This window comes from Ischnura elegans, chromosome 10 (assembly GCF_921293095.1).
Source record: "Ischnura elegans chromosome 10, ioIscEleg1.1, whole genome shotgun sequence".
NCBI classification, from domain to species: domain Eukaryota; kingdom Metazoa; phylum Arthropoda; class Insecta; order Odonata; family Coenagrionidae; genus Ischnura; species Ischnura elegans.
The window spans coordinates 94,396,315-94,468,403 of NC_060255.1; the positions used below are offsets into that span (position 1 = coordinate 94,396,315).

At 40.6% G+C, this 72,089-nt stretch overlaps 1 protein-coding gene across 3 annotated transcripts; it reads left to right on the plus strand.

Annotated features, from left to right (window-relative positions):
- The first annotated feature begins 11,124 nt into the window (after window positions 1-11,124).
- Window positions 11,125-48,384, plus strand: LOC124167340 (hippocampus abundant transcript 1 protein). 3 transcript variants are annotated; one of them, XM_046545335.1, is made up of 12 exons: window positions 11,125-11,428; window positions 12,972-13,067; window positions 22,721-22,783; window positions 25,335-25,462; window positions 25,594-25,708; window positions 27,927-28,145; window positions 30,109-30,222; window positions 34,887-35,068; window positions 40,334-40,431; window positions 42,393-42,688; window positions 44,497-44,632; window positions 46,288-48,384. In XM_046545335.1, the coding sequence occupies exons 1-12, from the start codon at window positions 11,348-11,350 to the stop codon at window positions 46,377-46,379; spliced, it is 1,620 nt and encodes a 539-aa protein (XP_046401291.1). In that variant the 5' UTR covers window positions 11,125-11,347; the 3' UTR covers window positions 46,380-48,384. The 3 variants fall into 3 exon arrangements, with proteins under 3 accessions (XP_046401291.1, XP_046401293.1, XP_046401292.1); XM_046545337.1 differs by having other exon boundaries at window positions 42,393-42,676; XM_046545336.1 differs by lacking the exon at window positions 11,125-11,428 and adding an exon at window positions 12,205-12,856.
- Window positions 48,385-72,089: the final 23,705 nt, after the last annotated feature.

The following is a 72,089-nucleotide window of genomic DNA, read 5'->3' on the forward strand; positions in this document are numbered from 1 at the left end:
TTGAAATATAGACTAAACCTTTTAGATAAATTCAAGAGCAGTGTCTTTTCTGACGAAGTTAACCATATCTTACGGACGCCAACATACTACGGAAGATCAGATCATATAAATAAAATAAGAGAGATAGATTGTAGAACAGACAGATTCTGAATGTCATTTTTTCCACGATCAATAAGAGATTATAACGGCAGCAATAGGACTCGTAAGTAGATTGCATGACTTGTAGCGTAGCCTACTAACATATGTAAAAATTAATGCATGTTTCTTAATTCAATTATTATTTCTAACATCATATAGTAGTATAGTTTTTTAGTATACGGGACTTTTTTAGACGGTGTGGTGTGAATGTGGGAGTCCAAATGCATGCTGCATGCTGGTGATTGATCACCCCCTGCCAAACACCCTAGAGGTGGCTCGCAGGGTATTATGTAGATGTAGATGTAGATATGTGTTTGGTCCGCCTCATTAGTCCTAAGCGTCCTAAGCGGAAGGGCCATGTGCTTTGCTCTTCCTTTATTTTTTCTTCTCTTTTTGGCAGTAATCAACGAAGATAAGATTCCTTCTAAACATGCAGCGTATGCCAGGACCCCTTCGAGATATTTGTTATAATAAAATATATTGTTGAGGTTGATCTCAAGGACGTGTAGTTGCATTTGTACCTAATGGAAAGAAAACGCTATAACAAGTGGTGCATGGAGTTATTTTTGAGAATATTGAATGTTGCAGTCCTAAATCCATATGTTCTTCACAGGGAAAACTCGTATAAAAAATTGACCCTCTTATCAATTCGCGTGCAGCTGGTCCAGGGAATATTTTTGAAATGTGCAACACCTTACGGACAATTTGGACATAGCCGTCAATCCTTAGATAATTTAGTACCATGACTCACAGAAAGAAATTTCCTAAGGAGAGTTCCTGCAGATGGGAAGAAATCAAAGCCCCAAAGAAGGTTTGCATTTTGTGCCAAGCATGGGAAATGAAGAGGCAGCGTGTACTGGAGTGAGCAATGTGCAGTGGGCTTGTGCTCAGATTGCTTCAAATCATGTCACACAAAGCAGAATTACTAAGGTAAAGCCATTTTAATATTTACATATTGACGTTATAAATGACGGAACCTGAGTACCTATATGAAATGATTAGGTAATAATAGAACAAACTCAAATAAATGGGTGAAGTGATGAATTTTCAAGTAGGCGAAACGGATAATCCTATCGAAAATATCCAATCGGTTATGAAATTTTCAAACCCGAATCCCTAAAATACATCATGTAATTACATAAAAAAATGCATGGAGTGTTAGAGATCCCGCATCTTAATCGAAACGAAACTTAAATATTTGAAAACTGAAAATTTATTCGTTAGTTTAGAGATCGAGATGCATAAAACAATAAATATTTATTCCAATTTCTTGATTGAAGCTTTCGCGGCTCATGATGATTAAAAATAACTCACATTCGGGTGTATGCCGCGTGTCGTAATGGAGATAGACCCGACGTTTCGCGACCGACTGCTGGTCACTTTTTCAAGGGAATAGTGTTACAATAGGATTGGGTTTTTGCTGCCTTTTTATATTTCAGGTGGGAGGGGTGGGCGGAGGGTGTGGGGAGTTAGGACTGGAGTGTGAGTGTGTGGAGTGTGGGGAGTTGGCCCGGATAGGAGGGAGATAGGTGTTCGGAAGAGAATGGGTGAAATTGGAATAAAAGTAATTGTTGATTGCAAAAGGCCTATACCATTTTTCCGAACTGATGGCGGCTGGGTGGAAAATAGAAACTAGCCAATGAGAAGCGCTGCCCCTTCTACCTCTCCGTTCCCCTCCATCCCCTTCCCTTTTCCAGTCCACTCCCCTCCATCCGGCCGACCGGCGTTGCCAGCCTTGGGAATAACGGTACTTTCGGGGGGCGGCAGAGCGAGCGCTGTGCGATCTCCAAAGATTCGGCTTGGCAACACTGCTAGCTGGAGAGCGATGTGCACTGCACGGAGGTCGGAGAGAGACTGCGGGCTCTTCCACACTTTCTCCTGTCGCTCTTCTGTGATTGGTTAGAAGAGTCGGTGGGTTTCGAGCACGCTCAAAGTCAGCCGCCATCAGTTCAGAAAAATGGTATAGTGCCCCCTGTATACGATGCACCACCAGCAGATAGTGTGTTAGGTATGCGAGCTGTTCTTCTTGTCGCGTTAACGAGGGACCAAAACCTTTTAGAATTGACATTAATATCGTCCAAAATCCCTTTCACATAGTTCGCGTAGTCACGGCGAAGAAGATAGCGGGTGTGGCGACGGAGGTTTGCAGAAGACTCACGGGTCTAGGGACTGGGGTGACGCTTACATAGTTTCCAAGCGGCTCGTTTATTTTTTAGCGCTAAAGAGATTTCTTGGGTTAACCAGATGGGCCGCTTCTTCGACACTCGTCGCAAGGGGACGAAATCCGCGATAACGGCATGAAGAAGGTCGTAAAAGAGTTGAAGGGCATCGTCAAGGGGCCCGCACTCCAGGAGGTCCCAAGGAAGAAGAGAGAGTACGCGGTTAATGGCAGGCCAGTCCCAAGGTGCGTCCCAAAGTGCGCCTATTATACGCACCTTGGGCCAGTCCGCTTTGTTCCAACGCCTGAAAACCCTGGCAGGAGTTGTGGCCGAGGAATCTCGGCGGCTGGGGGGTAGTGGAAGGGCCACGAATATTACAATAGTCACACAGTAATGGAGTCCCCTTGGGGAGGGCCAAGGAGCACTCGAGGGATTCATGTTCTGTGGTGAAAATATTTCTCCCAAGAGCAACGGAGTTCACTTTTTTGGAGGAAAGAATATAATCCAGCGTTGCCGAATTTCTTGTCGGGAAAGGATTACACTGAATGAGTCCATTCACGAAATGTTCGAGGAAAAAAAAGTTAGCGATTCCTATAGCAAATACATGCAAGTTTATAACAATGGAAAAGTAAAAACACGTAATGAGTCGTCTTAGCGAGTGACGACGTTAATTTCATTAATCGAAACACCGTTTTACCCTTCGATAGTAATAGGAGAGAATTACATTTTAAATATCTCTGTTTTGCAGTCTATTTCCTCTGAATATACTTAATAAATTTTTGTTACACTTTTAAATTATTACATTCCCGTATAGATTCCCTTTCTAACTCGCATAACATATTGGAAACGCTGCACTTTTTATCTTATAACTCGTCTCGAATATGGCCGCCCTGCGCTGTCCTCTATCGATTTCAGATATGAGTCTTACTTCATAAGGGTCCCACACGCTAGGATCATACTCCATACTCTTGGATAGCTTTACTATTTCACTTTTATAAGGTATTTACATAGAATTATTTTTTTTAATCCCTGTTTTTTGTTTTCTCTCCTGCATACTTCGCAGATGATTTTATCTCACGATAGATATCGAGGATTGGCCACCCCACAGTAATTTACGAATTCGATATTATATTGTCGAATCCCGTTAGCGGTGTAATTTCATGAAGAGAGGAAGAGTTCTCGGGTTTTCAGCCGGGTCCAAGGGATATTCACCCTGAAGACGATGGCAGACTTCGCCCTCGAAACGTCAGTGCTGAAAAACCCTTGAACCCGGCTGGAAACCCGAGAACTCTTCCTTTAGTCTATTCGCCGGGAAAACCTTAGATCCTTCATTCTTCATGATGAGATATCCTTTTCCCGAAAATTCGTCAACATCTAAAATCAAATTCTTTCTCTATGAATATTAATTGCAGTAGTACAAGTAAAATGTCAAATATATGATGCTGATTATGTGTCACTCCTGAAGTGTCAAATGTAAAGCGATGACGCACCGAAATGTAATTCTGAAAATGTGGTACTTATTCTGTAAAATTTAAACGTGGGACCTAAGGCCAAGATAGGTTTGTTTATTTCCTTCATATTAGTTCGAAACGAAACGTGGAATTGATCGACGTAGCGGTAACAGACGATACAAACAATGATTTGATGAAGACTGACAAATATGGGAAGGACAATGGCCATATACGGCCTCGGTGGCGGCTGGGAAAAGACCTTGCCAGCCAAACAAGAGATCGCGGGTTCGAACCCCGCCTGGTTAGGTTTCCCCAATCCAGGGCATGATTGCTCGTGTACGTTCAATGTTAAATTTGTTGAATACCCCGATATATAAGAGCCAATATGAGCTGTATTTGGTGGTCTGGAAATAAAAAAAATAAAATCATATATCAGCCAATAATTAATCAAGAAAGAGATGATTAAGATATTAGTATATACGAAAAGAGAGGTTTGTAGAGAGATTAAATCAGGAAATCATATGTCAGCCAATAATTAATCAAGAAAGAGATGATTAAGATATTAGTATATACGAAAAGAGAGGTTTGTAGAGAGATTAAATCAGGAAATCAAAAGCTAGAAGAGGTTAAAGACTTTTGATACCTTGGCAGGCGAATTACCAGCGACGGATGAAGCAAGAAAGAAATAGCCACGGTAGAATAGCACACGCGAGGAGGGCTTTCCAGAAAAAAAGAATATACTTCGAGCTTATAATGGAAGCACAGAAGTGAGGAAACAATTCATCAGATCATGGGCGTATCCAGTGGGGGGGGGGGGGGAATCAGGGGCTACCCCCCCCCCCACGGAAAGAAAAGTAAATTTAGTACGAAACGAAACTTTTGAACATATTGTCTTGAAATCCAAGAAAAGTGATATTTATTTAAAACATGTAATTAAAATGATAAAATATTTTTTCCGAGCAAATAGCATTATAAACCAATAAAGCGCTGTTTTAATCTTCTTGGAAACAAAAGTAAATTTATTACGAAACGAAAGTTTTGAACAAATGTCTTGAAATCCAAGAAAAGTGATACTTATGTAAAGCATGTAAGTTCAACAGATTCAGGCTTCAATTGGTGGAAGTTAGACATATTTAAGTAAATGAGAGATCGTAGCACTTTTCCACAAGAATTTTTAATAAAAATAAAACTATTTTTTCCAGGCAAATAGTATTATAAACTCATAAAGCGTTGTTATAATATTCTTGAATTTCTGGTTTCCTTAACTTTTTCCGTGTTACAACTTGAACGACCATGGCTTGCCCCCCTCTAGTTTTCATCCTGGCTACGCCTTTGCATCAGATGTTACATATCGATGGCTAAGTTCTAACAACACGTATCTCAAAAATAGCAACTTTTCAGGAGAGCTAAAATACGATTAATTTCTTCTGCTTGTACACTGAAATTAAAAACCAAAAGTTCATAAAACTGAAAAAGAAGCATTCGTTCGCAAACAAAAGAGTTGGTTTTTGCTTGTAATTTATTTTTTAATGTTACTACACTTTGTTTAAGATATCTGTCTCAAACCGGCCGAATTTAAGATACGTGTTGTTAGAACTTAGCCATCGATATGGAGTATGCCTCTCTATATGCAGTGAGGCTTGGACGGTGACAGATGACAATCAGTCAAAAGTGAAAGCATTCGAAATGAGGTGTAACCGAAGAAAGATGGAGATCATGATTGATGATGAACGGATCGACCAAGTTAACGGTGAGAGAGTGTTAAGAGTGTTGGGAGAAAAGAGAACTCTTCTAAAAATGTTAAGGATAAGGCAGGCCAACTTAGTTGGCCACATCATGAAGCAATATGACCCATTGGCGTAACTAGGAAGAAGCTTTTTGGGGGAGGGGATGAGATGGCTTGAGGTGGCGACCCCTCCCCCCCAGGCAACGGTTCGGGAAATTTAAAAAAATGACATGCCTGGAAGTATTTTTTACATCATTTTGGCACTAAAAGTTTAACTTTAAGCGGATGCAGTTGTTTTATGTCCAAACTGTTAAAAATAATTTTTCATTTCTCTGAGGCTTTGGGGGGGGGGGTTCGATCCCCTCATACCCCCCATAGTTACGCCACTGATATGACCTGACGAAAACTATCGCAGATGGATAGGTGGAAGGAAGAAGGGCAACGGACGTCTCACAATGGACGGGTGATATAGTGTGGTGATCGGAAGATACTCTGCGTGGCGGGAAAGGAGGCGGGACGCTACTTTTCCCGCCCTAGGGTGCGTGGGTCCAAGTAGCATTTCCGAGAATTCGGACCACGCTCGAGGGTACTCTACCCTTTCCCGCTGCGACCCCTTTCCCCCCACCCGCACCCCCAGAAAATAGCTATACAGGGCAGAAATTGTGGCCCGCGGTGGACAGTTTTTCTTGGCAGTACAGCAAGTGCGGAGTGCTTGGGCAGAGCGAGTTCGTCGTTCGGGGACTGCTGCGACTCTCCTCCGGGGACTCTTCGGGACCTTGACGCGGGAGCTGCGGTAGATCTCGAACGACGGCTCGTGTGGGAATCGAACCGGGAACAACCAGGTCCACGTCCATCGGCACCGCCTCTCCCTACTCGCCGCTACGTAAGTTCTCTGGCCAAGCATTCCACCTACGTGCGCGCCAGCTTCAAATCCCACTCCCCCTCCCCCCCCCCCGTGCAAGTGCATGAACTGAATAAGAACGAACAATAAAAGCTGTGTTAGTTACTTCCAATGAGCATTTGATTCGCTCCCCCTTCGGGACCTTATCCAGGCAGAAGACCTACCAGTAGGTAGCAGTGTCGTCCCGTCGCGACAACAGGATGTTAAAGGGAAGAAATTCGTAAATATGATACGGATAGCGTATTGGAGAGAGGAATGGAGAGCTGCGTCAGAGCAATCTTTAGGATTGTTGACTTATGATGATGATGAATATTTGAAAGTTGTTAATACGTCACTATGAAAAGGCTAGCGGATAGGAGCAGTGGCGCAGCGAAGGGGGGTTTTGGGGGACAAAACCCCCCCAGAGCTCAGAGAAATTTTTAAGTTTAATCCATTTTACTTAATTAGATTGATATTACTAATACAATAGTGCAAGAATCAATAAAATATCCCTCAGAAAGCCGTAAAACTCACCGCTTTGAACCATTTTTCTTTAAAATTCCGCAATTTATTAATCTCGCACCTACCGCTTATCCTGGTGGGTATTCGATACCCCCACACACCCCGGTGTTAGTTGCTCATATACCCCCCCCCCAGCCTTAATTGCTAGCGGCGCTCCTGGATAGGAGAGATGAAAGGAGAGTTGCGTCAAAAAGATTGTTGATGGATGATGATGATTTAATAAAAGAATGATTGCAATATTTTCTTTTTCATGGAGAAATTCATCATTGATTTGTGTCTACAACCGTGTGCGTGACTTCGTTCAAAGTTACAGTGTTTTTGAAAGAGACTTAAGACGTTGGACAACGTTTTTTCTTGCCTCCTCGGTCATACCAACTTCGGAGATTCCGCCAGCACGTGGTGAGAATTTCAAATGGACCACGCCTTGTTTGTGGTTGGCTGAATACTAAATGCCCTTGAGAGGCTAGAGCGTCCCCGAATTCTTCGCAACGCAGAAGAAGCTGCCCTCGTGTTGCCGAACTCCACGGAGTGTGGGCGCGAAACGCGGAAGTGGCGATTCTTCGACGGAGCAAAGCTGTACCATTGTGTCCTTCTTTTTATCATGGAGCAAAGCTCTCATCAGAATGGTTGCAGCCGCGCCCTTCTTCACGAGGGACATCCGCAAAGACCTGCGCATCACCTGACATAGGCATACCCAGCGAGGGGTAGGAGGGGCCAGCTGCCCCCCCCCCTATAAGCAAAATTCGCAAATGTCTGGATAATAATATTTTTTCAAGCGAATAATTTTGAAAACTAATAAAAAGCTGTCACAGTTTCCTTAAAATGTTGATTTAGTTCACCTTTTCCATGCTTACATATTACCTACAACTTGAACAACCAGGACTTGCCCCCCTAGTTTTGATCCTGGGTACGCCCTTGTCCACGTAGGGGCTCAACACACAAATTTGGAGGAAATGATTGCAGTTTAACGTCAGACTGCAGATTGCGAATATGCTGGGCTGCTAAGGCGTTGTTGAAACAAATGAAGGGAATTGCTTGGGGAAATTAGGAAAGTAATTTATATGAAAATAATTTGATTACATTGACGCACACATATAAATTGGTGTCAAATGAGGATTCTTGTGATCTACTTTATTCACTCATACCATTTGTTGAATGCAATAATACTTGCAATATTTTGTTGAATGAATAAACTAATAAAGTGCTGTTACAGTTTCCTTAAAATACTGATTTCATTCACCTTTTCCATGCTAAAATCTTACCTACAACTTGAACAACCATGGCTTGACCCTCCTAAAGTTTTAATTCTGGGTACGCCCTTACACCTCGATTCTACAGGAACTAAAAGCAAACACCAACATCATTAGAAAATCACTCCCTGCATACGACAACTTCTGTGGACTTCGAGACGTCAACACCTAGTTCGGTAAACCCAGTCTACAGTTCACAGGGCTTTCAGAAAACGAAGTGTGGAACGATCAATCTTTTGGTCCTTTCGATAGAGCTATCACTCTGAGGGCCGGAAATAATGATCGCGTGATTCAGTGGTGAAATAATCTCGGGTTTTCCACCGGGTGAGATGATTGTTGGCTGACGATTCCATGGCTACCTCTGGCAGGGGCGCAGCTAGGAATTAAGGCTAGGGGGGATTTCAGGCGCACTAATAGTAGGAGGGCTGGGGGTATGGCATACCTGCCAGTGTAAGCAGGAGGTGCGAGGGCCATCCACCAGAAAAAAAAAGATATATGGTTAAAAATAGTGAGTTTTACGGTCTTCTGAGGGATATTTTATTAAGCCTTACACTATTCTATAAGTAATATTAATCCAAATAAATAAAATAGATTAAACTTAAAAAATTGTCTGAGCTCTGGGGGGGATTTATCCCACAAAATCCCCCCTCGCTGCGCCACGGACCTCTGCCATTGTCCTTAGGACAAGGAAGATGGCAGAGGTACTTATCAAAACGTCGGCCAACAAACAACTCACCACATGGGCGTACCCAGCTGGGGGCAGGAGGGGGCAGCTGCCCCATCAGAAGTAAAAATCGTAGAAGTCTTTAAGGAAAATCAGGACTGGATTGATACGAAAATTTTCAACATTTTTTTTAAAACCCACGAAAAATGATACTAGTATTAAACATGTAACTAAAATAATTTAAAAAAATGATAAAGCGCTGTTATAGTTTTCTTAAAATTTGGGTTTCATTCACCTTTTACATGCTAAAATGTCACAACTTAAACCCCCCTCCCCAACCTCCTCTCACCCCTATTTCGGATATTGGGTTCGCCCTTGACTCACCCGTTGGAAAACCCGAGAAAATTTCACCAGTATTATACGCCGGGAAAGAACAAAATCATATTGTGTGATTCAGGCCTACGTTCCATCCGACGGACTGAGAGTTGTTCTTGAAGTGCCTTAAAACAAGCGACTCATGCGTGAATCGAACGACCGGGAAAATCTTCCCGGTATTTGATTCCGGTCCTTTTGGTTACCGCGAAGTCACATTAGGCGATCTGTTTAAGGCCCCTTGTTCCCACGAGTTATTTACCGAAAGAAGGAAAAAAATTGGACATGGTATAAAGACATGTTACATAATCTAACATTTGTTTTCGATTTTAAGCTAAAATGGCATTATTTCGGAGAAAAGCATATCATTAACGAAAATTGAACGAATGAAGAAAGTGTTTATCTTTATGTTTCCAGCACAAAATTTAAAAGGGGTACTTCTTGTGGGAACGTAGCTAAGTCAAACTAATAAAGATAAAAATAATGGAGAAAGGCAAGCTTTTCTTATTAATAAAAGTTGACATTAATTGGGAAAGAAAAAAAGCCCAAGTTGGTCGCTGTAAAACATATTTATTGCATGTATCGTAGGCGAATGTACTCCAACTTCACAGTGCGAATTATAGGCTACAGCGTTCAGTGGCGGATGCATGTGGGGGGCGCAGGGGGCGCGCGCCCTCCCCGTGCAGGGCTGCCCGCATTGCCGAACATTGCAGAACCACAATTGTAACTTTGTTAAGTCATAAGATAGCATTGTCTTATATATGCGTATAATCAGTTTAAATAGAACTATATTAAACTTTGCATGTAACTTGATTATTTTTTATTACGATTAAGGTATAGATAGCTCAAAATACCTTTTGCACCTTTGCCCTTTGAGTTTTTTTCTGAATCCGTTACTGATAGCGTTACGGTTAATCTCTTGCAAGTACGTTTTATGTACTTGAAGGACGTATTGTTTGTTCGTTTTCATAGATGTCTCGGGCGTCTTATAGCTGTGAAACGGCAGAATTCGTGATAAATAATGAATGAAAGCCTGCCAAAGCTTGCCAGTGGGTTTAAAGTAGGTCATATTATCTACCTGTATGGCACCATCATGGAAAGAATTCAATTTTTGTGGCTCTTAGTCAGTGGGATTTTTATTGTAATTCCTTTGAATGGACTTAATTTTCATATGCAGGTTATATGGACGAACTTTTTACGGCCTAGATAATTTTTCCCCATCCTATGATTGTTTTCCTATAATTAGCAATTTAATATGAGAAATTTTTGATTTTTTTATAGGCTAATCTTCAAAACCTGAAATGTATCCTCAAATACCTTTGCTCACGCGGGTGTTTTTTTCGCACGAACAATGTCGGTTGCTCAACGTCTCATCACGAATTATGTCTGTAAAAAATCTCGATCCAAGCCTGATGCGCTTAAGAAAAAAGATTTAACTTTCAGATAACTATCCGTTTAAATTTCAGGCTTCACCATTACAAACATTTTTGTTTGAAACGGTGAAGCCCGCGCTGTTAAACGATTTCTTCCCCAATCGAAGCTATCAATGTCGATATTATAGTGATTTTGGGCGTGTAAAAATGGGGAATGCTTACAGTTCAAAATGGCTAAGCTATATGGTCAAAAAACCTACCTCTTAATCAAAAAGCCTATATTCTTGGAAAATATAAATTATCTTGAATATAAATTATTAATTGATATTATCTTGAATGTCGATGGGTATAAATAACATATGCTTTTGTGATGTTTCTGTTGTAAATATGATTTTATAGTTTATGCCATTGTATCATAACTTTTGTGAGGAAATAACAATGCGAATGAAAAGTTATGGGAAGTTAATATGGGTATGTTTAAAGTATAACATACAGGATAAATCGTCTCGGACTATATTCAAAAGACCGCAATGAGTCACGTGGTTTAGTGGTTTACTTAAAAAACCGTTGGAGGCGCTGCTCGCACTGATTGTGGCAGCAAATGTTTCTGCATTAGTGTATTCACGATACCCACTTTCCGTGTTGTGTGATTCCTTTCAGAAGCATTGTGAAGTCTGTGGTCATGTGAATAATGTTTGTGCTGTTTGGTGTTGAACTATTTTGTGCCCATCATGGCGGTGGAAGTGAGAGTGTTGTGTATTCCCAGTTGAAATAGTAATTGTGTTTTGACGGTCTTCCTATGAGTGGTGAATATGCCAACTAAAGTGTCTAAAAAAGTCGTGGGTATGATTATTCGGAGCCGAAAGACCATCATGAAGGATGGGGTGGTTACGGTAAGTGAGAAGTATTTCTTTATCGTTTACCAATTATGTTGTATTCAAGGCCAGTGTGGAACCATTTTGACAAAAAACTCTACTGCTACGCTTGATGTGGAACTCCCTCATGATGACTCACTGAATAGCCTATGAGTCTCTGTTTTTTCGAAATCTTCCCAATATTTGGATTCTATCAGTTGTACCTGTGAAAATGCTCATGCGCTTCAGATCGCTGCGTTGGACGTATTTGCATTTTCTCCAATTAGTAACTTAGGAATTCTTAAGAGGTACGATTAGCGGTATTGGTAAATTCACCAAAATTGATTGCATTTTCCTGTATGCATTTTAGTACTTAGCCTACCTCTCTTTCCTTATTTGAGCAGTTATTATATCTTGTGAGCCCATCTTCAATTTTCCTTTTGCTGGACCTTATCACTAGATTAACATGTACTGGATGAAAAGTGACCCTTCTTCAAGTAATTTTTGCGATAAATTTTATTCATAATATTTATATCAATACCCTATGTTACTATTATCTTTCCATTGAACGCAACGTGAGCGAAGTAGTTATACTATTGCGGTACGGTGTAGCATTATATATATGTAGGAACGTGAATGTATTAAATTGATTCGATGAAATCATTTAATTTAATTATTACTGTGGATAAAAGAGATATTTTATATTCGCGAATTTTTCCCCTATGAAATTTCCTTATTTGGACTGTATTTTAGTCATTCATATAGGTGATTTTTAGAAAAACAGAATTACGCCATTGCGGAAATTGATATAGGCCGGAAGTGACGTTCGTGCGAATGGCTGAAGTCTCCGTCCTAGTGCAGTCCAAAACATCTGTCGTTAAAACTTGTGTTTCTCGGCATTGAGCTTATTAATGTTTACTGTTTAGGATTAAGGCAACTAATTAATTTTTGCTGCGAAGTAATTTCACCTGTTTCTTCGTCTCCAATTGCCTGTTAAGTGAACCTTGACCTACTAAGTGCGAAGATGAAGGTCACAGTTGGGAAGGGATGCGTTTGCAGATGTCAGATGCTTCAGATCCAGTCGTTATTTTCGGGGACTTTATCACAATGTTTGGTTATAAACATTTAAGTTCATGTCATCTTTGGGAGTGGAAAGTCAGTGATTTCACCGTCGGCAATGGGTCAAAGTGTTACGTGCCTTCAAACGGATTTGTTGCTGATAAGGGATGCCAAGATCATGTGTTTCGTATTTCTTCAATTTCTGGCGATTGATAGCATGGTTGGCGTGTCACAAAATGTTGACGGAAATGGATTAATATCGTTCACATGCTCTCGTTCAGCATCCAAAGCTTCGTTATTTTAAGTTTTCCTATTTTGGCACCATCTTAAATCCGTATGCCCGACGAGGAAGTGGCTGCCGAGCCGTCGGTTGCTCGGGTGAATTTTTGGAATTGTTTGAAATTCAAGGTTTGTTTTCAAAATTTATCGTTTGAAAATGTAATGGTGTGTCATTATTTCTTCCTTTGAGTGGATATCAACTGTGTTATTATTTGAATTAAAAATTTCCTGTTTTCGTTTGCAGTCGTCAGGAATTGGGGAGCCGAGTGTCTATCATGCATTGGTGGTTATATTCCTGGAATTTTTCGCCTGGGGTCTTCTCACCATGCCAGTTATTGCTGTAAGTTATGATAAATTAATATTTTGTTTGTCAACCACTATGATTTGCTTGAGATGTACGCGAGTGGAATGCCTTGCGGAGCATGCGATATTTTGCATCCTCAAGAATCACTGCATGTGCTGCACAATATTTTGGTAGAGTGACTTTAAGATGCGTCTTTCCGGTGATATTAATACAGTTCAACTATTTACGAACTTATTTTATCGATCTTGACATCATTATGTTTTTTCCGTGAAATTTATCAAATCCTTTTTATGTAAAATTATTGTTTTAACCAAATTTTTGCAATAATTATTAAATGTAACCTTCAATAAGTGCATTTCTCACAGTTGCAAATGTTAATTTTTGCTATCGGTCTTTAGAATATGGCCCTTACAAGCCTCATAATTTCTATTACAATCCCTATAAGTTCGTTGTTCCTCATTTTGCGTTACAGCCAATGATAGCAATTGATGATTTGGGAGATATTTCGTGCTCTTGAGCTCTATCGAGTTTTACATAGTTATATCAAATTTGTCCACCATACTCATGATTGTTAGCAATTTATGCATGCTTGGAAGTATGTCGACTCCAAAGTCTTGGTTGCACTGAGCTTTCATGAGTGATATGCATATTTATGGTTTATTCTGAGTTGGAATTAGTCCTGTGTGTATGTTTGTAATGGACAGTTAAGATACCATCAAGTGTCACCATCTTTCAGAATTCCTGCGTGAGCTGTAGGTTTAGGGCTCTTGCATGGACGACGTTAACTAGTGCATGTGAAGTGGATATCAGGAACGATTATCAAAATTGAGGAGTGACTGGGTATAAAACTAGACGTGATAGCAGTGAAATGATTGTGTTTAGTAATGAGTCCATTGAGACTTCATGGATGAAAGTCTTTGATTGGAAATGGTTTACGTGACAGTTTGTCTTGGGCATGTAAGGCTGGTATATATTTTCAAATTTAGGCTCCTTACACACATAGGGTTGCATTTGGCCCAGTAAGTATGCGATTCAGTGGCTGTTTTGGCCTTTCACATGATAACGGTGAATATCAGGTTTTTATTGGCCATGATCTGGTTCATGACTTATTTTAAAATTCTATTTGCGTGCTTATTATTATTTTCCAGTTAGAAGGCAACAATATACTAGTAATTAATTGTAATCCTGGACACTATTTTTTGCGTACCAGTGTTTTTGGAGATGTTAACCTGTGGTGTGCATCTGGTTCCACGTAAATGTGTTAATTACTCTTCTCGTGTTCATTTAGATATTTATAAACCCTTGTATTGAATCCTGAGACTCCAGGTCGTGCCCCCATAACACAATGTCCTGGCTATGCCCCTGGCCATAGACATGAATTCGTGCTTAAACAAAACATCTTAAAGCTGATTCATGTTGGGTGTTCGGTGGTATGCAGTGTACATCTGGTACCCAATGTATGCCGCCCTGTACAATGAATGCTTGAATCTTTCTCCTGCAATACATCTTAGTGCTAGCATAGGTCTGTTGAGATCAAATTACTCATTTGCTCATTGCTTCTTCAATGTTTAGCTCATCATGAATTCTAGCTCTGCATACATATTTCTGCTAGCACTAGATAACTATTACCATGTTAGCACAGATTAGAAAGTGATTAGAGGCTTCTGCTTTGTGGATTGTAATCAGTGTGGCAGTTTTACTTCTGTCTGTTCAGACAGAATAAGACAATGTGTCTAATGTTACAAATAGACAAGTGCTTTGTACTGCTGGAGCACCACTGGTGCATGTTGTTAACATCTGAATCAATTCTGATTTACTGGGCTAATGGACAGTACATCTATGTTATACCAATTTACAGTGGAACCGTGCTTTACCGGAACTAATCACAATGCTAAGGAGGATTATTTAGTGATTGCTGCCATTCCTCTTAATATGTTTCATCTTTTTGCAATGATTGATTCTTGATATTCATGTCACACTGGCATTTTCGTGTGGCATTCCTTCAAAGAAAATTAACCCCTTGATGGGATTGCAGCATCTTGAATTCAGATGCAGTGAATGAGCTCATACTTTGCGAATGTGAATGGTGAAAGAGGAAGTGAAGGTTAAGGAAGACAGGAACAAAGAGATAGATGACAGTAATACTTAATCCAGTGACAAAGAAACATTTTAGGTAGTTGAAGGTTTGTCACATCAAGGCAAAAGTTGAATCTAGAGGCCTGTTTACACGATACATTAACACGTACGAGTGACTGTCTGTTTGCGTGAATGATTTTTGTGGACTGGAACGGGACATGTACGAATGCATGAACCAAATTAGAACAGGTTCTATTTTCGGTGCATGCATTCGCTCAAGTTTGGTGGTTGCACGGTGCATTTTGGCGTTCATACATTAAGACATAAACCCGTACATGTTAATGCACCATGTAGACAGGCCTTAAGTCCTTTTTGTATTTTCTATCCATCAATCTTAATCTTTTAATTTTCTGCAGTTGGAAACAAAAATAAGCTCCATATTTTTATTTATATCCATAACCTAATAACTGTGCAATGAACTCTTTTAGATTATGGATTTTCACCAAATGACAATGGACATTTGCTAAATACCTATACCCTGGATGCAAACGCATGCTTCTGAGGAAATGAGGAACATGCATGAATGTTGTTTATAATACTGCTAAGTCTTATTGAGTAGTTAATTTTCTCGTGAATCAAAACATTTAAGCGAAAAACTCTCAGTATGCCACAAACGTCATTAAATGCTTATTAAATGTTCTTGAATATCACTTGATGTCTCATGACGCGAAACACCTTCTGACGTCATCGCATGGCACACCATTCACTACATACGAGCGTGCTACGCCCACTCCCTTCGGGCTTCCCCCGCTCTTTTCAATGCAGGTCCACAGAGGAATAGGGGCGTTTCTAATTTTAAAGTGTAGAAAAAAAGGCAGGGTCTTATGTACAAATTTAATTGGAATGTTCATGTACAAATTGAAGTCAGAGGACCTCTTTAAACACAACATTGGAAGTAATTACACTATCCTCTGTTAAACGCACATGATGACTCATACTTACGTATCAACAGGAGACTTGAATGTGGAATCAGCCGCATTTTGATAAAAGTTATTTAAAGAATGCGATATATTGTTGCAAATGAACAAATTTATCAGTTTGTGCACCGTTAACGTCAGGAATATTTACCGGTTTTTGTTTTTTGTTTTTTTTTTATTATTTAAAAACCTATTTAAGGAAACAATAGCAATAAATAGGAAGTAAGACATAGTGTCGCATGTTCTCTGATAAATTCTGTGCATTTTGGTACCTCATTTGTAGAGTTTGGTTGCATATATGTTGAGAAAAAGGTATCTATACAGTAGAAATAATATAGAAGATAGACTTAACCCTTTCAAGAAGGTGGAGTTCTCGCCTTAGTATGACTGCTGGACAGGGCATTTATGCAGGATATTCGTTTGGAAGAGTCTTGCCCTCTCAGCACCAACGTTTTTCGACCCTTCCTAGCGGGGGCTCTGCATTATCTCGGATTCCGAGGGTAGTTGGGCTCCCTCCTTTCGGGGTTTATAACCCTACCAGCGGCATTGGTTCATGGTCAGTCTTGCTTTGTTTATTTGAATTAGACGTATGGATTATTTTTGCTGCGCATAAATTGCAGACTTTGAATCGAATTCCTCGGTTTTTTCTGATAATTTTCAAATTTTGAACATACGCTTTGGCATCAATATTAACGCATTTAATGCAGCAACAATTTATATGTTGATGCTTATACTGAAATTAAGATTTATTTTAGACTTTCGTTTAAAAATTATAAATGATGCTCAAAAGACCAAGAATTCTTAGTTTCTATTTTTTTAAAAAGGGACAAATATTTATTTTGGAAACTGGCTGAATGAACAATTGATTGATCGCTGTCCCTCACCACAAATAGGAGTAATATTAGACAAGAGGTCCGGATACCTGCTCCTGGATTTCGAGGTATGGCCTAAATCCTGCTTTGATTGGTCCTGAAACTAAGTCTTCGCGAACCCGCGACCATCTTAAAATGACAAGAGCAAGGAAACATACATTTTTGATATTTGTTCGCCTGTGTAGGCAAATATCGAGTTTACCTTGCCTCACATTTCTTGTATGACCAAATTTCTTTGTATTGAAAATGCACAATGTGTAGATGAGTACATTTCAAAGGTTGTTTAGAAAGTAAAATAAGGGATACATCCTAAACTTGGTGGCCATCCGAGAAAAAGTGGCGATTCGATAAAACCCTACGATAACCCTGAAGAATGAGTATCCATGAACATTAAAATGTTCCTTAAAGAAATATCCCATTGAAAATGTAGATAAAGTCTTTAACTTCATTCTGTAAGTCTTTCTTCTCTTATTTTTATCATTGAGAGACAGCCAAAAACCTTCCCTGGCTTGGGCGTAGAGGTACTTGAGAAACAGGGCACTTTACATGATTTATTTGGTTTTCACGAGTTTTTCTATTGATGAATAGTAGTGTACTATTGCATGAAATAACTGTGTAATGTAGGTCGCAAGAATTCTTCTTTGAAACCAATTTATATATGTAAGTCAATGTTATCAACTTATTTTCAAAAAGTCTTTCCAAATCTCCACTTAAAAATCCCCTTTCTTTGTTTCAGCAATGCCTTGGCAACCCAACATTTTCAGTCTGCAGACTGACGTTAAAACTGCAATAACTTTTGCCAAATTTGCATTTGAGCCCCTATATTGACCACTTTTCTAAACACTTACTTGCTTGCCCTGCCATCAGTGAATACCGTGCCCCGACATTACACGCTTCTGCTCTGATGGCGTCGTGTTTTCAAGAACGCAGTGAAGAGTTATTTTCAAAGACCCATATCTCAGTTAAAAACATTATTCATCCTCAAAATTTTTTGCTTGCACGTTTTAGGTTGGGACCCTCTTGTTCTAGTACCTTAAAAAAAGTGTGCATGTTCCCGATTGCATTTAATCAGTTGTATTGCAAGGTTTGTTACAACTTCGTGGTGAATTTCATTCTTATTTTTTATTGAATATTTAAGTTACTTGTAAGAGATGGCCAGTAGTAAATTATAACGTTATTAGTGTCTGATATTCAGTTATGTATCACTATACTGGTATCAGAGCATTAAAAAGCAATGATGTTTTATCTTGCCTAAAATTTTCACTGAATTACATTATATATTTTCAAGTTGAATATTTTTATTTGCCCGTTTGATGACATTAACTAATGTGGGTTGTTTGCAGCCTTTGGAAATAATGCAGTAGTTGGTGCTGTGTTTTGAAGCCACCACATAGTGAAACTGTCGGATAAGCATATGGAGAATATGTACAAGGGGGGAAACCAAAAATAACCAGACACAATTTTAATAAAATCAAAATTTAATTTTTTGTGTTACAAACGCTAGTCACCTTTGAAGTACTCTCCATTTAAACTGATACATTGGTTAAAATGTTTTTTCTGCTGTGTGAAACACCTTTGGTACTTGTTTTTTCCAATGCCTTGTAGGACTGCTTTCGATTCCATTTTCTCCTCCATAATGTGATGAAAACATTTCCCTTGCATCACCATTTTCATCCCGGGGAACAAAAGGAAATCACAAGGTGCGAGATCTAGTGTGTAGGGTGGGTGAGAATGCAGTGTCATTGCCTTTTTTTCCAAAAACTCAATTCAAGGCAAGCAGCAACATGTGCCACAGTTTGATCTAGCGTCGGCAAACAGGGGATGAATGTCGCCGCAATTTGTCTCATTTGCTTATCTTCAGCTTAAATTCACTGCAATGAACTCAAAGAAAGACCAGATTGTTCGGTGAGTTCGTAAATAGTATGCCTCTTATCCTTGTGCACAAAGGCACAATTTTTTTCTCCACATTTTCATTAGTTCTGTACCTGGAAGGCCGGCTTATCATAGAAATATTGTTCCTCGTAGGAAATTTTTTCCTTTCTGTAGAAATATTAAACTATAGTCTTGCTAGTAGTAGGACCCGCCTGCCTCTGTGCCGGTGCGGGATTCCCTTCCCTGCCCTTCCAATCCTATCGTATCCCAGGTGGCATCGTCGGGCTCCTATCGTGGCAGTGCCTCCCTCCTTTTTCCTACCTTGTCCTCCCCCTTCTGTGGTGCAGAGGTAAAAAGCTGGCGCTTACGGACCTCGGCCTAGAAGTGTATCCCCGCGAGCTCGCCCTGGAGTCTCGTTTCCGCTGGTTGTGGGGGAGAAGTGTATTAATTCTGATCGGACAATATTTTTCATAAAAATTTATATCTATTATGACGATAATAGGGTGGTTTCCTATTATTTTTTTATTGCCTAAATAGAAAGATTATTACTCCTGGAGTGTGCATTTCACGCTTTTAGATTTTTAAATGATGATATCTATTTTTCACGATTAAATGAAAAGTGAAAATTTTCAAGCGCGCGAAAATGCGACGGCTAAGAATGAATGCCGGGAAAACTCTGTGTGACGTCGTTCTGGTTCCCGCTGCTGCGAGTGAGGTGGCCTTGGGGCGAGGATTTGAGCGCTGATATGACGCAGGATGCTAGCAGGTAGCTGAGTACCATGCTAGCTGGTAGCGCTTGGCTTAAAATAAGGATTATTAATACCTTATCAAACGAAGAAAACTTTTTGACCTTAGCCAGTTTTAATAGGTGATTATTAACCCCTCAAGCGGCCGGATGAGATTTAAATGAATTCGCCTTTTTGGCATACTATCATTCAATAATTTATATCTTTCATAATGTACGATCAGTATCGTTGAAAATTTTTGTAAACTTGTGTAATATAATGCACTACTATATAATAATTTTTTGAGCGATTTGAATAAATATTTATTGTTTTATGTATCTCTTTCTATGAACTAATGAATAAATTTTCAGTTTTGAAAGATTTAAATATGGTTTCGAATAAGCTTTGAGATCTCTAACATTCCACGTATTTTAAAAATACAATTACATGATGTAATTTAGTTATTTGGGGTAGATAATTTCATAACAGATTGGATACTCTCGATAGGATTACCCTTTTCGTCTACTTGAAAATTTATCACTTTGCCCATTTCTCTGACTTTGTTCTATTATTACCGTATCATTTCATAATCACGTGCTAATGTTTCAAACGTCAATATGTTAATATTCAAATGATTTTACCTTAGAAAATCTGCTTAGTGTGACTTGATTTGAAACAATCCAAGCATTACTCCACTGCACATTTTTCACACCAGTACACACGGTCTCTTCATTTCCCAAATTAGGCACAAACTGCACACCTCCTTTGAGACTTTGATTTCTTCCCAGCTGCAGGAATTGTCCTAAGGAAATGTATTTCTGTGAGTCTTGGTACTAAATTGTGTAAGGAGTGACGGATATGTCCAAATAGTCCGTATGAAGTTCGATATTTAAAATATATCACCTCGACCAATGGCACGCAAAAATTTTTTATACGTGTTTTTCCTGTGAACAGCATATAAATATAGGATTGCAGCATTCAATAGTCTCCTAAATAACTTCATACACCACTTGTAATGGCGTTTTCTTTCCATTAGGTATGAATGCAATAACTGGTCCTTGAAATTCACCCCACCAATGAATTTATTATAATCTAACACACTAACAGACTTCCGAGTCTCTTTTTTGCCTTTCAATACTATGCCCATTTTGTAGGATCCCCAATTATAAATAAAAATACCACACACAGGAAGTACACCCGATGAGAATTTCAACGCCCTGCCTTAAAAAAAACACCACACAGCACAAACGACTTTAGTGGACTGAAGCGCGTACGAATCTCCATCAAGAGACGAGGAAATATCTCAAAGGGGTCCTGGTATACGCTGACAGTTTAGAAGGAATCTTATCTTCGTTGATTACTGTCCAGAAAAAAAGAAAAAATATATCTAGAGCGAAGCACATGGCCCCTTCGCTTAGGACGCTTAGGACTAACAAGTCGGACCAAACACACTTGGGGCTTGAGGTGATGACGCACAAGGAGAAGGCTGAGAGAAGGCAGCAAGCTTAGAAGATACCGTATCTCAAGCTAAAGTAGCTGACCCTTTTTGACGTCTCATAATCAGAATAGGTGGCATTTTTCACGATAGTACAGTTAAAGGAAGGCGTTGAGTTTTTGGACCGAATTCGTCAGCGCGCTAGTTTAAAACGGAATTTCATCGAAACATTAAAAAAAAAATCCTGAAGGCATAAAGTTGCTATGAATATTTTATTGGAGAGGAAAAACATTTCTTCAAAAGGTAGAGCAATTAGTTTTAATTTAAAATACAAAATCTGGCGGAGAAAAAAATATTATATACCATAGGTCAGGAAGCGTACTGGGTACGCATGATGGTGGCATACAACATTTAAAGGGCGCATACTGGGTACGCATGATGGCGTTGAGGGGTTAAGACATTTTTCCCTGAGCTCTGTGTCTCATGCATGCATTGATAATCTCAGACGATGTAAAACTCCTATCTACTCGTATAGAATCTAAATCCCCGTGCCGTCACGTGGAGTTGCATCACATGGGCGCCAATCTGGCCTTTTTCAAATGAGGTTAAAATTGACCCTTGCCATTCGTCTAAACCGGTATTTTTAAAACCAAATAATTTGTATATTATGAATACACTAATGGTGGGTAACGAACCACAATCAATGCCTTTCGTTTTCTTTGATGAAGGAAACTACCTTATTGTGTTGATAACCGCTCCCATGTACCCAAATTTATTTAGGTGCACTTTTGGGATGTATTGGAAACCTTTAGGGAGCAATACTCTGGCAGTCATGGAGAAAACTGTGGGGTAAAATATGGAAGTGCTTCTGTAAAAAGTAGTGGACTTTCTGTAGTTGTTATCGATATTTTACAGGGTTCCCACTCAACCGTGAAAACCTTAAAACCGTGAATTTCGTCTACCATGAAAAAACCTGGAAATAGCCGTGAATTTCATCATAAAACCTTAAAAATCTCTCAAACTTATAGAAAAAGAACTACAATTGACAGATCAAAAGAAAAAAAAAGATATATCATTCATGTTTCAAGGCCGAGCCACATAGAGACACATTTATCTCCGCATGTATATTTGAAGTGAAATTATTGGTGCCTTACGCTATGACGACACATTGATCTTGAGCATTTGATTGGAAGAAGGCAAACAAAGTGTTCATTAACCCTGGCAAAAAATCAGACACTTCTTTACTTGCCTACCTCAGTGCTCCCTCCATTTTGCTACTCACAACCTTAAGCTTCGCCTAAATTTTGATATCGATGGGTGATGTCATGAGAAATAGCACTTTCATTGCTACGTTTGAATTTACGGCACCTGTCGCACTTGATAAATTTTTAGTTTATCGTGCGGGTGGTGATTGTTACATCATCAATATTTCTGCCTAAAATGGCTTATCAACAGACCGTAAATTTGACGCAATTTAGACCATGAAAACCTGGAAAAAAACCATGAATTTTATAATTAAGTTAGTGTGGGAACCCTGTTTAAGGTTTTATTAAAAGTTGGTTTTGTTGGAGGTACCATGATAAGCTTTATTTACTAAACACAGGGTTTTATCCATGTCAGGCTCCGTAGTGTTTTATGTATTCACATGCAGTGAGATTTTATGGATTTGTGTAATCTGAAGTATCCAGTTTTAGTATTGCTAATTTATCATAAATAATTTTATTTTTTTCAGGTTCTCAATGAAACATTTCCTGACCATACATTCCTGATGAATGGACTAATCATGGGCATCAAAGTAAGTGATGCGTTTTTTGTTTTAATATGAAAGAGGTGATGTTATGTATAGATATTTTTGGAAAATATATCCTGAATTATTTTCATGCATATATAGGTATCTCATGTTGCTGGTTACTGTTCCTAAGTTCAGATAGATTCAACAGCTTAGATTTTACTCATAGTCAGATTTTGAATGTCCATAAAAAAATGAAAAATACTCTGTGCAAATTGCCACTCATTCACCGTTTCCAGCCAGTAGCAGTGGGTGTTTGCACACATTGGATACCATGGAAGTAAACAAGATTGAACTTGCTTTCAGTCAATAGATGTAACCAATCATTCAGATATGAACTTTTCACTGTTATGAATGCTAAGTAGAATGAAACTTCATTTTTTCCCGTTGAAGGTATGCAATCTTGTGTAAAACACTCGAAAACATGCGTAACTTTGACATACCTTAAAACAAAAAGTATAAAAATACTACCTTTTTTATTTTTTTAATTGAAAGCAGAACATTTAAACTACCCACTGAGAAATTTTAAAGAAAATAAAAGGTGGCCTATTTTAGTAATAAATTGTTAAATAATGACTAATTTTTATTGTTTAAACAAGTCCTATTTGTTTATTATTTCTTCAAATGACTTGCAAGTTATGCCAGAATGTGCATAAATGAATTTTCTTCAAAATGAAACAATAACCACTGCTTTACAAGCCATGGTTCTTTAGTAATCAGCATTTATGTGATTTTTCATTTTTTACTCTTGACTCTGCAATGTTCAAAGGATGGTAACTTTATAACGGTTCAGTTCTGAGCGGAGATAAAGTCATCATTATTCATCATAAGGATACTGCTTTCACATGTATAAATTTCAAAGAAATCGGTGACGGTCACCTGACATGATTTTGCACTATGTGCCTATTTGAGATGAAATGGCCTTGGAGAGTTTTTATGAGAACTGCATTGGAATCCACCTTCATATCTCCAAATTATCATTACAAACAATAGCATTACCTCTGGGGAAGGAAGGGAACATTTTTCACAGTTTTTCTAATTTTTATGGATATGATATATGTACTTTGTTTTCATGAGAAGATAGTCTGTTTAATATGAGGCCAATGATGTACGAATGCTAGATAGTGTCTTTGAAAATGGGTTGAGTTGGTTTGGTTCTTTGCTGCTCAGTTTCAATGGTCCTTAAGCTTATATTTTAAATTAGAGTCCAAATCAACAAGACCAAGCAATGTAAAATAGTGGTTTGCTCATGACCTGGGAAAGAGAAGTGCCTGCTGGGAGTTGCTAATGTGACCCACAAGATGCAAATTAGTGCAAAAAATATGTTTTAGAATCTAAGAAATAATTATCAGGTAATAGTCAGTCATGGAAAAATTAAGGTAGCACTAAGGTAAGGTAAGGTAAGGAACTAGCACTTTCGTGTTCCAAATATTTCTGAAAAATTCATTATTTCTTCCGACCAAAAAATTACATGAAAACACATGTAATAATTTGTATGTGCTCTGAATCAGTTTTTTTACTCATTATTGTATTATGCAAAAATATGTCTAATTCACAAGTTTTATGATTAATAATGGCAATGGAAGATGTATACCTTGGGCAAGGGAGGGTAACACTTACTGTAATATTTAAGTTAGAGGGTTGGGATTTTAGGGTGTTGGCTCACAGAATGTGCAAATTGTTTTAATTTTCTTACTGGCTACTTACTAATGTCGTATCCTGCTCGTCTTCGAACGAGATAATAGCGACAGTACGAGTGCGGCGGTCTTGCATTGCACGGCACAATAGTAGTGTTCCGTCTCACAACGGCGCATGGTGCGCCCTCTGCGGCCATTCAAGGAACTCCCCGGAAAAAACACCGGTGAACGGATACGAGCATGTTCCCAGGGAGTTGCTCGTGAAGGAGTTGTGTAACCAGTCTGGCCCAGTCATTGACACCGCCTGTTACGCCCGTCAGTGCTACATCTGAGCGCTTGTTTCTTTGTACAGTCTATACCGAGCAAATAAATTATACTAAGTCGTATCTGCGTGCATTCGATCACCTCCGCGCGTGTACGAAAGTACTTATTCTACACGAGTCTCTTGAATGGAAGGATCTGGTGCTGGGAATAAAAGGAGTCACTCGGAATAAAAAAAGCAGTGACTTTATTCCCTTTAAGAATGAACAAATATGCCCCCAGCCTCTTGGCTGTGTGACCAGCCCAGTGAGTCGCCACGCCACAACTCAGCCCCGAGCCAAGCTAGGCATACCTTTTTAATCTTCCCAAGAGAAGGCCCAAAAGACCTTCTTATCTACCCCTGGATCGACATCCGCCGATCACGTGCGGGTCATCTCGTAGACTTGCACTTTGGACTAGTATGCCTACGTGCAGGCTCACGAGCAGCAATGGCTGCTGGATGCTACACTAACATTGCATTGGTTTTCCTCTAACTTTTTAGTGGTAGTAGTTAATTGATGTGCAAATTAATTTTGTTTGAACGAGAGTGAATTGTGTGTAAATATCCTGTTATTATGTTTTGCAGCCCAAACCTTTACTCAATTTCCTCTTTCTGTTAGGGTTTCCTATCGTTCCTGAGTGCACCGTTGATAGGTGCACTTTCAGATGTTTGGGGCCGCAAGTTCTTTCTTCTCATCACAGTCTTCTTCACCTGTGCTCCGATTCCATTAATGACGATCAACACATGGTAATGGTTTAGCTTCCAATTTCTACATTTTTATTTGATTAATTTTTCTTGGATTTGAATTTAAGTTTTAAAATAGTGAATGTTGTAGATATTTATGATGGATGGATCATAATGGCGGTTTTCTCTTCCAGGTGGTTCTTTGCTATGATATCTCTATCTGGTGTGTTTGCGGTAACTTTCTCTGTTGTGTTTGCCTATGTGGCAGATGTAACTGAGGAGCACGAGAGGAGCCTTGCGTATGGACTGGTAAGTTAAAATCAAGTTTTAAATATCTAGTAGTTAACTGTTACATTATACAGTAGACTCTTGATAATCCCGGCTAATGATAAGGAGAGATGTAAGCACGGATTATCCTAAATTTCACTTTTATTTTGTATAATTTTTATAACTTACGCGAATCAAACAATATATTATTATTTATGCACATTGTTTGATATTTTAAATTACTTTTTTATTAATTGTTTGAGGCGTAACTTGGTGAAAGCGATTCATAATTAAATTAAGAAAGAAGAACTTTGTACTTTCACATTAATATTTATTCACGACCATGGTTTCAACGTTAGACGTCATCATCAGGTGATGATGACGTCTAGCGTTGAAACCATGGTCGTGAATAAATATTAATGTGAAAGTACAAAGTTCTTCTTTCTTAATTTAATTACTTTTTTATGCAAAACGAGATGAAATTTTAATAAAACACATCTATCTTCTAAGGCCCATGTCCACAATATTACAGTCGGGTCTTGGCAGAGGATGCAGTATGCTTTGTCTATGTGCATCTTTAATTGTTTAGTTGAGATCTATATTTTACAGAACTTTTTTACAAGCCTATCTTAATTTTTTATAAAACTCAATGATTGGAACATATTTTAACCCTTTCAAGACTGTGGAGTTTTCGTATTGGCATGACTGCTGTACTGAGCCGCAAGAGACTCATCTTTCCCCTGGTATGGAGCATCTTTGCGAGGCATTCGTTAAGAAGGGTCTTGAGGATAATCACAAGCACTCGGCTTCAACCTTTTTCGACCCCCCCCCCAGCGGGGACTCCGCATTATCTCCTGCTCCGAGAGTAGTTGTGCTCCCTCCTTTCCGGGTTTATGACCCTACCTGCGGCATTGGTTCGCGGTCAACATATGGATTGCTTATATTTGGCACTTGGATAATTGTTGCTTGCACGTAAATTGCAGACTTTGAATTGAATTCCTCATTTTTTTATGAGCATTGTCAAATTTTAAACGAAGTTCGAAGGTCAATATTAACGCATTTAATGCAGCAACAATTTCCATGTTGATGTTTATACAGAGCTCGAGACATAAGTTAATATTTATCGTAGAATTTCATTTAAAATTGTAAACGCTGCTTAAAAGACAAAAAATTCAATTCTTAGTTTATATTTAATGAGAAAAGAAGATATATTTATTTAGAATCCTGACTCGATAAACAATTGTATACGGTCCCTTACTGCTAAGATCAGTAATATAAGACGAGGAGTCTGGGTACCTGCTCCCGGATTGCGAGGGTAAAGCCTAAACCCTGCAGTGTTGGGTCCCGAAACAAAGACTTCTTACTCCGCCGACCGTTATGAAAGGGGAAGAGCCATGAAAGGTATATATTCGGCATGCGTTCATTTGAGTAAGAAAAAATTCAACGAAAATATGCTGCTTTCATCTCTTGGGTCAAGAAGCGTCCACATGTGTATTTTCGTCTTTAGTTAAAGGGAAAAGGTTTAAAAGTCATGTGTTACTCATGTCAGTCTTACTTCTGTTTTGGACTGCCTGGGTAGGTCGTGTCAGCATCCCATTGTTAGTGCATACAGCATTTTTTACTTGGCAACAAAGTATTATAAGAATGACTGTGTCTCCTACTGTTGGCATATAAAATGGGGAGATTTTTATTAAGTGTGGGGAACAGTTTCAGAAGGTAAAGACGAATACCATTATCGGCAAAAGTTATGTTTCTCGCAAAGCACATCTTGGAAATATTGGATTAGGGAATTCTGGATTTTGGGTGCTCAGTTATGTATGTAAACTGCTTGGAAAACTTATCTTGTATTGACTATCTATTTGTTTTGTTTTACTGGTTTTACTTTCCCCCTCTGTCAGTAAATATTACTAGTGCTCTACTAAAGTAGTTCAGCTCGTCCTTTTTAATGTAGTTGACCCTCACTTTACAATGTTAATCCGATCTTGAGGAGGAATCTGCTTTAAGAGCATCAGCACATGTAAATTTTGCTATTTAAAAAAAATGTGTCAATATTCATCTATTAAGGTGTATAGTTACGTAATTGATGACATTTTTGAGTGGAAACTATATTGGCAGAATTTAAAAATTTTAAAAAGCAACCGAAAGATCAGGTCAGATTGGTTTGGTATGTCTGTGGTTTGGTATGTCTGTGGTTTGGTATGTCTGTGGTTTGGTGGAGAAAGGGTTGTTTTGTAATTTGAGACTTAATATTTTTTTTCAGGTTTCGGCCACCTTTGCAGCTAGTTTAGTAATATCCCCAGCTCTGGGGGCATATATGCTAGACACCTACTCTGAATCTCTAGTCGTGGCCCTGGCCACCGCAATAGCTCTCCTGGATGTGTTCTTTATTCTGGTTGCAGTCCCCGAATCTCTGCCTGAGAAAGTACGTCCTTCGTCCTGGGGTGCCCCTATATCCTGGGAGCAAGCAGACCCATTTGCGGTAAGTGTCTATCAGAGACATGCTAGAGTCTATTCACTTTATGTCTGCGGGTGAGCTTTCGTGAGAGCCCGGACACACTCGGATGGCTTCGCTGATAGATAGGGGAGGGGTAGTACCGAGAGAAAGAGGAGGAGCGAACATAATCTTGCCAAATGTACATAGCCACCCTACTTCGTCACTGAAAACGTGAGAGTCATGGGTGGCCACAGGTATTTTGGCCCCGGCTCCGAGACAATATAACTACTCATTTGGAAGGCATTGGGGTTTACCCTTTCACAGGAGCCCATGACATTGTCAGCTACCGTGACAATGAGGCACGTGAGGTTTGGCAACTGCTCCACGAGCAGATTCACGATGCTCACTCGGCGGAGGTCTGAGAGCAAATGACTGAGGCCACGCTTACTGTTTGCTGATTGGCCAAGGGAAAGTCACATGCTGAGATACTTACCCTCCCCTCATCTCCACTTGCTTTGGCCACACCAGTTCACCCACGGAGATAAAATGAACCGAGTATAAAAGGTTGTGAAAATAAACTTCTTTGGATGCCTCAGTAAGAGTGTACAAGAGATGGGGATGAAATATGTCCCGAATATTCCCTACTTTAATTTTTTCATAACATCTCGGATTTCCTCAGAAACGAAATTCTAGCAAATTGAGATGGCCGGCTGTATGGCTTCCAAGACAGGCCATGGGCAAAATAGCATTTGCTCTATGGTAAACCTCTTCGTAGGCCCTTACACCTGCTGTCAGCCAATGTTTTTTTTTTAAATGTTATGGTTGGCCAAATGGCCATGGTCGGCCACCTCCTTAATCCAGTTGGCTTCGAACACGAAATCAGAGCCTTGGGTGTTTGGGTTTTTTTATTTGCTTGCTAGCCTCGAGTGTTTTCTTTGACAGCTGTGGATAGGGTGTTCATAGGGGCTATTGAATTCGTGGAAATCTGGGAATAGGGTCTTTTAGACCTGAAATTGCAGTTCATAAAAAGAAATTCAATGGTTGGAAGGGAAAGAATTTTACAACAAAAAAATCTTCCCCATTTGGCCATTCTCTCTTATGACAGTGTGTCCAATATCAGTGTCTCGGAATTTAACTGAACTTCGTAGTCTTTTAGTGCATTGGATGCTGTCTACGAATCACTCTCTCCATGTGGTGTCACATAACTAATTGATTAAACAAAAAAAAACATTTATAAATCATCAGTTCTAATGAAATCTCTTCTCAGGGTTGGTACATGTCTTAAAAACCTGGAAATGTCAGTAATTTTAGAGGTCCTTAAAAAGTAAAAAAGGTGGAAGAAAAGGAAAAGATGGAAACGTCAGTAAAGAAATGGAAAAGTCAGTCAAAAATTGATTATTGATTGCATCTCGTAGTATTTAAGATAGTGCAATAAAACTTATAAAATGGCATCAACCACTCTGGCTTCCAGGTTAATAAATTGATTTTGGCTGTATCATGGTGATGCTTAGAGTTTATTTTTTCCACAGATATTGATTGAGAGCTTGAATTGATTTTCTCCACTATACTGCCAAAGAGTGAAAAAAAATCACGAATAAATAGTTGCATTGCCGGAAAGTATAAGTAATTTGACAGGATAATTGCTGCATTTTATTTTGAAATTCATTTTAAAAATTGAGGGTTTATTTATGAACAGCATGAAGCATGGTCTCAGCATCAAATCTCATAAAGTCACTTGGTTAATGTAAAATTTAGAAATATTAAATTTTTGGCAAAATATCAGTCGTGGAGGTTTGCCTGACTCAAAAATTCAGTTGAACTATCAATCATTATTCTAAATTTTCTCAATGCTGATATTACCAATTTCGTACACCATAAATTTCCCAAACTTGGGTACATTGTTATTATTATTGCTATAGTTTTCTCGTGATAAGGATAGATTTTAAAATTGTGATATTTTGTTCTTGTTCATTCCATGGCACTAATAGGAATGTTTAATTTTTCTTAGGCCTTACGGAAAGTTGGGAAAGATCACACCATCCTGATGTTGTGCATGACAGTATTTCTGTCGTACTTACCTGAAGCTGGTCAATATTCATGCATCTTTGTGTATTTGAAGCTGGTAAGTACATACATATATATTTTTTTACTTCGATTTCTTTCAGTGAGAGAAACCGGATTTGTTGTTGGTTTTGTTTCTGCTTTTAGAGTGACGTTAGTTAAGTGAAAACATGGGTAAATAAAGGATGTGTGGTAATATTTGAGTTTATGAAAAATATGGTTATTGTACTAATGCTAGACATGAAATTAAATACTCGGTATTTAATTTCATGTCTAAATCCTACAGTCCAGCACCACAATTTGAGAAATGATTCCATGGGGTCACTGTTATCTTTTACAGTCAAACTTCTTTAGATTAAACTTCTGAGGTGTAGGAAAAATTCAGTTCTATGAAAGTTGAGGAGTTCTAATGCATGGAAAATCCATTATTGGATGAATAGTTAATATTTTGAAGCTACGCGGCAGTTTATATTGCTCAAATTAAGGAGATGCATCTTGCTCTCTGGGGGAAAATGATAAATTATAAATTGACATTAGTGCTGCCATGGCACTCATTGTTGCTTTGACTCAAGATCATATGTCCAAGTGTTGTTGGTGGAGCAATACGCAATGTGACATCACAAAAACCACAACAGATGGAAGACATTTTTGTAAAATTTCCTTGCAATTAATTGTCTAAATTCAAGCGAGTTATCTTGGGTAGATGCATTTTAAGGGTCTTTAAAGTGTTGGGAAACCCAAAAATGTTACAAATACCTAATGTAGCATCTCGTTTTATGATAGAAATGTATTCTGGAGGTCTGTTTGTAAAGCATATCCATGGCATGATGAATGGGCATATTTTGTGTTTGAAGAATTTATGTAGATACCATCCTGTGCGCTACTTCAACAGGCGTTAGGTGGGGGTTGCTAGGACATCAGCCATGAACAAATAAAAAGGAAATTCCTCAACAAAATTCAGCCTAGCATTTATGTACCGTATATCTCCGAATATAGTCCCCCCTTTTTTTCCAAAAATGGCCGCGGAAAAGTAAGGGGGGGGGACTATAATCGAGTGTAATCCAATTTAGCATACTAAAGGTGACCATAAAGTAATAAATAACGGCATAATGGCTAATGTTCTCGTAGTCTTTCTATTTGAGTATATTTATGAGGATTATAATCGGAGATATTAGTAAATACTGCCACGTTTTACCGGAAATTAAGACAATTTTTACCACAAATGTTGTACAGATACGATTATTCCGATTCAAATAGCATATCGAATATGCGTTTTCACGGAATCCATCGGGTAGCCGCTAATTTTTCTTGGAAAAGTATTGTTAGAATAATTCAATCCACACTGATCACTTAATGACGCAAAACAGTAAATAATTAAAATGAAAACTAAACACACACTATCATTACATTAATCGAACACTAGAATTGAATCAATAGTATATGTACCCGTCGCTCATTTAATAACTACACGATTTAAATAATTGCGAAAAATAAACAGATAAAGTGAACCTTTCGTGACGATTTAGCATTTCATTGCGTCCGTAGCTACTATACGTCCGTGCGGTTCGTGTTTACAACCACTGCCTTTACCGCCTTCACAGAACAAGAATGCGCAATAGGTGATGCATTTGTTTCTGAAAAGGCGCAATAATCGACGACTTTAAACCAGAAGCGCCGGCATTACTGCATTTGATCGAAATACAGCGACTCAGCATCGAAAGTGTAATCAATTTATTGAGGAATATCTTCAATTCGTCAGGGTAAATAGGATCGATAAATTACGTCGCATAACGTTTCGCAATTATTTCCGCGATATTTTCTTTATTAAAAATAATTTTACGTTCAACAGTGAGGTGATGGATCAAGTAGAAAGATGAGGATCAATCCTGCCGCAGATTAGAGGCCTTCAAAGACGGAGTTTCGATGCCAATTTAAAAATAGCCGTTGCAGAATACGCCGTAAATCATAGTATTTACAGCGCTAATACATCGCGGAAGTCATTTCGGGGGTCTCGATGCGGCAGATTCAAAGAATTAGAGGAAAATATCGTCGAATTTGTGCGCAAATGCAGAGCAGAAGCTCTTTGTGTAACTTATGCAATGATTCGCGACGAGGCATTGAAAATTGATATAATTTTTTTTCAGTTTTAATGTTTGTTGGAAAAAGTTTATTTCTTAATTTTATTACTTTGATATTTGTAAGTCCTGTAGTTTAATTGTTTTGCTTAGCAGGCATTTGATAGCAATATTTTTATAATATTTATAATTTATTTAACACAATTTTTAGATTTCCTAAATTCTTCAGGTCACTTGGATTTGTGATGACTTGATGGGTGTGTTACACTGGATCTAAGGAAGTTTCAGGGCCAAATGCAATACTGTTTATGGGCTTTAAGTTAAAGCTTATATATTGACATTGTCTGTAGTCATTTGGAAATCAAAAATATTAATAATTTGTGAAGGTTTAAAAAATACAATAGCCTTGGATACTTAAAAAAATTTCTCATTTCTTCATTACATCTGGTTAAGGAACTATAAATTACTGATACATGCAATGGATCACAACATGTTTTAGGTGTAGTTATTTTGTTGTGATGGAAAATATGTGAACAGATTTGTTCTTAATCTTCACAGAAAATAATAGTTTTTATCGAATCTAGAATCTTAACTTGCTAACCACAGAAAAATTGCCTTCCTTTACATTTTAAAAATTTTCCCAAAACTGAGGTCTCAAAATTGGGGGGGGGGGACTATATTCGGAGATATACGGTAAGTCCTTAATTGTTTGGGGAAAAAATCAAAATCCCGTAGCTAATCATTCGGTAAAATATCTCTCTCAATTTATCGGTTCTGTTGGACTTGGAAATTTAGTGAACTCTACACCAGATTGTTGGCTTCATTTCCACCAATGTTTTGGAAAATGTCTTGCTTCAAAATTTGAAATTGACCTGGTTTTCATTTTAGCATGAAAATTCCCATTTCAAAACTGGGAAGCAAGTCTTCCTAAACATCAGCGGAAATGAAACCAATGGCCTGGTGTGGGGCCTCAGAAGAATCCTTTATTATTGTTCTCCAGGAAAAACTTGACTCTTAATTGCAGAAATTGTCAGTCATGTTAAGGTACGGGTGTAAACGTCTTGATCACCTGACCCATAGTTTAATATTACCTATATTAGAGGCAATGTTTATCGACCCTTGTTCTTCTTATGTTTTGCATCATTTAAATGATGATAAGTATTTGTCAGGCTATCATTTAACCTCATATTTCTTGGAGTTACGATTAATTCCTAAAATAGTCAGGAATTTTTTTGATGGTTTTGTTTGACTGTATGGTAAGAGATGAAGCTACATTAACATTTTTGCATGAAATAAGTAATTTCATGCAAAATCTGGTGATTGGTTACAAACACTAATCGTGTGCATACAGAATGGATCTTAATTGGATGAAATTGTATGTATGTATATGTACCAAATTGTAAGTATATATTTAAGTATGACCTAACTAATGGCTTAGGATTATTTTTTCTTTGGAGGTTATGGTTTTCATTTAAATGTTAGATAGTGGTATCCTGGTTCTTGGCTATCATAAGTTATGATGAAGGCTATCATAAGGTATGATACTTTATCAGAATATTAACTGGATATATTTCCCTTTGTCATCGTACTGGGTGAGTTGTTCTATTGCCGGCAGTGTTTGGAATTCGGGATCGTTTTGGATTTTTAGGGTGAGTATATTTTAGCCCTGAAGATTTGGAACAATCCATACCTTGAAATGTCGACATACACTATAACTCACGTGGTCGAAAGTCCAAGAGAAAGAAATTAAGTTGATATATTCTTGAACTGCAGAAGGTTTTTGTGTAATTGTAAAGAGCAAATATTTGCTGGGATATTCTATTTCATTGATGTGTCTGTCTTAATTTATCAGAATTGAATTTCATATTGGTCTAGGGAAGGGAAAAGGGTGGTGGCTGGAGTACTTGCTTCCCACCCTGTTTGACCAGGTTCAAATCCAGGTGATGGCAGAGGTATTTCAGAGACTGCCCAATCCCTACTGGGATATTTTCTGGGGCCCACTCAGAGTACAGCTCTTTGTCTGTTGGCTGGGACTTTTAGCCGTGGACCCCTCGGCTCCTTTCCTTTAGAGCAGGCTCCACCCTTTTTCCGAACTGACAGCGGGCGGACGTTAGAGAGCTGTTAGCCAATCAGAAGCCCTTCCACCTCACCGTCCCCCTCCCTTTTCCCCTCCATCCGGCCAACCAGCATTGCCAGCCCTTGGAAATAACTCTACTTTCGGGGGCAGTGGAACGAACGTTGTGCGATCTCCACAGATTCAGTTTGGCAACGCTGTGAACTGGAGAGCGATCTGCACTACATGGAAGTCAGAGAGTGACCGCGGCCTCGTACACACTTTCTCCTGTCACTCTTTTCTGATTGGCTAGAAGAGTGGGTGGGTTTCGATCAAGCTCAAGGTCACCCGCCCTCAGTTCGGAAAAAGGGTATAACACCGACACCTAATTTCTCTCCACTCTTGTTTCCCCACCCTTCCCTATTAGTACAAAAGACCCCAGCTGTTGGTCGCCTCCTCCAAATACCATATTGTATTGGTCCTTGATGTTGACCTCTAGTTTTCTGATGGTGTACCTTCATTGGTTAATAAACTGTGTGTATAGGTGTGTATATGGTGCCGAATTTGACTTAGATGATGCTGGTGATGTATTATCAGGTGATGGGCTTCAGTGTGGTCATGGTTGCCGTGTACATAGCCGTGGTGGGTATGCTGTCAGTTGGTGCCCAAGTGGTGCTAGGTTTCCTCATGCGATCCCTCGGGTCCAAGCACACCATTCTGCTCGGACTCCTGTTTGAGATGCTGCAGTTGACGTGGTATGGATTCGGATCACAAACATGGTGAGCACATTGGTTCTTGTGAATAACTTTCATTGTTTTTTTTTCTGTCTGGATCAAGTAATTTAACATTGGAATAGTGCCATTTGCATGCATATGGGTGGTGATTTATAATAATAATAATTGTTATTATATTTATTGTTCTTCTGGTGGTGTGATATAGGAATCGTCATTTACATAAAATAAAAACGTTGTTAGTATAAGTGAACCAGGGTTCCCATTCAACCGTGAAAACCTTAAAACCGAGAATAAGCCGCGAATTTCGTCTACCGTGAAAAAACCTGGAAATAGCCGTGAAAATTCGTCGTAAAACCTTAAAAACCTCTCAAACTTGATGGCAGATCTACGATTGGTGGATCTAAAGAAAAATCGATTTGTCGGTCATATTTCAAGGTCAGTCACTCGCAGACACTGTCCAGGCATTTATCTGCACACGTATATTCGAAGCGCAATTATTAGTATGAGTGCCATGACGACACATTGACTTTTAGCCTGTGATTGGAAGACCGATAACCAAAGTGATCATTAACCCCGGTGAGAAATCAGACACCTCTTCACTTCCCTGTCACCCTCCATTTCCCCGCTCACAACATTTAGCCAGCCCTAAATTTTGCTAACGATAGGCGACGTCATAAGAGCACTTTAATTTCTGCGTTTGCATTCCCGGCGTTTATCGCGTTTGCTATATTTTTAGTTGACATGCGGCCAGTGATTTTTATGTGATCAATGTTTCTTCCTAAAATGGCTTATCAATAAACTGTGAATTTGACGCAATTTAGACCGTGAAAACCTGGAAAAAACCGTGAATTTTATAACTTAGTTGGAGTGGGAACCCTGTAAACTCATTTAATGTACAGTAATGTTATGAAAACAGATAAACAGTGGGTACATTAGACCTGTCAGGAATATCATAGAATCAGTACTAAGACAATCATTTAATCATCATTCTTATATATGCTATAATGCAATTTAGTATGTAACATTTTACATAATCTATTTTTGTAAATGGATAGGGACGTAAAGTAAAACACGATTGTGTTGAATTTCAGGAGACCATTGTTCTATTTTGTTATAAATGGGATTTCGTTGTATTCATAATGCATGATTATATATATATATACATGTAGGATTGTTGACTAATATTCTGTAAATCCTCTTTGTTTAAGTGAAAGTTACATAACAATTAACGATTGTCCCACGGAATGTATTAATATTGTGCTTGTACCTTAATACTACTTCATGTATAATAATGTATAAACTAATCTCCTCCAAAAACAAACTACCTATTTCTAGGTTTTTAATGAAGACAAGCCCTCTCCATTAAACGCTTGTAAAGGGACAGATTTTAAGATCAAGAGTACAACTAGGTAATGGCTACATGTGACAGCAACTGATGAAATGATAAAGAACGTTTAAGTACACCCATGTCTCATATAGCGCAAGGGATGCGTTCCTTGGGGTCTTTGCGCTATACGAATTTGCGTTATACGAGAGCGTTCTAACATAGGGAAGATAGGGATGCGTTCCTGGTAGCATAGGTCTTGGGTATTGAATTTCCTCTAAAACATCTATTTTCCCATAAAAAGCCTTAGAAAACATTATTTCTATAAATATTTATTGTTTAAAACATCTTTAAAGATAGTACTCACGCATTCAAAGACTTTTATTCACGTTAAAAAAAATTCTTACGTGCTTTCGAAATTCCATCCTGTCGTGCGGGTGGGCTAACATCTGCTATCTCAGGGGATCGTAATGCGTTGCCGGCAGTTGTCGATTTTTCAAACTAGTCTAAAAACAACTATTGTGTCACCCAGGCCCTTTTGTCGCTCATCGAAATGACAGGAAAATGCTACTTTAAATGCAATTTCATAGCTAGCGGAGTTTATGAATGATAAATCATTTTAATTTGAACTCCTCCGAGTCATTAGCAGCTACGTGAAACCGTCTTTAAATGCCTTGAAACCTGACCCAGGTTTTCCTTCCCTAAAAATGAATGAACGAGAATGCATTCTTTTCCAAAAGAATATCATCTCGTCAACACTAAAAACTAGTTGAGGGGGAAAGGAGCCACTTTCAATAACAGCTTGGAGTTCGTCAGAAAATGTTGTGGTGGCTGCGCTATCAACACTTGCAGATTCACCTGATATCGCCGCATTGAAAATACCTGCTTGCCGTTTAAATTCTGTAACCAACCGGAGCTTTCACTAAATGTCTCGGAGCGATTACCACTCTCGTCTTTTTGTACTGATTCACCATGAACTTTCCGTATGTGTAGACCGCTTGGTTGAAGTTGGTGCGGCTGAGGTCACTGATATTTTAGCTTCGTCTTTATTCAGGATAAGGCATCGTGAGTTTAAACTTCCGCGCAATATCGCTTTGACGCTCTCCATTTTCAAAGCAATTGACCTCTCTCAAGTCCTCTTCTAGGTTTATGGTTTTTCTTGATAAATTCTTGATTTTTCTACACACATTCCTATTTTTTTCCATATTCTCTTGGTTTTTACTCTGTATGGGTCTATCTAAATCACCTTCTTCTGCTGAACTGTATTCCTGAGACGCAGAAGGCCTATGACTGCGGGGAGGGAGCGAAGCCATTGTGTTTGAGACTCTATAGCGGACCCTTTTCTGTGTTGATGCTATTCATGCGCAACTCGGCCATCGCTCCATTTCTCCCCCGTGAATACCAATGACCTTGAAGGCTTTAGCGTAGACCCTCTACCTGGAAGTCAATCGCCCGGTAACCTACGACGGCAAAAATACGTCTCAAACCGTATTGCTGAAAAAAAAAACTCATTTCCACTAGCCCCACGCTTAATTAACGATCTAAATTATTTATTATCATTCTGATATAAAGGGATTAAAGGATACGAGATAAATCTTCGGTAGGCCGGCTATCTGGACCCAATGACGAGTAATACTTTTGGCAATTGCACAGCAATGAATTTCAATTAATATATAAACAAAAAAGAAGATTTGAGGCAAGAAACAATATTAATATGCGTAAATTGATAGAAATTTCGTGTGTACTTAGCGCAAGTTCACGTTTTATCATGAGAGCGTTTAAGATTTTTGATTATGCTACACTGCGTTGCAATGTTTCCCCGAGGAACGAATTTGCGCTATATCGAAATTGCGCTAATCGAAATTGCGCTATACGAGACATGGGTGTAGTTAAGATGGCCATAAATTTCTTTATAATAAAGGAATTAATTCCCCAAGGGACCAAAGAATAATTTGAAATGGTGGGATTTTCATATTATCCGTAATCGTTCCATGTTGGCGATCGTAGGGAAGTCCAATGTACGGGGAACTCACCTCGTTATCGGCAGAATTTCAGTACATGCATGATCATTATAAGCGATTGAGCTGAATTTTTTTTACCAGCATACAACGTTTGATATACAGCAAACTCTTGATTATCCTTGCTATTTGCTTATTTCCATTCTAAGTTTAATGAAAAATCTAAATGCATAAATGTGATAACTAAAAGATCAAATGGCCAGACTTAAAGGCATAAAGTGTAGTGATTTCCTCAATGAAACACCCATTTCCATTACAAATAAAATGGAATCTCTTAACCTGTCAGTTTGACTGTTGTTGGCTTATTTATGGTGGTACAACTCCATTACCATGTGAAAAAAATCGAATCATATTTTAACAGAATACATACGATAAGAAATAAATTATAGTCAATATGATTTAGTAAGCAGAGATTATCCATCAAAATGTTGGGTCTGGTACTACTAGTGCGAATAAGTTGGTCTTCCCTAGATCACAGTTGGCATAGTGGTCAAGGGAGGCAAATTTATTCTCATATTAAGTATAATTTTGCCAGTAATTCTTTCATCCATCCTCTTTGTTTACCTTTCTCGGCGTGGTCTAAAAAGCCTGCTGTATAATCTCCCTCTATCTCTAAATGTGATATTCAAATTAAGTACCTAGCCAAATATATTCCCAAAGTTGGGTGGATGGAGAAATAATGCTTCCGTTATTGTTTTTGTGGGTAAATGTTGTTTTTTATTTTTTTTTAAATGAATAAATAAGCTCTGAAATATTGTGAAATCTCACCCAAACATATAAAATTAATTCCTGAAAGTCTAAAATGGTGCAATGAACACTTGGAAATAGAAATGGGGAATAATTTCTCCATCCAAGTGTTTGGATATGTATGTAGCTGTATCTCACGATTGTAGTGTTCACACATGGATTAGTTGTCATTTCATAAAGAGACACTTCTGTCAGTGGAAATTTATTAAAACTAGTGAAAGGTACTGGTAAGTGAGTAGTGAGTTGAATGGCTTTACAGTTAATTAAGTAGGTTTACTTTATAGCTGTAAGATTTTCTTCATATACATTATTAAGTTATAAACTGTATATTTAGATAAAAGAAGTTTTTCATTTTAGTTTCTTTTTTTTTAAATTTTATTGTACTCTTATGCTGTCACTCCAATTTCTGTTTTCACTCCCAGAAAGCTTAAGCAAACATTTTTGCATGGGATTAAACATGGAGCCAATTTATCGACACTGAGTATCCAAGAGTTAAGGAGAATCTATTGTTATTCTCCATAAGACTCCTGATGTGTTGCTGCCAAATCATAGAAATGGCAAATTGCTCCATCTATTGATTTCTTTCAATGCATAAACACAGGCGATATTAGTGGAGGAAATATCGTTTCCATTAAATAAATGATAAAATCAATGAAAAAAGTGATGCATTTATCAAGGATGATAAGTGTTTTGCTGCTACTAGTGTGCTATTATCATGCTAAAAAGGAGGGGGTGTAATTGAAAAGTCAGGAAAGGTACCCATTTTCGGAATCTTGTCTTGCTTCTTGCCAATCTATTTGATACAGTTGAGAATCTGTCTGGACTGGGGTAATTCTGGATTTTCCCAGATTTTTGGTGCTGTGACACCAGTATAATGAGGAGGCAATGTTAATTGTTCAAAAACTTATAACAAAATGAGATGATGTTTAAATAAAATTTTTCATTAGCAAATAATTTATGATGAATGAAGAAATTGTTTGTAAATTTGCAAATTGCCATATTTGTCAATTAGGTAGACAAATCCGTGGCCATATTTCCAATAATTGGACTGTGCATTGATGATTGAGTTAATCAGTCTATCAGTGAGGACATGTTTCTTTATGTAAGAGAAGTAGGCAGCTGAAATGAGTATGATTTTCACTATCCCTGGTATATTGTTCATTACGGCAGATTGGCAGGTAGTAATTTCTCCTGTAATATATTTTGTTGTTGTATTCCTAGGATGATGTGGGCTGCTGGAGTATTGGCATCGGTTTCAAGCATCACGTACCCTGCTATAAGCGCATTTGTCTCCATGCATTCAGATGTTGATAAGCAAGGTGTGTATGACTGCTAAGTTAGCTCTCAGTGTAGAATATTAATTGATGAATCTTGCTCATGAGATTTCTACCCTGATCATGGGATGATTGTGTGTTAATTTTCTTGCTTTTGTGATACTTTAATTTGAATTTTATCGCTGCTGCTATTATATTATACATTAATTTATGTTACAATAAAGTTGCAGCTTTGAATCTTACTGAGCATAGAATGACCGTATTTATCTGAATATAGTCCCCCCCTTTTTTTCCAAAAATGCCCTTGGGAAAAGTATAGAGGGGACTATATTCAAGCAAATTTTTAAAATTGTTTCCCTAAACTGAGGCCTCACAATTAGAGGGGGGGGGGGGGATATTATTCAGATGGGGACTATATTCAGAGAAATACGGAGACTATATTCATTGTCGGAAGTTGAACAAGGGGTAAAAATTTCATTATTCTGTATAAGTGAATAAAATAATAATGGTAATGTTTACAACTGGTTTTGATGCACTGTATATACCATTTTAGTCTCTCACACTGTAAAAAGCTATTACTACGCACTCGAATGAACTGTGGATTTGGATGTACTGTGGGTCTCACCATGTCTCCCAAAGTCATACCATAATGATTTTGATTGATACTTTTTGGTGACTTTTTGGCCAAATTTGTCGAATCAACTGCTGCACTAAAGGGAAATATCAGATTACTTTAGGTGCCCCTATCAAAATGGATGGTGGATGTTACCCTGAATGACAAAATAGCATTTTCAAATTGTATTATGCAATTAAAATTGTGGAATAAATTAGCTGTGGAGGTTAAGAGGTTAATCCTTTGTTGTCCAAGAGCATACCTGCAATAACATGGGTTGCCCATGATGGGGATGTAAACTTTGTCCCCCAAGACCTAGGTTACAACTGGATTTTACTGTTAGTACATGAGATCTTTTAAGTTCTACTGAAAAATTATTCAGGACACTACATGACGTCACATCATATTATTTTCATGTGTCTCTTGAAAGAGACTTATAATTGATGTGAAAGCACCAAAATGTATCAAGTAGTGCAATAAATACAGGTTTTCAGTGGAACTTGCATGATCTCTTTTATGATGGAACGATTCTGCCTCATCACACCGAAAACAACCAGTTTTATTTCCACGTCTGTCTTGGTAACACTTTTAAACTCTGTCATTTTGGAGTCTGAAAACTATGATGAAATAATAGTGTCGAATATTGAAACGGGTTGTCTCATTAGGAGGATTAAAAACTCAAACTTTTTATTCACCTGTGGCTGATGGAATAGTTCTACTTCATCAACCTATGTATCACCAATATTTTTTCACATTCTCTCCTCACATTTTTGTAAACTAAAATTGCTTGCCTTTTCTTTTTCCTTTGTTAAAAAGTGACTACCTTAGAAAGCCTCCATTTTATTCATGTTGGTATCAGGTTATATGATGACAGAAAAACATTTTAATGGTCCCCCAATTTTATTATTAACCAGCCCAAGTTCAAGGTCTTGGAAGATGGCATTGTTAGTGATATAAATCTGTAGACCATACAAATGTCTCCCGCATTCCAGCAGGGGTCTTCGACCTGAAGACACCTGCTGGAATGCAGGAGAAACTTTTCTCCAACACAACCACGACGTGGTAAAAACCCGGAAAATGTTGCCTACATACAAATGTTTCTCTGTCATTGTGTTACCTGTTTCGTGATTCCACAAAAGTAGCACAATAAATACAGGTTTTCGGTGGAACTTGCATGATATCTTTTATGATGGAACGATTCTGCCTCATCACACCAAAAACAACCAGTTTTATTTCCACGCCTGTCTCGTCAACACTTTTAAACTCATTTTGGAGTCTGAAAACTATGATGAAATAATAGTGTGGATCGAAATGGGTTTTCTCATTAGGTGGATTAAAAACAATACCGCCATCTATTCTTTGAAATTCATGTCAGCTCATGATCATGTTTCAGGTCTGGTTCAGGGGATGGTGACTGGCATGCGAGGTCTGTGCAATGGATTGGGTCCTGCCATGTTTGGGCTCATCTTCTACCTCTTCCACGTCGACCTCAACGACGAGGCAGTGGGCCTGCCGCCAGCGCCCTCTCCCCACTTGCACCACCCACAGGTGGTGGTGCCCCCCCCACCCAGACCCCCTCCCCACTTTCACCACTCGCCACGATGGGAAATGGCAGGGGTCAATGGGTCGGCCATTGGAATTGCCTCTGGCATTGGCAGGTCTGATCTTGTCCCACAGGTAATACTGCACGTAAGTTCTATGCAGTTTTCATTTAAGGGTATTTCATAGTGTGTAATTCATAGTTATGTTGAGAACAGTAGGGTGGTTTCCTATTATTTATTTAATGCCTAAATCAAAAGATTATTACTCCTGGAGTACTCATTTCATTATTTTAGATTTTTAAATGACGATATGTATTTTTCACGATTAATTGGAAAGTGAAAATTTTCAAGCGTGCAAAAATGCGACGGCTATGTAGGAATGCTGGGAAAAGTCTGTGTGACGTAGTTATGGTTCCAGCTGTCACCGTGTGAGGTGACCTTGGGGCGAGCCTTTGAGTGCTGATATTACGCAGGCCGTTATCAGGTAGCAGAGTACCGTGTTACCAGGTAGTGCTAGGCTTAAATAAGGATTAATAATGCCCTATCAAAGGAGGGAAGCTTTCCGACCTTAGGCAATTCAATAAGTGTTTATTAAGAGATGTTTCCCTGAGCTCTGTGCCTCATGCATGTATTGGTAATCTCAGATGATGTAAAACTCCTATCTACTAGTATAGAAACTAGGTCCCTGTGGCGTCACATGGAGTGGTATCGCATGGGTGCCAATCTGGCCTTTTTCAAAAGAGGTTAAAATTGACCATTGCCATTCGTCTAAACTGGGATTTCTAAAACCAAATCATTTGTTTATTATAAATACACTAATGGTGGGTAAGGAATCGCAATCAATGCCTTTCGTTTTCTTTGATGAAGGAAACTACCCTATTATGTTGTATTCTTATGGAAGAGGTTGTCTTCTGATTATTATTTAAAAAAATGAGATTGCATGTTATGATAATGCTGTTGTTTTTTCCTTTTTTGAGAATTTAAGCTGATACTTTATGGAATATCTAGGCAGTTTAATGAACCTCATTTAACCCCCTTAGTGCTAACCTTCTTCCTGGGGTACTGGTGAGAAATGTGGGGAGGGTATTTTCATAAAATGTGGCAACCAGGAAAAAAAACAATGCAAAGCTAGTTTATTACATATCCATAAGAGTTTTTTTATTATTGAGGTTAAACTGGTTAATATTGACAAAATGTTTTTACGTTTACTGAAATAAAATATCTCAATGTAATGAGTAATATCAAATTAAATAATGGACCATGTGAAAGCTGATATATCGGCCTTCCACACTTTTCTCCCAAGCGGCAAAAGCCGATATATCAGCCCGCCGCACTAAAAGGGTTAATTGGTGTAACTTGCGTGTGTGATAAGTTTCTTCAACTCAAGGTGTTGCTCTCATTATTGAATGAATTGTAAACTATTCCTATGAATAGTTAAGGTTATCCCTTGCGAATTATTCTGGCCTAGAATTCTTATGTTCTGACTGTACAGCATCCTAGAAAACAAGGCAATTCCCCTGGAAAACCATGGAATGGCAGAGAATTTTTTAATCGCTACATCCTGGAAACCTTGAAAGGGAAGAGGCCATAATTTTTCTATTTTTAATCCCATGCCTACCCTTCGAGTAATTTGGAGTAAAGAATGGCTGGCCTTTTCCTTCTCAAAAATACATTAATGTTGTTCTTCACGGTCATAGAACCCATGAAAAAGTCGTAAGGAAAGCTTAAGTTCCTTAATTTAAAATGAGACTTTCACATGGGAATTCCCTTAACTATTGGAACTCTTCTGACATGCTCCCATTTGCTCTGGTGACAAATAGAGAAAAGATGTTCTAGTAGAGAAGTGGATGGTGGATCACTGTGTCTGAGATTTTAGTGGCTTATTTAGAACTTAGTATGTTATCGTGGATTTTGTGATTAGGACATATTTTTGAACTATCTATGCTTTCTTTTCAGATGGTGCCTGGTCCTCCCTTTGTATTTGGTGCTTTTTTGGTCATATGTGCCCTGCTGGTTGCTGTCTTCATCCCAGATAATAGTTCCTCCATTGGAGCTGGGCTCGGAAGACCAAGCTCGACACGTAGGCACTCTGGTATGTTATCTCTTACTCTTCTCCTATTTAACTTCTGTGTGGAGTTGTTTTGATATGGATTATGATCTTGTCATCCTTCATTTTCCATAAATTACTGTATTTCTACAAGTTTAATCTCCCATCTTTAGTATAGAATCCCCCACCCTGATATTTGAGGCTAATCTTTGAAGCTTTGCACTTGCTGTGCTCATGGTGTGCACAGAGTAAATTTTATAATTTGATCGGCAAAAATCATAGCTAGTGTTCATGACTCGCAGAATTCATTAATGCGATTAAACAAATTCAGGGGTTTTCCCGTGTATACAACAATATTTCTCTTATCACATAATTTTCATCAAATATGAACACATAATGTTCTTACTTTCATGCCAGAATTCTGTTAATAAGAGCGCTAAAATTTTGTTTAAAAATTGCTTAAGTAGGGAACACAACTGAAAGTTCAAAGTATAAAAATTTTTTTGAATAAAAATCATTAAAATCACTTGGTTTCTTTCATTCCAAAGCATGAAAAATTGGAATAAAAAATTTTTCTTTGCGAAAATCATTGATGATTCAACCAGGTCTGCTTGGAATCTTGGTATGAAGAGGATCATATTTGAGTTGGAGGGTGGGGCAAAACATCCTCTGACAGTTGCTACCTCGGTGGTCACTTCCCTTCTTCTGCCTTTGCCCTAGCTGACATTTGTTTGTTTGAGTTGGGAAATTCACGTCAGCTATAGCCAACTTTAGGTCTTTTGTGTTTGAAAATTTGGCTATATATGGCTTGAATGTCATTTATAGCTGGCATTTGGTGCGAAAGGGTTGAAATCTGTAATTGTTCAGGGACATAAGAATGCCTATGCCTATCTGTTAATCAAAATAACTCTTTATTTTACTGTTTCTATTGCACATAGAAACATGCTGAGTTTCTTAGATGATGATATCTGTGTCGCCTTGAAAAATATCTGCTTTCTTAGCTCAAGCAATCGAAGCCGAGCTTGTAGCCCCTTGTGTCTCTTGGGGCTCCCAGCCTGATTTGTTTGAAAGCTGCATAATGCTCGTGGCTATCTGTTACTAGTTTTGGATGTATTTCTAAGCTTTCCTTAGTATTTTATTGAGTTCATGGATGAAGTCTTTCTGTGCCAGAATGTGTATGCTCGTTGCATATTTAGTGTGTGGCCTGACGAGTTTTAACCCTTTCCTGCCGGCACCTACAATAGGAAAACGTTATCTGAGCTGAAGAATATTTTAAACCTCTCCATATGCAGCGCATTTCTAGGGTGGAGTTACCGTGGTATTTTTGTCCCTCAGATATGGGACCCATCTCAATGGTGCCCGTCCCTTGCCTTGACCACTGGACTAGACCCTCTAACCCTATCATTGGTCGATTGCGTTGAAAAATCCAAGACAGCTATACCGAACTTCAGGTCTCATGAGTATGAAAATGTCCGTCAGCTCCACCCTAAGTTGCACCTCTCTTTTTCATCCAGAAACCTTCTCATGATATCCTTGTTGAATCATAGCATCATTAGAGGTCTGCCACATTTATTTCTTACTCATGTTCCCCTGGCTAGGTGAAGTTATCATGACTCTAAGATGTGTGGAAATATTTGTGTAGAGAATTGGTACTCAAATTTTGTTGATGACTGATGTATTCTTTCTTCCATGTATTTCAGGACTTTCAGTGGAAGTTCATTACGAATTGGATCACAAGAAGCACGACATAGGGCCACATTCTCCATTGGTGGAGGATTCAGCAGTCCTATAAAGTTTGAAAGTGGTTAACGTGCCCTCTTCAGTGAAAAGTTAAAGGATTCACTTAAAAAAGTTGGCAGTTGCTCCAACTGACCCCAAATGGTTTTAGCATGTTGCACAAGATTCAGATTGCACCTGCTGTTGGTAGGATTTTGTGTGTGGCATCCTTCGGTCCTTGGCAGGATACCCATTTGTGTGGCAGTTGCCCCAATCTTTAATATAATGATTACCATCCATTTTTTGCTGTGAGCAGGTTGCCGCAGCCTTTTTACAAGGCGTGGCGGCGCTATGTAGCCATCTAGTTGTGTCAACTACTTCTGCTCCTCGTCGAATGGTGAATTGCAGTCTGTCGTGACTGGCTATGTTGTGGTGTTTTGGGGGCTGTCCCTGATCATTGTGATTCCATTCCATTTATGGCATTTGGTCTGTGCAAATGCATTATTATTACATTGGCATTTGTAATACCAAAAAGGTATTTTTGTGAATTACTCGTGGCTGGAGTGGAGTTGCCCTTTTGCCATCTGTGTATTGTCTCCAGCCAAGCACGCAATGATCTTTGTGTTTTCAGTCTGCTTTCTATTGATGGGAATGCCCTCTTATCACTGAATTATTCTTTGCATTTTGTCGGAAGCTGAAAGTGTGTGGAGTCTTGGAAGACGTGAGTACAAGGCAGATAGTTATAAGATTTCAGATGACCCTGTATTTATTTTATCACTGTTGTTTTAACAGTCATAAAGATCTTTAAAAATAAGAAGTATTTTTGTTGTAATTTTCTTCTAGTGAGCTTTTTGAAAGTGCTGTAATCTTTCCATTAACATAATGGCTGCTCCAGCTGAAGTGTTAGTCGACAATCAAATTCTAATTTATTGAGAAGAGCAGTGAACAAACGTAGCGTGTGTAATTATTTGGAAGTGTGCTTGCGTATGAGTGTGATTCGACACCCATCTGCACTCAATAGGTTGCATTGGCTTTCTTTCCCCTCCTCCTCTCCTTAATTTCTTCTGCGACGAGAAGAGAAAGATGGTCCCTACCCCACCTGAGTTGCATATCATGGAAAAAAAGAGGGGTGTTAGTATCCCGTTGCAGATGTCTTAGACGACCCATTTATTCACTGAACTTTGAGTTTCTTGTCACTAAACAAACTTGTAGTTCTTCAGGTGTCAAAAGAGCAGTATTAGTGGCCAATTGTGTCCAAAGTAGGTCTCTCTTTGTGAATTTGCAATTGTTGATCGCTCGATAGACCGTAATGTTTAAAAATAAAATTGGCCAGTCCCCTTGTCCCACCAAGTGAAAGTGACAGGTGAAAGAGGAAAAAAACTTGGATTTTTACCACCGCAAGTGTTTTTATTTCTTAATTTGTATGACATGGTGAATGTGTAAATAATTGTGTTATAATTGAGTCAAAGTGTATGGAAACTAATGTGCACGCACGAAAAGTTAAGAATGTTACACTATTTGAATGTTATTTAATGTGCGTTTACCAGATGCAAGCTCTAAAAATACAGCCAAATTAATCCTGTTGAGTAATTCCCTTTCTCTTTGCGTTTTTGGTACAGAGTTCATTTTGAGTTAACATGGCTTATCGTGTGGTGAAATTACTGATGATACCTGACTGTGGGATGATCATACTGGGCCTTGGAAGTTTAAAATTCAGTCTCGTTGAGAGACATTCAATAGGTTGAACTTGGCTGATGTGATTGTAGATGTCCTGTTGCCAAATGTTAACCACAGATGCTTTAAATTTTGTAAATACAGTAAGTAGTATATTTTTCAAGGATATGTATAAAAATGTACAATTGGAAGGAGCTGATGGAAAACTCAAGGATGATAAAGAGTATGGAATTATCAATTTTAGCCAAGTGATATCAAAGGTTCATTTAGCAATTAATTGTTATTTGGTGACATCAATGACACACACATGGCATAGTCCTATTTGTTTTTGCTGGGGCAGTGCTCATGCGTATGTAATGTTTGCACCAGTAATTAATTTTCAATAAAAAGAATAGATTTCCATATAACATTTGATGTTAATTTTATCTGCATGTTTGTCTTGAAAATAATGCTTTCTCCCAATCCTGATTGTAGTCATTAGGTGTTTTTTAGAAGATGAAGTAGCATGTGAATAGAAACTTAATTACCCACATTTAGGGACTGGACATTGGACATTGATTGGTGAACTCGGTAAGCTTATAAAAGACTGTTAGTACACTGCATATTCTCTTGTTTTTGATGCATTCTCTTCTGCTTAAGATAGTATCGGAAATAAATTGTGAATTATATTTGAGAATGCACTAGTCTTAAGAGGTGATATTCATTTTTAAAGGCCAAATTATGTTGAATAGTTTACTTGCTTTTATATGCATTGTGCAGGTAATACAGTATGCAGAAATGTTAGGCCCCTTTTATCTTCTGACTACTACTTATCTCATATTTCTTCAGTGTTGTTCATTTCATTTCTATTATTATAATTGTTTTTCTATTTCTGCCTTTCTTTTTAAATATTGTTTCACCCAGAGTTCACTGTGCAAAAGCTAGGTAGATGTCATACAGGTGTGTATGTTATTGTCACTTACTGCTGTGATAATTGCATACACACGTGCATGCATACTACTGAGCTTGGCATGGTCATACTGGTCCTATTGCCCATTTGTAAGTGCAGCAGAGTCCATGTTCAGAAAGTAAGTATACTGAGACCATATCAGGCTCAGCTTTTATTTTTTTCAGGGTTGCCGCAACGGAATGGGAGAGGTGAATCTGAGTGGTGGAAACTTCCTCGCATCATTTGAATTAGTCCTTCATTATGCAGCGTCCGACCTCTGTGACATACGAGAGAGAAGTTCTCTCATTATTAGGCATCCAGTCAACTTCATCATGTGTATGTGATGTAGTTTGTAGATATAAATATCCCTGCGGGTATGGGGATCAAGAATACTACCGCAGTATCCCTGCTTGTCGTAAGAGGCGACTTAAAGGGTCGGGGAGAAATCCCTAGGTCTACGTCGGTAATTCAGCTACGCAAGTTAGCAAGCTAACATTGGCCATGTGCTATATTTTATAAAACTGATGACTGGGATAGCAATGATATGTGATGATTGAGAATAGGTCAGCAATGAATGCTATGATAAATACATAATTGTAGATATAAAAATCCCTCTTCCCAAACAAGGAACAAACTGTATAGCGTGAAACCTGACGTTTCAAGGTGGGCCTCATCTGTCAGGGGTACACGGAGAGAGGAGGTTGTCATAACAAGACTGAGGATAGGACACTGCACCATGACTCACTCTTATCTATTCACAGAAGATAGAATCCCACCTCAGTGCAATGTATGTGACTCTGTTATCAGTGTAAGACATTTCTTGACTGATTTATACCAGGTATGGCGAAATAGAATGGACCTTGTCGGAGGATTAAAGGACTTGCTCCGTGACGACCCTGAGCAACTTAGCCGGGTAATTAATTTTTTGAAAGTAACTGGCCTCCTACACAAAGTGAAGCATAACTTCACTTACTTTTTAACATACGATATGGTGTGCTGCAAAATTACCTCAGATGTCGACGCACCCTTTAAACAAGATTTCTACTACTACTACAAAAATCCCTGTGGGTATGAGGGTCGAGAATATTACTGCAGTATCCCTGCTTGTCGTAAGAGGCAACTAAAAGGGTCGGGGAGAAATTCCTCGTTCTACTTCGGTAATTAATGTGACGACTGAGAATAAAGCAGCAATAAATGCAATGAAAAATACATATTCTTTCTTATCCTCCCCTAAACTTAATCTGAAGAAACACACTACTAATCCGTCATGGCTGGCAATCATGTGGCGTTGGTGAGAAGAGATTAGGGTATGTGAGATACGAACACTAAAAATATTTTATTTTGGAAAATAGCTTTATCTACAATTGTTTTCCATTTATTTGAAATTGCCCCAGCAAATTTTTCAAGATTGCCACAACTGAATGAGAGAGGTGGATCTGATTAATTTTTACATTGGAGCAGTCAAAAAGAGAACCTTATGATATGAATGTATATGCTTTTCAAATTCACATTCACACAAGTCGCCACAGGAGCATATAGAACGTAATTTCAGATAAAAATTGAAACGAAGAGACAGACACGTAAACACATGACGATGACACTGTGGCGTGAAGATGGAATGAAGCCCAAAAAATAAAAATAAAATGTCCTGCGAGACCTTTACTCCATCATCAGCACAAACCGCTAACAGTGCGACATATCCTGACGGACTGCAAGATATCGGACTGCATGGGTGAATCAAAACCTAGGAGATAAACTAGCTGAGGTACTAGGAGACACTCCCGAAAACATTTCCCGTCTGATAGCATTCCTACACTCAACTCGACTTTTCGATAAAATAAAAAAAATATAAATGATACCTCTTGTAAATTATTGACACGTTAATTGAAGAACGGGCCTATTCCCCTTTATCAATTCCAGTCAGTGAGTGGTGCAAAATGGCCTTAGCCGCCGACGCACCCTATAAAAGAAACACTACTACTACTACTACAAACCACAGTACTTCCAATCTCCTCCCTTCCTGCCCTTATATCACAAACAGAGAGGCAACCAACCTGCGCAATATATTCCGATCCACCCGCCCCTCTCCCCCCGCACTGCCCCCCCTTCTTCCTCCTCACCTTGCAACTGCCCAAGATGCAAGTGGGAACCTTATGGAAGTTCTTATTTCGCTCCACCTCCCCACCAGTCATCAAGAAATATTCCTTATCTCCGCTGCACATCCTTTGATGCCGTATACCAACTATCCTGCAATTTCTGCCCAGCCTACTACATTACCAGAGAATGCACCACGCCGGGGTCTATCCGAAAGAACAATTCATTCGTTGAGCCTGTTCCCCAACACACCGCCTCCCACAATAGTTCCTTCGACCAGTGCTTTTCCCTTTCCTCCGCCGAAATTCTTCCAGAAAATGCCACTAGCATTGAGGTGAGAACCCTCGAATTGGCGCACATCCGGGTGGAAAAAGCAAACCACCCGGGCTGAACATCGCTCACTAGCCACCAGCCAATCCCTCTGCTTTGAGACACGTTTGAAACAGACTCGCGGCAGCTCCACTTCTTCGTGCTGTTCTGGTGAGGGTTACGCACCCCAAAAACCTCACCACTCTCATCCATGCGATGGCAGTACCAAAGTGGCCTTCTGGACTTCCGTAATGGTCATGTTTGCGGCAGCTCAACTTCGTTGTGCTGTTCTGGTGAGGGTTACGCACCCACAAAAACCTCACCACTCTCAGCCAGGGTTGACGTGGAAACCGAGCTAGCGTTGTTGGTTACCTAGAACGGATGTGAGGATATATAGAATTAATTATTTTAAATTATTTATTTAAAAAAATAATTAAAATTCAAAAGAATTTTATTTTTAAACGATTATAGTCCTTGAGTTATTATCGAACAATCCATCACAGTTAGCCGACCTTTGCATAAATTATTTGATCTCTTAATGAGAATAAAAATAATACATACCTATAAAATTCTTTTCAATTATTATTAGTGTTTCTCGAAAGGTATGAAAGTATGCGGAACATAACAGCATGATAACATCACATGATAAACCAAAAGCTTAAATGAAACTCAAAATAAAATTTATAAATAGCATTATTATGGATTAATTAATGCACAATAAACAGATTTAAAATATTTGAATCCAAGTGAGTTCGGGCGTGGTGGTGGTGAAGGGGGTAGAAAGTCCAGGCATTCTAACACCGGCCCACGGTTTGTCCTCCTCCGCCGCCTTGGCTTTGAGAGGGGTTATGTACCTTAGCTTCAATGAAAGTCAAAATAAAATTTATACATGTATTATATTTCACTCAATTTTATATATACAGTTTAAAAATATCTGAAGCCAAGTGACTTCAGGCGTGGTGGTGGTGAATGGGGTAGAACGTCCAGGCATTCTAACACCGGCCCACGGTTTGTCTTCCTCCGCCGCCTTGGCTTTGAGAGGGGTTAGGTACCTTAGCTTCAATGAAAGTCAAAATAAAATTTATACATGTATTATATTTCACTCAATTTTATATATACAGTTCAAAAATATCTGAAGCCAAGTGACTTCAGGCGTGGTAGTGGTGAATGGGGTAGAACGTCCAGGCATTCTAACACCGGCCCACGGTTTGTCTTCCTCCGCCGCCTTGGCTTTGAGAGGGGTTAGGTACCTTTGCTTCAATGAAAGTCAAAATTAAATGTATACATGTATTTTATTTCACTCATATTCATATACAAAGTTTAAAAATATCTGAAGCCAATTGACTTCAGGCGTGGTGGTGGTGAAGTCGGTAATGATAATGTAAATAATAATAATAATCCAATGCGATATGCCTGGTGCGGGACAAATGAGTGAGGCGAAGCGTTACATGACGTCACGGATAACAAATGAGTGACGTTATGAACGTCAAATGAAGATCGTGGAGCGCTGGCGCAAAACATATGAGTGAGGGGAAGCAGTAGATAGGGAAAAGTGGGTTCTGGAACAGTGACGTCACGTCCGCCATCTTGAAACGTCATACATGACGTCACGGATAACAAATGACTGTCGAAAATCCGCAATGAGCATCGCGATGCGCAACAAATGAGTGGCGTTATGCGTGTCGAATGACGATCATGGTGCGCAGTTGCAAAACAAGTGAGTGCGGCGAAGCGATTCATGACGTCACGGATGACAAATGAAGATCGTGGAGCGCTGGTTCGAAACAAATGAGTGAGGTGAAGCGATTCATGACGTCACGGATGGCAAATGAAGATCGTGCAGCGCTGGTGCGGGACAAATGAGTGAGGCGAAGCGTAACATGACGTCACGGATAACAAATGAGTGACGTTATGCGTGTCAAATGAAGATCGTGGAGCGCTGGCGCGTAACGGATGAGTGAGGGGGAGCGGATGAGTTGGGAACAGGAGAGGCGAGGCGCTGCGAACGAAGGAGCGAGTGGGTAGCAACGGAATCCGAGGGGTGGGATCGGATCCGATTCGATCAATATAATGAATCAATAATAATTCAAACTTTCAACTTAGAATTAATATCTTCAGGCATGCAGTACCATTTCGAGGGGGCTAGGAACCTTAGCTTCAATGAAAGTCAAAATAAAATTAAAAACTGTATTTTTTATTTCACTTTTTACATAGTGTGACTTCAATTAAAATACTGCAAGCCCAGCGACTTTAGGCGTGGTGGCGAAGGGGGCAGAACGTCCATCCTCCTCCGCCTCCTCGGCTGCGTGGTCCGCTGCGGCTCGGGCCTAACCGTTCCCTGTGGCTGCTGCTGTAGCCGCTGCTTCAGGATCGAAACGTACAATGGTGGTTTAGATGACGTCTGCTGAGGAGGCGGTGGTGGTGGCGGGGCTGGCACCGTCAAAGGTGGTGGTGACAACGGCGCTGTCGGGCGTGGTGGCAACGGCACCGTCGGAGGTGGTGGTGACGATGCCGTGGCTGGATGTAGTGGCGGGGTCTGCTGTAGCCCCCTCGGGAGCCAGACTGGAGATGGTGATGGTGGAGCGGGATATGGGAGTGCTGGGGGATCTATAGGATCGGGTAATAACTCCCACCAGTTCATGGGTGGCGTTATTAACTCCACCCGCCGGGTCAAGTCGTCCCGTTCTACTATGACGGATAGTGAACGAAGGGGTCGGGGTCGGGGAAGGGAGAGGTCAAGGGGTTCTTCTTCAACGGGGGGTGGAAGGCACTCTCTACAGTTCCTTGCTGGCTAAACACTTTCAATAAAACTCCTGTTACATTCAACGCAAGTTGAAAGTATCACATCCCCCGTCGTCACCATGTGCCGTCTCTCCCAAGCGACGACCTCCGCCCTGACGGCGCAGTCAAAGCACACTGTCCGCCCGTCAGACTTCCTATAGGCGAGGCGGACTACCATGCAGAGAGGCTCCATTATGCAGAATGACACGATAATGACTCCGTGCCGTAGCTTTTATAAGGAAAGAAGATTATGGGGATGGGAAGATATGCATGACGTTAGTCCTTTGCGTACAACGGACTGTGAGAATATGCGGGTGGATACTCGACAGCTGCCAAAGTGGAAAGCGTGAGAGTGGCATTCGCTTCTTGGAATGATAAATAATATTTAAAAAAATATCCGCCTCAGCCCCGCAGCTGTTAAGAAAAAAAATCCGCCTCAGCCCCGCAGCTGTTAAGAAAAAAAATAAAAATAAAAATAAAAAAAATAAAAAAATAAAAAAATTCGCCTCAGCCCCGCAGCTGTTAAGAGGAAGGATTAATGATATAAAAAAAATCTGCAACGCCTTGAGGCGGGTAAATAATGACTGAGCATCTTCGTGACATCTGGGAACGCGTGGGGCGGGGTAAGGAAGCGCGTTAATGCCTGATGAGATAATTTCTTCTCATGCGCGGGAATGAAAAGATATCCGCCTCAGCCCCCGTCGCACCCTATAAAAGAAACACTACTACTATGATACGGTTTTATTTGGACAATTAATTTTTTCCAAGGCAGAATGACTTGTAGAAAGCAGTCTCTGTGGCAATTTAAATAGCCACCTATTGCAGCATTTGTTCTGAACAGCGATCATTGCCAACTCCTTGACAATAAAATTCCCATCGCTGTCCGTAAATCCTTGAAATTCGATAATGGCAATTATCGCGAAGTATGCCCAACTTGCCCAATGTCAGGGGTTGAACTTACATCAAAACCTTTTAACTTACAGAACGTGCCAGAGGTTAGAAAGCCTTCATTCACACACAGGCTATTCATCAGCCGAACCATACGTTATGAGTACCATCTCTAATTCAAGTCGTTCAAAATCACAATGTGTGATATTCTTTGCTAGTTTGGTGGCGAGAAAATGTCTCACTTTGTCACGACCAACCGACAGTCTCTGGAGGAAAAGATCTATCAGCTTGAAGAGCTTTACCAATGAAACCACTCATCTTCCTTTAAGTTACGTCTTTTTAATAACCAAATGCGTCCTCCCAAAGTAATTTGCATACCCCAAACAGGAAGTTCAAAAAAAGCTTTTCTCCTTTGTAAAAGAACAAATACACGTCCTTTTCACAGTTCAAGATATTTTTTCACTCGCTTTGTGAAACATTTACTTTTTTTCCAGCTTGATTTAATTGCACGTCTGATTCAAAGTCACTGCTGGGATTGTATCCAATACACACACTCTTTGTCTTTGCACTGTTCAAGTAATACAAAGTTTGAAGTGCTAAATTCTTAAAAGTTGTGGAATGAAGTAGGAATGGGATGTTCAGCGGGTCTCTTTCTCTTCACCAGTGGAGAATGCAGATCCGATGTCTGTTTAAGTACATTAATGTATGTTTAATTTGTCGGTTAAGGAAGTAATGTCCTTATATTATGGCGGTGAAAAATTTTTGTTCTGAAAGACAAAAATAATTGACTAAAATTGTTTTAAGTATTTTGTGGTTTCTTTTAACACCTTTTAATTCTACTCACCAATAGGTTGAGTTGATTATGTAGCCGCTGCTGTAAAATTGCACGTGGGTAACTCCATGTATTGAGTTGATGGTATCATGTACAGCAACGACAGTAAATCTATTTGCCACAGCTGACAAAACTTTAATGAATCGTGTAGCAGCTATGTCAGCTGGGGCTGCCGCCTTTAAAAGAATGTACACCTCTCCTGTCTGGTGAAGTCGGTATGGACCAATTTCCCGTAGCCGTCTGTCGTTGTGGCGAGTCGTGCCGTGATGAGGTTGGGAGCACGTAATAAATAAGTACATACAAATATAGGGAGCGAACAGTTTATTGCTGCTCAATGGAATTATTAATATAAAGGGTGTGATAATTCTAATCAATGAAAGCGTGAGGCCTAGCGAGAGGGGTCTAGCTGAGGAGGGGCGTGGGGGTACTCACTCTGCGAGGGTGTGTGGTGACCCTTCTGGAAGATCTCCCGGGGTAGGGGTTGATGACCCAGCTGGAGGTCTCCCGAGGAAGCGCGGTGACCCGGCGATGAGGTCTCCCGAGGAAAGTGATGGTGACCCAGCGAAAGGGTCTCCCAAGGGAGGCGAGGCGCAGAGTTTCAACTGCCTCACTCACTCCGTCTGAACAAAATGGCGACTGTACCGACTAGCCCCTGTACCCAACTAGCCCCGGCCTCCCCTACAACCGTTCTATCTGGCGACTACGAGCTGACTGCCTACCCACGGCACCGGAACACGTGGCGCAGTTCCACTATTTGACTTAGTAAACCAACACAAAATTTGACTTACTGTGCAAACAAAAAGAATAACGAATTGAAATGGGTGGGATTTGAAATGATCACAAAGACTTAAACATTTACCATTTCTAGCACGTTGGCTATCCTTAGGCGGCAGAATAAATTCAATGGGGTCCTCTCGCCCGTCAATGTTCACGTATGTAGTCTCCATCTTCATACTTAAGCCTTTCCCCGCTCTCGCATCAACAGCATCAAGAATTTCTGATGCGAGTATCGTTTCTGGAACCTCGAAAAATCTCGTTGCGGGACCGCATCGATGCGCGTCAATGCTCGATTCGGAACGGCCTGATGCGCATCGATGCACATGAGTGATTCGGAACGCACCCAATGTGCAGTGAGCACTGGCTTTTGGCGTGATGTGGGCTGTGTAGTATTACTTGCTGTGGGCTGTAAAGTATTACTTGCTGTGGGCTGTGTAGCATTACTTGCTGCGGCCTGTGTAGTATTACTTGCTGTGGACTGTGTAGTATTACTTGCTGTTGGTTTTATTGCCTCATTGGAATGAATCAAGTATTATATACCACCATATATATCATATATAAAAATGCCATGAGAGGCCACAAAAACTTAAACACAAAAAAGGACACTCACACGTGAAGTTTCGACCAGTTTAGGTCTTCGTCTGGAAGGAGACAAATAGGGACTGAGGAGGAGGACAGAGGATGGCCAGAGGCTCAGGAGATTAGGATAAGAAAGTGGTAGGGAGAGGGTGGGGAATGGGGGATGGAAAAGAAGAGAGGGCTATAAAGATTAGTGGGCCCTGTTAAGACTTGGCGGGTTGAAAGCTTGGTGTAGCCATATGCATGACTGCTCTAGAGTTTTCAATTCTAGCGGTGAGGCGGAGGGTGGAATGGAGGCGATTTCTTAACAGACAGTTGAATGTGGCAAGCCCAAGTGAGGCGTTTGATAATCAATAACAAATACCAAGCCGAACCATGTGCCTATAACTCCAACTTGGCTTGTGTCCCATCCATAGAATCTCGTTGTTGCTTAACCATCTGTTAAGTGAAGCATGAAGAAGGTGTGTTCATCTTACAAATCTGCTGAGGTGTCTTGGAGACTGGTCCCTTTTCTTCTACTTTAGGTTTTATATCCATTTTAAGACGAGGTTTAGAAGGCTCACCAGATCCCAAATTAGGGTTGCTGGCACTTGCACTACCTTCACCTGCTATAGTAAGGTTTTTGATGCTTCCAGTTGGCACTGTTTGCTGCTTTCCTTGATTTACGGGTTTGGAGTTAGTGCTTTTAGTCTTTCTACCAGTATTTGGCGTTTTACTCAATTTATAATATTTGGAAGCATAGAGGATAACTGAGATGGCTAATTATCCATAGGGCCCACGCGACTTCGTCCATCCCGGAAGAGCAGTCAAGCATGATCACGCACACGTCCGCCGCCCCCAACTGCCACCGCTCGTCCCCTACAGTCAAGAATCCGTCTGACAGTGCCGCCGCTAGCACACGTGCAGTTATTACCACCCCTTCGTACTGCCACATGTCCTCCCTCTCCCGGTCAGAACTAGCACGCCCCCACTCGCCCTTAAGCGTGCATGCCCAATCGACTCACAAGGGATGGGTGATTCTCCCTAGTGGATTCATTTCGTTACTCCAAGAATAATTTATTCATGGCCTCTTCATCGTTAATTGGCAAAATTGATGATAAAGTGGATGCATTTGGCAGATGCTCAGCCTCCTCAAGTCTACAAGTGCACTTGCACTGCCCCTGCTTCAATAGGATGGCCCTCATTGACTTAATCTGATATGTTAGAGAGTGCAGCACTTTCATCACTTCTTTCAACGTAACTTAAAAAAAGCAAAAGGAATTGACAGAAAGTGAATCCAAAAATATAAAATACCTCTAATTAAAGAAATAATAAAATACACACCATTTTTCTCTCCACCGGCACCATCAGTTTGCGGATCCTGTTGCCCGAATTCCAGGGGAAATTCGGGCAACAGGATCCGCAAACTGATGGTGCCGGTGGAGAGAAAAATCCAGGGGAAATTCGGGCACAGGGACCTGGTTCATTGTTGGAGCCTCTAGCTGGCTCCTCTTAACTTTCTTCTAGACTTGAAACGCTAGGAGTCATCCTTTTAGATACTTCTCCTTCACTTTCGGAGAGAAAGCGGTTGGGCCGCTTAACGCTATCTCGTATGCTAGTGAATGCAAAACTTTTAGCACTTCTTTCAAAATAATTTAAAAAAAGGAAAAGGAATTAATAGAAAATGAATCTAAAAATAAAAAATACCTCTAAGTAAAGAAATGGTTAAATACACACAATTTGTCTCTCCATCGGTACCATCAGTTGGCGGCTCCTGCTGCCCAAATTCCATGGGAAATTCGGGCGCGTGGACCTGGTTCCTCATTGCAGCTCATCTAAGGTTCTCCTCTACGCTTTCATCGATACTTGAAATGCTAGAAGTACTCCTCCTAGGCACTTCTCCTTCACTCTCAGAGAGAAAGCATTTGGGCCGCTTAATGTTGCTCTCCCCGTCTGGCTGTTCCTGATAAGGAAGAGGTGTAATCGGCTCTTGCCGCTTCTCTCTTAGCACTGCTAAAAGTATCTATGAGTAGGTAAATAACATGATATATAATATGCGTGCATTTACACACAAAAATTACAATTCATAAAATTTGGGCAAATACCTATAAGGTCCAAGTAGTATCAAACATTCATCAATATTAAGACAGTTAGCCAAAGAAAAAACAGCTAAATTCTTTCAATAGTTTCCCCCTCCCAAGATTGGTATCAATGCTGGTTCCTTCTGTTCGCTGAAGAGTGCTTACCCCAAAACATTTATGCCAAACAAACCTTAACTCTTCGATATTTTACAGCACTTGGATGTCAACTATTCAATTCAAAATTTTATATCTAAGGTTTTGTGAAGCAGCCCTTCAGCCAAGATTGTTCATTGCAAATGCAAGCAATATAAGGGAAGCATAATTACCTGATCGGGCAATAGCCCTTTTAATTCGGCATTATCACCAATTATACTGGCTTTGAAAAGACTAACCCCATTAGAGTGGATCGGACTATCGAAAAAACTGGCAATGCTCATGACCAACTACAACATGGCCTGTATTACTGGTATCAATGTGGTTGACCATCACTACACTTCCATCATTCATTATCAAACAATTATCTGGACTCATCGTGGTAACTATACCACGGTCAAGATTGAAATGGAAGTAGCACGGAGATTTTACATATAAAGCATGGTTATCACACTGAAATTTACTATCTTTCATCCTATTATTCTGGCTACTTCCTTCCAACTTCCCTTTTGCAAAGTGCAATTTTCTCTCACACACACTATAAACCGATCAAGTGGTCCAAAATGATCTGAATCATCAGTCGAGTGAATCAGGCCATGCACGTTGTTGTTGAGATTTTCTTGCTAATAAAGGCCACCGAAATGGGTTACAAAAATTTCGATCAAATCTTAAGAATATTTTCGCTTGTTTAAATCGGCGTGATACTCCTTACTGACTGAAATTCTGATTGCCACATGAAGGATCAAGAAGTGCCTCATCGCATCTCATCACTGGTGACATCAAGAAGAGCAAGAAGACCTGTATACAGCAGGAATTGTCTGAATTCGGTAGCTTTCCACCTAAACGTAATGCAAGGAGCGTGGTTTTCACGCAAATCCATGTGGTACAAAACAAGATATTTGGTCTAAGAAGCGAATTGGCGGAACTCAACGCCCGGGAATTCATACGGACCCCAAAGTTACCCCTCGTAAATTCTAATAACATTTTCCTTGCTACCCCTAAGCATACAAGGTGCATATACTCAAAAAGAAAGCTGGTTACCATGAGGTTTCCTGGTACTATTTCAAGAGGCGATTGTCCGGTGTGATGCTCCTGTTGCACCCTATCAGTGAAACCATCGTCAGTTCTTTTGGGCGAATTAATTTAATCAAACACAACTCTATTTTGAATGAAATTACCCTCTACGGTGAACTTTCCGCAACCAAAATATGCATTGTGACCTTTGATCCGTGCGACGAAGGCTCGTGCTGGAGCATCGCACACACATGCAACAATATCAACTGAATACGTGCTACCATTGGAATGAATACCTTCTCATTTAATCAAACATTCAACTATTAAACATCATTATTTAAATCAAACAAAATAAAAGAAGTTTTATCGTGAATATTACTTGTTGTTCTTACTGTTACTTGTTTTATCATGAATATTACTTGTTGTTCTTACTGTTACTTGTTTTATCATGAATATTACTTGTTGTTCTTACTGTTACTTGTTTTATCATGAATATTACTTGTTCTTACTGTTACTTGTTTTATCATGAATATTACTTGTTCTTACTGTTACTTGTTTTATCATGAATATTACTGGTATAAAAAGGGGAAATGTTATATTTGAAGGCGAATGAAGCCAAAAAGATCAAGCTGTCCTTGGATGCATAAGGTGACATAATTACATCGATAAATTTTCTCAGTGTAGTGTATAGCTTCCAAATATTTATCGAATATTGGCTGTCCTTCGGGAACGTAGTCTACTACAAAGGGTCCTTCGTGCTTTGCGAATACAGCCATTTCGGAGGAAGAAAGGGAAATAATTATATGACCTTACCCATATGTCGGGAGTGAAGTCTTGGAACTGTAGATCTCACCATAATTGAATTATTGTTGGCCTTTCAAACTCCCGCCGTCGTGGTTCGCCGGGGAGACGAGGCGTGGCGCTGCCAGCGGTGTAGTGGTCGGCTGCCAGGTTATGTTGCAAGCAAACAATACTCCTCCAATGTACGATTTTTATTATGTACAAAAATCGGTTACACTTGAGGTTCACAGTTCTCTCTCGCACAGCGTTCTGCTAGCACCTTCTCTTATCACCTTCTCTTATCTTTCTGCCCTCTCGGTGGCTTCTCCGCTGGTCTTATATACGCTGGCTATGCTGCTTTGGGTTTGATGCGGCAGCCTCGCCGCGTTGACCGGGCTCGCCTGGTTGCCCGCGCTGATCAGCGTCGGTGCGTTGCACTTCCTGTTTGACTCGCCACAATACCCCCTTGGCTTTTTTTTTATATAATTTTTAGAAGGGTTCTAGAATTCTAAAAGGGTTAATTTGACATTCATAAAAATGCTTTCCCAAAAAAAGTCTCAGAGCCTCAGTCTCAGTTGGAACCGTCGATTGTACAGAGCGTGACATGAGCCGCCACAAAGGCTCTTAGCCACCTGTGAGTCAGACTCAGTCCAACCTGCCAGTTTACAAGAGGAAATTTGAAACCATCGCGCATCCACCGTTGGCAGTGTAGCATGTTGCCTCTGTTGGCGGTTTCGGATACCGTTGCAATTCCAACAGAAAAGGTGAATACCGCCGAGACGATTAATTGTCATTCTCGAGCAGCGCGCACATCTGCCTGAGAAGAAACAATTTCCTCTCATTGGTTGTCTTAAGAAGACTCAATTGCTCACTGATGGTCAAGAAGAAGGTGATAAGGCCATCGGAGGAAGTGTTTTGGGCATTATTGGGCGGGCAAGAAGGATTTTCGACGGGAGCCTGTCGGGCTTCCGCCTGGGTAGGTCGGGTTCGGGGCTTTGGTAAATACGGATAGGCATCTTGGCCCTGTTCAGGACCTCAGGCCCTTTGGTTCATGGAAGGAATTGGTGCAGTTTGAAAAGCAATCCCTCGGGCAGATCCTTGGGAAGTTTTTTTGTCGCGAGACAATTTCTGCGACTGCGCATTTTTAAAAGCAGTGCAGCCGCGGTAAATAGCTGTATGATCACCACCGCAATTGACACACTTTGCCGGAGTGGAGCGGTCTTTCCTGCATTCGGCCGTCTCGTGCGACCCGGCGTACTTGACGCAACGTGGCCGAATGTTGCAATAATTTTTGCTATGCCTGAAACCCTGGCACTTGTGGCACTGCAGCACGCCTTTAGGCTTTTGAAAATGCGTAACCTTTACCCGCATACCAAGCAAATAAAACGGAGTATCTAAATCTATTGGTTTGGATTCACGCAAGAAAAAAACATGGTATACTTGCGTGAGGCGCCCGGGAACAGAATTCTTTCCATTTTGCCTATCAATCTGAGTGGGCCGCGTTGTCGTCATTTGTACTACCGCTTTTGGTCTGTTGCCTTTGGTCTCCAAGGCCGCCTTGACGGCCTCGACAGGAGTGTTGCTCAGGGTATCTCGGAAGCAGTATTCCGCAAGTCGGTCCTCGGTCGCCTGGTATGAATGGAACTCCAAGCCCCTCTCCGTCAGGATCGTCCTGGCTGCGCTGAAATCCCGAGGCGACGCGGTGTTGATGGCCACGGTGTTAGGTCCTCTCAGGCGGCACAAGAAGTGCAGCCGACAGCGCCTCGTACAGCGGTACCCACTCAGATACACCATACACATTTATTAACGGAATTTTTGGGGACTTTGGTAGTTCGGACATTTCACTGTTCGCGGCAATTTCAGCAATTGGCTGAAATTGGTTATTCAAATCAACAGGGACCGTCAGCGTTAAGCGCTTTTCTGGACGAGCGGACGTTTTCCCTTGAACGACGGTGAAGCCAACGTTCTCTTGGTCATGTGGTGTCTGCGTAGTGTTATGCGGCACTGTTTGGACAAGAGGGAAGGCTGTACTTACCGCCGAAGAGGTGGTTTTGGCCCTTCTCGGGTCCTTCATGGCCTGGCGGGCGTATTTGGCGGCTGCGGCAGCAATTTGCGACGGCGGCAGCTATTTGCGACGGCAGCGACATCAAGGGTGGAATGGCGGGTGCACTGGTGGACGGTTGGACATCAGGGGTGGCAGGGATGATCCCAAGGGCGGCCTCAGGGGCCGTGGCGGCGGCTTCGGGAACGGACGATGGCGTTGATGAGTTGGCCAGTTGGCAAGGTAGAGCGAGACTGGTGACTCCGTGTTGGCGGCAGGTTCCGTATTCACTGTGGAATTTGCCAGATGGCATTGCTGCTTGGCTGTCTGCATGATCATGGTGACCAGGGGGGTCACAGAAGACTGACTGGCCATTGAATGCCACGGCTAGGGCGCGCTGGCCCGCTATCGCCGTATATAAGAAAATATTTCGCGAAACGAAAATTTTTCGAAACACGCTCCGCAACGGTACGATACCGGGAATAGGTTTTACGCCGAAAAACTTGGTGACTTTAACACAGTGGAATAAGCTTTAAAGTCTTTAAGCCGGCGAATCGTGCACTTTTGTATATTTACACTTTTGCAATTACACATATAAAAGAAAATAATGTGAACTATTGACACAAAAATGATCAAATAAATACTGAAATCTAGGTTCAAGTCAAGTTTGCAGTGACAAATTTAAAATATTTAAAAATTATATACCTACTGAACCCAACCATGTAAAGTACAAGAACACAAAAAAATATACATAAATTACACTCCTTGTGTTAATGAAAACTTTTCATATCAAAATCGTTGAAAACAAAATTTAACCCCGCACGGGGGGAGGAGAGTTATCTCTTCCTTTGGGGAGCCGCGCCCCCACGGACCCGAGCCCACCGAGGAGAAAAGCTCGTTAAAAAACCCCGTCGCTCGCTTGGATAGTGTCCAGACAGCATGTGACTCTGCTGCTCTGAGTAGCCGTAAGATCTGGCGTCCAGAATCACCCACGTGTTTGCCGTGCGTGGAGACCCGTACGTGGGGGAGAAGGGGATCCTGGTGGGTGAGTTCTCCGGCTCCCAGCTGGGCGTCGGAAACCCGGTATGGGCCGGAGTTCAACACCCCACTTCGGCCCTGGATTCCCCGCAAAACGGGCGGCCGAGAAGAGCCCAGCTCGGTCAATCGGCTCCTGGCGGCTGGGGAGCTTGGCGGCTCCTTCCGAGCGTACGCCAGGACGGGTTAGTGCTGGAGATATGGGGGTCTCCGTAGGGCGGCTGAAGGCGTGTGGGTTCGGAGGGCCCCCGCGCTGGAGGTTCTAACCCGAAAGAGACCCCCTTTCGAAGGTTCCTATGTCCCTTGGGTAGCCCTGGCGACCACACCGAATCTCGGTGTGGCGTCCCGAATGTGTGGCTCCGCGGTGGGTGGGGAGCCCAGGGGATGAAATATAACGTAGCATGGAGTCTGAAATTCTTCCTCCACCAAAGAGATCCCGCCCGGACACGGGCGGAGGAGAACAGTTATTTGAAAGAGCAAAACGGTTTCTGTCATTGAAATGCTCCAAGGACGGCGAAAATTTGAAAAAGGTTTCTCCCTTCTTCATTAAAAAAGCACTTCAAGCCATCATTCCTGGAGAGCCAAACTCAGTAAAGAAACTTAGAGATGGTTCCCTATTAATCGAAACAGCCAATAACGTACAAGCCGAAAAATTGTTAAAAGTAGAAAAGTTGCACGATATACCAATCAATGTCGAGATCCACCGTACTCTAAATACATCTAGGGGTGTGATAAGCCACTACGACCTACTATATGTCGAACCAGACGAAATTAAGAAGGAGATGGCTTCCCAGGGTGTCATTGATTGTCGACGACTTACAACGAAGCGTAACGGTGAAGTGATTAATACTACCTCGGTAATCCTCACGTTCGGTTTGGATAAAATCCCGAGCAAAGTCTACCTAGGCTATGAATCGGTACCTGTGAGACCTTTCTTTCCCAACCCGATGCGTTGCTTTCAATGCCAAAAATTCGGCCACATCGCACCGCGATGTGAGGGCAAGAACACCTGCCCGCGCTGTGGCAAGGACAAGCATGACGGTGAGAAATGTTCATCGGAGCCTTACTGCGTCAACTGCGAGGGCACGCATCCATCGTACTCCCGAGATTGTCCCGTCATGAAAGATGAAAGGAGGATAATGGAAATAAAGACCCTGGAAAGAATCCCCTATTCCGAGGCACGAATGAAATACCGGTCACAGATGGCCCCAACATTTTCAAAATCGTATTCGCAAATAGTCGCAACCACCACTAAAAAAACTACATGTACCATCTCTACTCAGACTTATAATGATTTTCGCATTGAGAGCACGAAGATGCCCACACGAGAACAAAAAAAAACAGAAAAGCAAATTAATAAAGTCACAGACAGGAAAAGTCATTCTAAGGCGGTTTCCCCTAAGAAAAACCCAAAATCATCTTCTGAGGATGCTGGGAATAAGCGGGATAAAACACCCCCACCCACATCCTCTAAAGATGCACAATATGATGCCATGGAAGAAGACCTCTGTGTCTCGGACACAGAAGTGTTCCAGGCCAGGATAAAGCAGAGGAAACAGCGGTTAAAACGTTGATCCTCCGCTCACTGTGTACATACGTACATTTCCAGATTTTAACCTATTTATTTATTTATTTTAACAATTTAAACCATGAATTTTATTCTACAATGGAATATGAATGGTTTTTATAGGCACAAGGAGGAGCTGGTTGTTTTAATTAGAGACTATAACCCCGTCTGCATATGCCTGCAAGAGACGCATTTTAAGCTGACAGACAAGACCGTTTTAAAAGGTTTTAAATTTTTTAGACTTGACGACACCAGTGGTCAGCGAGCCCAGGGTGGAGTGGCAATTGCTATTCGGGAGGCCCTATACACCTCACGAGTGCAATTGGACACTCCGCTGCAGGCAATTGCAGTGACAGTACACGCACCCGAGGCAATTACTCTCTGCAACGTATATCTGCCGGAAGGTGCACCTGTGAGTCGAGTTAATTTAGAATCCCTCGTTCGTCAGTTACCTCGGCCCTATGTTTTAATGGGCGACTTCAACGCACACGACACCCTATGGGGTAGCACAAGAACTCAGTGCAATCAAAGGGGACACATAGTCACAAATTTTATCAATGACCTTAACTTGTTTTTACTAAACACCGGTGAAAAAACTCGATTCAACAGCTTCAACGGTACCTTCTCGTGTATCGACTTAAGTATTTCGACAGGTGGCCTAATGCGTAGGCTTGAGTGATCCGTACATAAAGATTTATGCGGTAGCGACCACTACCCTATTTTAATTACTAAAGGTGGCGGTTTTATCCACCGTCCGACTCAACCAAGCAATTGGGTTGTCCGCAAGGCCAATTGGTCTCTTTTTAAAAGAAATTTTTATTTTAACCACGACGACAATGTGAATGGTGTGGGGAACATAAAAGTACTCACAGATAACATTCTAGAAGCCGCAAATTCCACCGTACCCCGTTCTAAATGCAAATCTCACAGGCCCACAGTTCCTTGGTGGAACGAGGAGTGCGCAAAAGCTATACAGGTGCGAAAGAGGGCACTCCGAATCTTTAGCAAATATCCTACGGCGACAAATCTCACCGCCTTCCGGCGCCTCAGAGCGAAAGCTCGGCAAGTGGTTAAGGAGGCCAAGAAAGCTTCGTGGGAGGAGTTTGTGTGTTCTATAAACCACAGGACTCCCATATCCAACATCTGGAGGAAGATTAAAAGCATCTCTGGCTCTAACCACAACCCTGCAATTTCATCCCTGAAGGAGACTGACCGAGTTCTGACGACACCTCCCGAAATAAGCGAGTGCTTTGGACGTCGACTTGCGGAGACGAGTCGTAACGGCAGCTACGACGAACCATTTAGAACACTGAAAGAGCAGAATGAGACGATACCTCTTACCTTTAACCCGAGAGACTCTGGCGAGGTTTACAACGACCCCTTTTCTCTGTGGGAGTTGACCTCTGCCATCCTCGAATCCCGTGACGGCTCACCAGGAATAGATAAGGTGCATAACGCTTTTCTAAGAAATCTTCCCAAAGAAGCACTCCCCCATATGCTGCGATCCCTTAACCAAATTTGGTCAGAGGGTAGTTTTCCAGACCCTTGGAGGGAGTCCATAGTCGTACCCATCCTTAAACAAGGAAAAGATGGATCGGACCCAAACAACTATAGACCGATATCTCTCACCAGCTGCGTATGCAAGGTGATGGAAAGAATGGTCAACCGTCGTCTCGTTTGGTGGTTGGAGCGGCGGAACCTTCTTTCGGATATCCAGTGCGGCTTTCGACGGGGTAGGTCAACCTCCGACCATCTCGTCAGGACTGACAGTTTCATTCAGGAAGCATTTCTCTTGCGGCAAAACGTAATTGGCGTGTTCTTCGACTTAGAGAAAGCGTATGACCGTGTTTGGCGGTACAAAATTCTGAAGACACTTGATAAATGGGGGTTTAAAGGAAATCTACCTATTTTCATTAAAAATTTTCTGTATGCCCGAGTTTTTAAAGTTAGAATAGGTGAATATCTATCTACCTTATATCCACAAGAAAATGGAGTACCCCAGGGGTCCGTACTGAGCGTGACCCTATTTGCCATTGCGATAAACGATGTGACCGAGTGTATCCGCTCCCCAGTTATGGGCTCCTTGTTTGTTGATGACCTCGCAATTTTCTGCAGGTCATCAAAATTAACGAATGCCTCTAGGCTGATCCAGCTGACTCTGAATAAGCTCTCCGTTTGGTCTCAGAGGAATGGATTCCGTTTCTCTACTGAGAAAACGAAATGCATTCACTTTTACCGAGGACGGGGTGTACAAGCCCCACCGTCCCTATATCTCAATGGTAATGAGCTTCCTTACGTTGAGAACGCCCGATTTCTGGGTATGACATTGGACCGGCGCCTGAATTGGCGCGAACATTTCCGAGCTCTAAGAGACAAATGCTTCAAAGTTCTGAACATTTTACGGTTTCTGTCACATTCGACATGGGGCGCGGATCGTACCTCAATGCTTATGCTGTATCGAGCATTAGTACGTTCAAGGCTAGACTACGGATCGATTGTGTACTCATCCGCCCGTGAGACCTACATGAAACCGCTCTCGACGGTTCATAATACGGGACTGCGTTTAGCAACCGGTGCCTTCAGGACCTCCCCTGTCTTGAGCATTTACGCCGATACAGGAGAGCCTCCCCTAGTCAATCGCAGAGAGACGTTGATGTGCAATTATGCCACAAAAATTTTATCCGCGCCGAACCACCCCTGTTTTAACATTATTTCTCACCCACTGCTTTTAGACCTTTTTAACCGAAAGACAAGATCCACTAAACCTCTAAGTGTTCGCTTCAGAAACCAAATCGCAGAACGCAATTTTACCTTTCCCGCCACGTACCCCACTGGGTACAGCAACGTGCCGCCGTGGTTAATTCCCCGGCCAGCTTTGAGACTTGATCTTACTCGCTGCTCTAAATCTACTACTATGCCGGGAGAATACCAACAACTTTTCAAGAAATTCCGCGCCGAAAACTCCGAATCTACGTTCGTATACACTGACGGTTCGAAATCGGATACCGCCTGTGGGTGCGCTGTGGTATCCCCATATCATGGAGTCCTCAAGGCAAAATTGCATCCGTACTGTTCCATTTTTACGGCTGAGCTCACTGCCATTAGGATTGCTCTCCGATCCATTAAAAACAGTGTTGCGTCATTTATGATCTGTACAGATTCTTACAGTGCTCTCCAATCCATATCTCTTTATTCTCCTTGTCACCCCATTGTTCAGGACATACAAAGCACTCTGTTATCCCTGAGTAAAAAAGGGACCACTATAAGCTTCGCTTGTGTCCCTGGACATGTGGGCATACCAGGGAATGAGAAAGCAGACTGTGCAGCCAAAGATGCGCTCAGGTCTCCGGATACAGATTTTCAGTTAATGCCAGCGGAAGATTTAGGGAATGCCATGAGGGGTATGATTAGACAAAATTGGAAGACGCAATGGCTCGAAATCCAAAATAACAAACTTCGGGAAATAAAGCCCGTAATAACTGCGTGGCAGACCTCTATAAGAAATGTCCGCAGGGAGGAAGTGGTTTTAACACGCTTAAGAATTGGTCACTGCTTATTAACCCATTCATACCTCTTCACCGAAGAGAGAATACAGCCCCAATGCTTAAATTGCGATTGTCCACTAACAGTGCGACATATCCTGACGGACTGTGCAAGATATCGTACTGCACGGGTGAATCACAACCTCGGAGTCAACCTAGCTGAGGTACTAGGAGACACTCCCGAAAACATTTCCCGACTGATAGCATTCCTACACTCAACTCGACTTTTCAATAAAATATAAATGATACCTCTTGTAAATTATTGACACGTTAATTTCAGAACGGGCCTAATCCCCTTTATCAATACCAGTCAGTGAGTGGTGCAAAATGGCCTTAGCCGCCGACGCACCCTATAAAATAAACACTACTACTACTACAAAATTTAATGGAATAACACACAAAACTATGTTCCACATTATTCATAGACATGGTGGACATACAGGTTTTCAACTGGCAGTAAAAGTTTTTTTTTGTAAAATAATCGGCTAAATCTAGATAAATATTATCAGTAAAAATTTCACTAATAACAGATAATGTTCAACCAGTGAGTTGAGGGAGGTAGACATATCATGTAGGTAGGCGTCCCGTGGGTTTAGAGGACTTTTTTCACACATCGGATGCTCCCTCTAGTACTGTTGGAACTAGCTGTCTCTCTCTACCTCCCTATCGAACTCGCACTCCCACTTCTGGATTATACTGTCGCATCCCGGCGCCTTCGCCAGGGCGTAATGACAATCGCGAGTCGCAAGAGTCGAGTGGCTGCCTCCTGACTCGCGGGTGTGGTTGAGAATCGGGGAAAATGAATAAAATTCCCGCTGGATACTAGTGAGGTTATTTATTTAAAGGAAAATACAAGTCCCCTCTAATTAGTCCAGCTCGTCGAGACGCCGGAAAACCCGGCCCGGCCGTCTTCTCTCGCCAGGACGTAATGACAATCGCGAGTCGCAAGAGTCGAGTGGCTGCCTCCTGACTCGCGGGTGTGGTTGAGAATCGGGGAAAATGAATAAAATTCCCGCTGGATACTAGTGAGGTCATTTATTTAAAGGAAAATACAAGTCCCCTCTAATTAGTCCAGCTCGTCGAGACGCCGGAAAACCCGGCCCGGCCGTCTTCTCTCTCTGGAGAGAACTGGCGACACATCCTCCTCTTGCGTAGATTGTGTCCCAATCGCACCTCCCACCACTCTCGACTTTGCTCCCCCAAAAGGCCAAAAGGCTCTGCGCTTTATACAGCCGTCATGATGTTGATAACAGAACCCACCGCCCCCCAAAGGCAGGCACGACCACAAGCAGGGCCATGTGGGGGTGCAACAATACTGTAGCCCCTTTGACTGAAAAAATTCCGTTTTCTCTCAGTTGTCTCGAACCTAAATTGCATGGTTTCTTGCGAGTTTTTGTGAATGGGTTCGTGTCTATTAGGAAAACAGCTGGGGCAGTCGTGATAAAAGCACCCGTTAAACTCGTAAATAGTCTTCGAATCTGGGGTTAGCAAATACTCGTCAACCTTCTTCCCCTCCCTCCTCACTTCTTTTCCACTGGCAGCATCGTTTGACCGCGACTTCGCTCCTCGGATAAAAGCCACTTTAATGGCCTTTTGGGTTTGAACGTCCGCCCATCGGTTCCGCCCAAGGTTCAGGGAACTGAATGCCATTAATATCAGGAGCGTGTTCGGTGTCGAAGGTGTTCGGTAGGTCATAGTCCGGTATTTAATTTCCATCAGCGAGGATGATTGAGTTGCACAATCCTATTAGGAAAGGGATGTTGGTAGGTAGAAACTGGCTGATCCTAGCATGAAGGGTTCAGAAGCGTCTATTCCTCCTATGGAGTTGGGTAACACGGGGCAAACGAGCCCAAATGAGTTGTTGGAAGGCTGGGAGCAAGAAATGCTCTTCATAATTGGCATCAATGGTCCATGGACAGGAAGTCTTTCAGGAGGTATGTCCTTAAAGAGCTGTTCTGACCATGTCCTAAGAGCTCTAGAGCCTTGTCTTGCATAAACCATACACCTAAGTGTTTGGTAGAAGCATAACTCAGCAAAGTAGAGGTTAGAGATGAAAGGGTGCGAAGGGAATCCTTCGGTGGCGAAGTTCTGGCTGTCAACGATGAGTCTATCCATGTAGTTAACAACTTGAAATAAATTCTGGGTCGTTGGAGTGAAGGTGGAGACCTGAGGACGAGAGATTGTCTTTAATGGAAATCTGACGAGCGGTAATGCTAATCGATCCTTTATAACAATAGATGGGGCGGGTTTGGGTACCGGCTTTATATCTATATCTCCAGCAGGTTTGATTGTCTCTTCAATCTTGATCGTTGGAATGGCCTGGTTCGAGGGGTCTGTGACAACTACGTCTAAAGCAGAGACTTTTAATTGTTTTTCAACAATCTTCTCAAGTTCAGTAATGTCCGGGTCTGGAGCCGTTGCTGACAAGAGAGTGAACTCTGAGCGTAGTGAACTGACTATAAATTTAGTCGTATAATTGGTGCAAGTTTCTTAGATTTAGAAAGCTGTCGCTTTGTGAAGAAAAGGGAAACTATTCCCTAGCAAATACCCATCAACCTTCTTTCCCTGCCTCCTCACTTCTTTTCCACGGGCAGCATCGTTTGCAGAATCGTTTGACCGCGACTTCGCTCCTCGGATAAAAGCCACTTTAATGGCCTTATGGGATTGAACGTCCGCCCATCGGCATCCCCTTGGAGGTATAATGGCTGCTCCATCAGCTTTCAAGTATCTCT

Excerpts from the sequence above, each read along its gene's own strand:
- LOC124167340 (XM_046545335.1), top strand. The coding sequence starts at position 11,348 with ATGCCAACTAAAGTGTCTAAAAAAGTCGTGGGTATGATTATTCGGAGC. Across the intron at positions 30,223-34,886 it reads TCTTTGTGTATTTGAAGCTG|GTGATGGGCTTCAGTGTGGT; the intron begins GTAAGTACATAC and ends ATGTATTATCAG. Across the intron at positions 35,069-40,333 it reads GGATTCGGATCACAAACATG|GATGATGTGGGCTGCTGGAG; the intron begins GTGAGCACATTG and ends TTGTATTCCTAG.